General features: G+C 44.6%; 2 pseudogenes across 2 annotated transcripts; both read left to right on the top strand.

Annotated features, from left to right (window-relative positions):
* Positions 1-26,230: 26,230 nt before the first annotated feature.
* Positions 26,231-32,725, top strand: LOC147966704 (cysteine-rich receptor-like protein kinase 2; annotated as a pseudogene). The gene is made up of 4 exons (XR_015609049.1): positions 26,231-27,731; positions 28,430-30,552; positions 30,648-30,697; positions 31,336-32,725. The product of XR_015609049.1 is annotated as a cysteine-rich receptor-like protein kinase 2 (transcript).
* A 38-nt stretch (positions 32,726-32,763) lies between these two features.
* LOC125513041 (cysteine-rich receptor-like protein kinase 42) lies at positions 32,764-48,692 on the top strand (annotated as a pseudogene). The gene is made up of 7 exons (XR_015609050.1): positions 32,764-32,893; positions 32,961-33,104; positions 33,232-33,442; positions 47,588-47,822; positions 47,934-48,084; position 48,121; positions 48,171-48,692. The product of XR_015609050.1 is annotated as a cysteine-rich receptor-like protein kinase 42 (transcript).
* The last annotated feature ends 23,397 nt before the right edge of the window (positions 48,693-72,089 follow it).

Genomic DNA, 72,089 nt, shown 5'->3' with positions numbered 1-72,089 from the left:
AACAACATACGTTGTTCCCTTTATCATCGGTATGTTACTTGCCCGAGATTCGATCGTCGGTATCCAATACCTAGTTCAATCTCATTACCGGCAAGTCTCTTTACTCGTTCTGTAATACATCATCTCACAACTAACATATTAGTTGTAATGCTTGCAAGGCTTATGTGATGTGTATTACCGAGAGGGCCCAGAGATACCTCTCCGACAATCGGAGTGACAAATCCTAATCTCGAAATACGCCAACCCAACATCTACCTTTGGAGACACCTGTAGAGCTCCTTTATAATCACCCATTTACGTTGTGAAGTTTGGTAGCACACAAAGTGTTCCTCCGGCAAACGGGAGTTGCATAATCTCATAGTCAAAGAACATGTATAAGTCATGAAGAAAGCAATAGGAACATAGTAAACGATCGGGTGCTAAGCTAGTGGAATGGGTCATGTCAATCAGATCATTCAACTAATGATGTGATCCCATTAATCAAATAACAACTCTTTGTCTATGGTTAGGAAACATAACCATCTTTGATTAACGAGCTAGTCAAGTAGAGGCATACTAGTGACACTCTGTTTGTCTATGTATTCACACATGTATTATGTTTCCGGTTAATACAATTCTAGCATGAATAATAAACATTTATCATGAAATAAGGAAATAAATAATAACTTTATTATTGCCTCTAGGGCATATTTCCTTCAGTCTCCCACTTGCACTAGAGTCAATAATCTAGTCCACATCGCTATGTGATTAACACCAATAGTTCACATCTTTATGTGATTGGTTCACATCTCCATGTGACTAACACCCAAAGGGTTTACTAGATTCAATAATCTAGTTCACATCGCTATGTGATTAACACCCAAAGAGTGATCATGTTTTGCTTGTGAGAGAAATTTAGTCAACGGGCCTGCCAAATTCAGATCCGTATGTATTTTGCAGAATTCTATGTCTACAATGCTCTGCACGGAGCTACTCTAGCTAATTGCTCCCACTTTCAATATGTATCCAGATTGAGACTTAGAATCATCTGGATCAGTGTCAAAAACTTGCATCGATGTAACCCTTTACGACGAACCCTTTTTTGTCACATCCATAATCGAGAAACATATCCTTATTTCACTAAGGATAATTCTGACCGCTGTCCAGTGATCTACTCCTAGATCATTATTGTACTCCCTTGCCAAATCAGTGCAGGGTATACAATAGATCTGGTATACAGCATGACATACTTTATAGAACCTATGGCCAAGGCATAGGGAATGACTTTCATTCTCTTTCTATCTTCTGCCGTGGTCGGGCTTTGAGTCTTACTCAACTTCACACCTTGTAATACAGGCAAGAACTCTTTCTTTGACTGCTCCGTTTTGAACTACTTCAAAATCTTGTCAAGGTATGTACTCATTGAAAAAACTTATTCAAGCATCTTGATCTATCTCTGTAGATCTTGAAGCTCAATATGTAAGCAGCTTCACCGAAGTCTTTCTTTGAAAAACTCCTTTCAAACACTCCTTTATGCTTTACAGAATAATTCTACATTATTTCAGATCAACAATATGCCATTCACATATACTTACCAGAAATGCTGTAGTGGTCCCACTCACTTTCTCGTAAATACAGGCTTCACCGCAAGTCTGTATAAAACTATATGCTTTGATCAACTCATCAACGCGTATATTCCAACTCCGAGATGCTTGCACCAGTCCACAGATGTGTTGGGTAACGTAGTAATTTCAAAATTTTCCTACGCACACGCAAGATCATGGTGATGCATAGCAACGAGAGGGGAGAGTATGATCTACGTACCCTTGTAGATCGCAACGGAAGCGTTGACACAATGTAGAGGAAGTAGTCGTACGTCTTCTTCCCGATCCGACCGATCCAAGCACCGTTACTCCGGCACCTCCGAGTTCTTAGCACACGTACAGCTCGATGACGCTCCCCGGGCTCCGATCCAGCAAAGCTTCGGGGATGAGTTCCGTTAGCACAACGGCGTGGTGACGATGATGATGTTCTACCGACGCAGGGCTTCGCCTAAGCACTACAACGATATGACTGAGGTGGAAATATGGTGGCAGGGGGCACCGCACACGGCTAAGGAACGATCACGAGGATCAATTGTGTGTCCTAGGGTGCCCCCCTGCCCCCGTATATAAAGGAGAAAGGGGGAGGCCGGCCGGCCTATGGGGCGCGCCAAGGGGAGGAGGAGTCCTCCTCCTAGTAGGAGTAGGACTCCCCTCTCCTAGTCCAACTAGGAGACTTGAGGGGGAAGGAAAGAGAGGGAGAGGGAGAGGGAAAGGGGGGCCGCGCCCCCCCTCCTAGTCCAATTCGGACTCCCCATGAGGGGGGCGCGCCACCTCTTGGGCTGCTGCCCTTTCTCTCCCCTCAGGCCCAATAAGGCCCATTACTTCCCCGGGGGGTTCCGGTAACCCCTCCGGCACTCCGGTTTTATCCGAAATCACCTGGAACACTTCCGGTGTCCGAATATAGCCGTCCAATATATCAATCTTTATGTCTCGACCATTTCGAGACTCCTCGTCATGTCCGTGATCACATCCGGGACTCCGAACTAACTTCGGTACATCAAAATGCATAAACTCATAATAACTGGCATCGTAACTTTAAGCGTGCGGACCCTACGGTTCGAGAACAATGTAGACATGACCGAGACACATCTCCGGTCAATAACCAATAGCGGGACCTGGATGCCCATATTGGCTCCTACATATTCTACGAAGATCTTTATCGGTCAGACCGCATAACAACATACGTTATTCCCTTTGTCATCGGTATGTTACTTGCCCGAGATTCGATCGTCGGTATCCAATACCTAGTTCAATCTCGTTACCGGCAAGTCTCTTTACTCGTTCCGTAATACATCATCTCACAACTAACATATTAGTTGTAATGCTTGCAAGGCTTATGTGATGTGCATTACCGAGAGGGCCCAGAGATACCTCTCCGACAATCGGAGTGACAAATCCTAATCTCGAAATACACCAACCCAACATGTACCTTTGGAGACACCTGTAATGCTCCTTTATAATCACCCATTTACGTTGTGACGTTTGGTAGCACCCAAAGTGTTCCTCCGGCAAACGGGAGTTGCATAATCTCATAGTCATAGGAACATGTATAAGTCATGAAGAAAGCAATAGCAACATACTAAACGATCGGGTGCTAAGCTAATGGAATGGGTCATGTCAATCAGATCATTCAACTAATGATGTGATCCCGTTAATCAAATAACAACTCTTTGTTCATGGTTAGGAAACATAACCATCTTTGATTAACGAGCTAGTCAAGTAGAGGCATACTAGTGACACTCTGTTTGTCTATGTATTCACACATGTATTATGTTTCCGGTTAATACAATTCTAGCATGAATAATAAACATTTATCATGATATAAGGAAACAAATAATAACTTTATTATTTCCTCTAGGGCATATTTCCTTCAGTCTCCCACTTGCACTAGAGTCAATAATCTAGATTACACAGTAATGATTCTAACACCCATGGAGTCTTGGTGCTGATCATGTTTTGCTCGTGGAAGAGGTTTAGTCAACGGGTCTGCAACATTCAGATCCGTATGTATCTTGCAAATCTCTATGTCTCCCACCTGGACTAGATCCCGGATGGAATTGAAGCGTCTCTTGATGTGCTTGGTTCTTTTGTGAAATCTGGATTCCTTTGCCAAGGCAATTGCACCAGTATTGTCACAAAAGATTTTCATTGGACCCGATGCACTAGGTATGACACCTAGATCGGATATGAACTCCTTCATCCAGACTCCTTCATTTGCTGCTTCCGAAGCAGCTATGTACTCCGCTTCACATGTAGATCCTGCTACGACGCTTTGTTTAGAACTGCACCAACTGACAGCTCCACCGTTTAATCTAAACATGTATCCGGTTTGTGATTTAGAATCGTCCGGATCAGTGTCAAAGCTTGCATCAACCTAACCGTTTACGATGAGCTCTTTGTCACCTCCATATATGAGAAACATATCCTTAGTCCTTTTCAGGTACTTCAGGATGTTCTTGACCGCTGTCCAGTGATCCACTCCTGGATTACTTTGGTACCTCCCTGCTAAACTTATAGCAAGGCACACATCAGGTCTGGTACACAACATTGCATACATGATAGAGCCTATGGCTGAAGCATAGGGAACATCTTTCATTTTCTCTCTATCTTCTGCAGTGGTCGGGCTTTGAGTCTTACTCAATTTCACACCTTGTAACACAGGCAAGAACCCTTTCTTTGCTTGATCCATTTTGAACTTTTTCAAAACTTTGTCAAGGTATGTGCTTTGTGAAAGTCCAATTAGGCGTCTTGATCTATCTCTATAGATTTTAATGCCTAATATGTAAGGAGCTTCACCGAGGTCTTTCATCGAAAAACTTTTATTCAAGTATCCCTTTATGCTATCCAGAAATTCTATATCATTTCCAATTAGTAATATGTCATCCACATATAATATCAGAAATGCTACAGAGCTCCCACTCACTTTCTTGTAAATACAGGCTTCTCCAAAAGTCTGTACAAAAACAAATGCTTTGATCACACTATCAAAGCGTTTATTCCAACTCCGAGAGGCTTGCACCAGTCCATAAATGGATCGCTGGAGCTTGCACACTTTGTTAGCTCCCTTTGGATCGACAAAACCTTTTGGTTGCATCATATACAACTCTTCTTCCAGAAATCCATTCAGGAATGCAGTTTTGACATCCATCTGCCAAATTTCATAATCATAAAATGCGGCAATTGCTAACATGATTCGGACAGACTTAAGCATCGCTACGGGTGAGAAAGTCTCATCGTAGTCAACCCCTTGAACTTGTCGAAAACCTTTTGCAACAAGTCAAGCTTTGTAGACAGTAATATTACCGTCAGCGTCAGTCTTCTTCTTGAAGATCCATTTATTCTCAATTGCTTGCCGATCAGCGGGCAAGTCAACCCATGTCCATACTTTGTTCTCATACATGGATCCCATCTCAGATTTCATGGCTTCAAGCCATTTTGCGGAATCTGGGCTCACCATCGCTTCTTCATAGTTCGTAGGTTCATCATGATCTAGTAGCATGACTTTCAGAACAAGATTACCGTACCACTCTGGTGCGGATCTCACTCTGGCTGATCTACGAGGTTCAGTAGTATCTTGATCTAAAGTTTCATGATCATCATCATTAGCTTCCTCACTTACTGGTGTAGGTGTCACTGAAACAGTTTTCTGTGATGTACTACTTTCCAATAAGGGAGCAGGTACAGTTACCTCGTCAAGTTCTACTTTCCTCCCACTCACTTCTTTCGAGAGAAACTCCTTCTCTAGAAAGGATCCATTCTTAGCAACGAATGTCTTGCCTTCGGATCTGTGATAGAAGGTGTACCCAACAGTCTCCTTTGGGTATCCTATGAAGACACATTTCTCCGATTTGGGTTCGAGCTTATCTGGTTGAAGCTTTTTCACATAAGCATCGCAGCCCCAAACTTTAAGAAACGACAACTTTGGTTTCTTGCCAAACCATAGTTCATAAGGCATCGTCTCAACGGATTTTGATGGTGCCCTATTTAACGTGAATGCGGCCGTCTCTAAAGCATAACCCCAAAACGATAGCGGTAAATCTGTAAGAGACATCATAGATCGCACCATATCTAATAAAGTACGATTACGACGTTCGGACACACCATTACGCTATGGTGTTCCGGGTGGCGTGAGTTGCGAAACTATTCCACAATTTTTCAAATGTACACCAAACTCGTAACTCAAATATTCTCCTCCACGATCAGATCGTAGAAACTTTATTTTCTTGTTACGATGATTTTCAACTTCACTCTGAAATTCTTTGAACTTTTCAAATGTTTCAGACTTATGTTTCATTAAGTAGATATACCCATATCTGCTTAAATCATCTGTGAAGGTGAGAAAATATCGATATCTGCCACGAGCCTCAATATTCATCAAACCACATACATCTGTATGTATGATTTCCAATAAATCTGTTGCTCTCTCCATAGTACCGGAGAACGGTGTTTTAGTCATCTTGCCCATGAAGCACGGTTCGCAAGTACCAAGTGATTCATAATCAAGTGGTTCCAAAAGCCCATCAGTATGGAGTTTCTTCATGCGCTTTACACCGATATGACCTAAACGGCAGTGCCACAAATAAGTTGCACTATCATTATCAACTCTGCATCTTTTGGCTTCAACATTATGAATATGTGTATCATTACTATCGAGATTCATCAAAAATAGACCACTCTTCAAAGGTGCATGACCATAAAAGATATTACTCATATAAATAGAACAACCATTATTCTCTGATTTAAATGAATATCCGTCTCGCATCAAACAAGATCCAGATATAATGTTCATGCTCAACGCTGGCACCAAATAACAATTATTTAGGTCTAATACTAATCCCGAAGGTAGATGTAGAGGTAGCGTGCCGACCGCGATCACATCGACTTTGGAACCATTTCCTACGCGCATCGTCACCTCATCCTTTGCCAGTGTTCGCTTAATCCGTAGTCCCTGTTTTGAGTTGCAAATATTAGCAACAGAACCAGTATCAAATACCCAGGTGCTACTGCGAGCTCTAGTAAGGTACACATCAATAACACGTATATCACATATACCTTTGTTCACCTTGCCATCCTTCTTATCCGCCAAATACTTGGGGCAGTTCCGCTTCCAGTGACCAGTCTGCTTGCAGTAGAAGCACTCAGTTTCAGGCTTAGGTCCAGACTTGGGTTTCTTCTCTTGAGCAGCAACTTGTTTGCCGTTCTTCTTGAAGTTCCCCTTCTTCTTCCCTTTGCCCTTTTTCTTGAAACTAGTGGTCTTGTTGACCATCAACACTTGATGCTCCTTCTTGATTTCTACCTCCGCAGCTTTCAGCATTGCGAAGAGCTCGGGAATAGTCTTATTCATCCCTTTCATATTATAGTTCATCACGAAGCTCTTGTAGCTTGGTGGCAGTGATTGGAGAATTCTGTCAATGACGCAATCATCTGGAAGATTAACTCCCAATTGAATCAAGTGATTATTATACCCAGACATTTTGAGTATATGCTCACTGACAGAACTGTTCTCCTCCATCTTGCAGCTGTAGAACTTATTGGAGACTTCATATCTCTCAATCCGGGCATTTGCTTGAAATATTAACTTCAACTCCTGAAACATCTCATATGCTCCATGACGTTCAAAACGTCGTTGAAGTCCCGATTCTAAGCCGTAAAGCATGGCACACTGAACTATCGAGTAGTCATCAGCATTGCTCTGCCAGACGTTCATAACATCTGGTGTTGCTCCAACAGCAGGCCTGGCACCCAGCGGTGCTTCCAGGACGTAATTCTTCTGTGCAGCAATGAGGATAATCCTCAAGTTACGGACCCAGTCCCTGTAATTGCTACCATCATCTTTCAACTTTGCTTTCTCAAGGAACGCATTAAAATTCAACGGAACAACAGCACGAGCCATCTATCTACAATTAACATAAACAAGCAAGATACTATCAGGGACTAAGTTCATGATAAATTTAAGTTCAATTAATCATATTACTTAAGAACTCCCACTTAGATAGACATCCCTCCAATCTTCTAAGTGATCACGTGATCCAAATCAACTAAACCATAACCGATCATCACGTGAGATGGATTAGTCTTCAATGGTGAACATCATTATGTTGATCATATCTACTATATGATTCACGCTCGACCTTTCGGTCTCCGTGTTCCGAGGCCATATCTGCATATGCTAGGCTCGTCAAGTATAACCTGAGTATTCTGCGTGTGCAAAACTGGCTTGCACCCATTGTAGATGGACGTAGAGCTTATCACACCCGATCATCACGTGGTGTCTGGGCACGACGAACTTTGGCAACGGTGCATACTCAGGGAGAACACTTGATAATTTAGTGAGAGATCATCTTATAATGCTACCGTCAATCAAAGCAAGATAAGATGCATAAAAGATAAACATCACATGCAATCAATACAAGTGATATGATATGGCCATCATCATCTTGTGCGTGTGATCTCCATCTCTGAAGCACCGTCATGATCACCATCGTCACCGGCGCGACACCTTGATCTCCATCGTAGCATCGTTGTCGTCTCGCCAATCTTATGCTTCCACGACTATCGCTACCGCTTAGTGATAAAGTAAAGCATTACATCATGATTGCATTGCATACAATAAAGCGACAACCATATGGCTCCTGCCAGTTGCCGATAACTCGGTTACAAAACATGATCATCTCATACAATAAAATTTAGCATCATGTCTTGACCATATCACATCACAACATGCCCTGCAAAAACAAGTTAGACGTCCTCTACTTTGTTGTTGCAAGTTTTATGTGGCTGCTACGGGCTTAAGCAAGAACCAATCTCACCTACGCATCAAAACCACAACGATAGTTTGTCAAGTTGATGCCGTTTTAACCTTCGCAAGGACCGGGCGTAGCCACACTTGGTTCAACTAAAGTTGGAGAGACTGTCGCCCGCAAGCCACCTATGTGCAAAGCACGTCGGGAGAACCGGTCTCGCGTAAGCGTACGCGTAATGTTGGTCCGGGTCGTCTCGTCCAACAATACCGCCGAACCAAAGTATGACATGCTGGTAGGCAGTATGACTTATATCGCCCACAACTCACTTGTGTTCTACTCGTGCAAATAACATCAAACCATAAAACCTAGGCTCGGATGCCACTGTTGGGTAACGTAGTAATTTCAAAATTTTCCTACGCACACGCAAGATCATGGTGATGCATAGCAACGAGAGGGGAGAGTATGATCTACGTACCCTTGTAGATCGCAACGGAAGAGTTGACACAACGTAGAGGTAGTAGTCGTACGTCTTCTTCCCGATCCGACCGATCCAAGCACCGTTACTCCGGCACCTCCGAGTTCTTAGCACACGTACAGCTCGATGACGCTCCCCGGGCTCCGATCCAGCAAAGCTTCGGGGATGAGTTCCGTCAGCACAACGGCGTGGTGACGATGATGATGTTCTACCGACGCAGGGCTTCGCCTAAGCACTACAACGATATGACCGAGGTGGAAATATGGTGGCAGGGGGCACCTTACACGGCTAAGGAACAATCAAGAGGATCAATTGTGTGTCCTAGGGTGCCCCCTTGCCCCCGTATATAAAGGAGCAAGGGGGAGGCTGGCCGGCCTATGGGGCGCGCCAAGGGGAGGAGGAGTCCTCCTCCTAGTAGGAGTAGGACTCCCCTCTCATAGTCCAACTAGGAGACTTGAGGGGGAAGGAAAGAGAGGGAGAGGGAGAGGGAAAGGGGGGCCGCGCCCCCCCTCCTAGTCCAATTCGGACTCCCCATGAGGGGGGGGGGCGCGCCACCTCTTGGGCTGCTGCCCTCTCTCTCCCCTCAGGCCCAATAAGGCCCATTACTTCCCCGGGGGGTTCCGGTAACCCCTCCGGCACTCCGGTTTTATCCGAAATCACCCGGAACACTTCCGGTGTCCGAATATAGCCGTCCAATATATCAATCTTTATGTCTCGACCATTTCGAGACTCCTCGTCATGTCCGTGATCACATCCGGGACTCCGAACTAACTTCGGTACATCAAAATGCATAAACTCATAATAACTGTCATCGTAACTTTAAGCGTGCGGACCCTACGGTTCGAGAACAATGTAGACATGACCGAGACACATCTCCTGTCAATAACCAATAGCGGGACCTGGATGCCCATATTGGCTCCTACATATTCTACGAAGATCTTTATCGGTCAGACCGCATAACAACATACGTTATTCCCTTTGTCATCGGTATGTTACTTGCCCGAGATTCGATCGTCGGTATCCAATACCTAGTTCAATCTCGTTACCGGCAAGTCTCTTTACTCGTTCCGTAATACATCATCTCACAACTAACATATTAGTTGTAATGCTTGCAAGGCTTATGTGATGTGCATTACCGAGAGGGCCCAGAGATACCTCTCCGACAATCGGAGTGACAAATCCTAATCTCGAAATACACCAACCCAACATGTACCTTTGGAGACACCTGTAATGCTCCTTTATAATCACCCAGTTACGTTGTGACGTTTGGTAGCACCCAAAGTGTTCCTCCGGCAAACGGGAGTTGCATAATCTCATAGTCATAGGAACATGTATAAGTCATGAAGAAAGCAATAGCAACATACTAAACGATCGGGTGCTAAGCTAATGGAATGGGTCATGTCAATCAGATCATTCAACTAATGATGTGATCCCGTTAATCAAATAACAACTCTTTGTTCATGGTTAGGAAACATAACCATCTTTGATTAACGAGCTAGTCAAGTAGAGGCATACTAGGACACTCTGTTTGTCTATGTATTCACACATGTATTATGTTTCCGGTTAATACAATTCTAGCATGAATAATAAACATTTATCATGATATAAGGAAATAAATAATAACTTTATTATTGCCTCTAGGGCATATTTCCTTCAAGATGGATCGCTGGAGTTTGCACATTTTGTTAGCACCTTTCGGATTGACAAAACCTTCTGGTTGCATCATATACAACTCTTCTTTTAATAAATCCATTAAGGAATGCAGTTTTGTTTATCCATTTGCCAGATTTCACAAAATGCGGCAATTACTAACATGATTCGGACAGACTTAAGCATAGATACGAGTGAGAAACTCTCATCGTAGTCAACACCTTGAACTTGTCGAAAACCTTTTGCGACAATTCTAGCTTTGTAAATAGTAACACTACTATCAGCGTCCGTCTTCCTCTTGAAGATCCATTTATTTTCTATGGTTTGCCGATCATCGGGCAAATCCATCAAAGTCCATACTTTGTTCTCATACATGGATCATATCTCAGATTTCATGGCCTCAAACCATTTCGCGGAATCTGGGCTCATCATCGCTTCCTCATAGTTCGTCATGGTCTAGTAACATGACTTCCAGAACAGGATTACCGTACCACTCTGGTGCGGATCTCACTCTGGTTTACCTACGAGATTTAGTAGTAACTTGATCTGAAGTTACATGATCATCATCATTAGCTTCCTCACTAATTGGTGTAGTAGTCACAAGAACAGATTTCTGTGATGAACTACTTTCCAATAAGGGAGAAGGTACAATTACCTTATCAAGTTTTCTACTTTCCTCCCTCTCACTTCTTTCGAGAGAAACTCTTTCTCTAGAAAGGATCCATTCTTAGCAACGAATGTCTTGCCTTCGGATCTATGATAGAAGGTGTACCCAACAGTCTCCTTTGGGTATCCTATGAAGACATATTTCTCCGATTTGGGTTTGAGCATATCAGGATGAAACTTTTCACATAAGCATCACAACCCAAAACTTTAAGAAACGACAGCTTTGGTTTCTTGCCAAACCACAGTTCATAAGGCGTCGTCTCAACGGATTTAGATGGTGCCCTTTTAACGTGAATGCAGCTGTCTCTAATGCATAACCCCAAAACGATAGTGGTAGATCGGTAAGAGACATCATAGATTGCACTATATCCAATAAAGTACGGTTATGACATTCGGACACACCATTATGTTGTGGCGTTCCAGGTGGCATGAGTTCGTGAAACTATTCCACATTGTTTTAATTGAAGACCAAACTCTTAACTCAAATATTTGTCTCCACGATCAGATCGTAGAAACTTTATTTTCTTGTCACGATGATTTTCCACTTCACTCTGAAATTCTTTGAACTTTTCAAATGTTTCAGACTTATGTTTCATCAAGTAGATATACCCATATCTGCTCAAATCATCTGTGAAGTTCAGAAAATAATGATACTTGCTGTGAGCCTTAACACTCATCGGACCGCATACATCAGTATGTATTATTTCCAATAAGTCAGTTGCTCGCTCCAGAGAACGGAGTCTTAGTCATCTTGCCCATGAGGCATGGTTTGCAAGCATCAAGTGATTCATAATCAAGTGATTCCAAAATCCCATCAGCATGGAGTTTCTTCATGCGCTTTACACCAATATGACCTAAACGGCAGTGCGACAAATAAGTTGCACTATCATTATTAACTTTGCATCTTTTTGTTTCAATATTATGATTATGTGTATCACTGCGATCGAGATCCAACGAACTGTTTTCATTGGGTGTGTAACCATATAAGGTTTTATTCATGTAAACAGAACAACAATTTATTCTCTTACTTAAATGAATAACCGTATTACAATAAACATGATCAAATCATATTCATGCTCAACGAAAACACCAAATAACACTTATTCAGGTTCAACACTAATCCCGAAAGTATAGGGAGTGTGCGATGATGATCATATCAATCTTGGAACCACTTCCAACACACATCGTCCCTTCACCCTTAACTAGTCTCTGTTTATTCTGCAACTCCTGTTTTGAGTTACTAATCTTAGCAACTGAACCAGTATCAAATGCCGAGGGGTTGCTATAAACACTAGTAAAGTACACATCAATAACAGTATATCCAATATGTTGGAAATATGCCCTAGAGGCAATAATAAATTGGTTATTATTATATTTCCTTGTTCATGATAATCGTTTATTATCCATGCTATAATTGTATTGATAGGAAACTCAGATACATGTGTGGATACATAGACAACACCATGTCCCTAGTGAGCCTCTAGTTGACTAGCTCGTTGATCAATAGATGGTTATGGTTTCCTAACCATGGATATTGGATGTCGTTGATAATGGGATCACATCATTAGGAGAATGATGTGATGGACAAGACCCAGTCCTAAGCATAGCACTAGATCGTGTAGTTCGTATGCTAAAGCTTTTCTAATGTCAAGTATCATTTCCTTAGACCATGAGATTGTGCAACTCCCGGATACCGTAGGAATGCTTTGGGTGTACCAAACGTCACAACGTAACTGGGTGACTATAAAGGTACACTACAGGTATCTCCGAAAGTGTCTGTTGGGTTGGCACGAATCGAGACTGGGATTTGTCACTCCGTGTAAGCGGAGAGGTATCTCTGGGCCCACTCGATAGGACATCATCATAATGTGCACAATGTGATCAAGGAGTTGATCACGGGATGATGTGTTACGGAACGAGTAAAGAGACTTGCCGGTAACGAGATTGAACAAGGTATCGGGATACCGACGATCGAATCTCGGGCAAGTATCGTACCGATAGACAAAGGGAATTGTATACGGGATTGATTAAGTCCTTGACATCGTGGTTCATCCGATGAGATCATCGTGGAACATGTGGGAGCCAACATGGGTATCCAGATCCCGCTGTTGGTTATTGACCGGAGATCGTCTCGGTCATGTCTGCATGTCTCCCGAACCCGTAGGGTCTACACACTTAAGGTTTGATGACGCTAGGGTTATAAAGGAAGTTTGTATGTGGTTACCGAATGTTGTTCGGAGTCCCGGATGAGATCCCGAACGTCACGAGGAGTTCCGGAATGGTCCGGAGGTAAAGATTTATATATGGGAAGTCCTGTTTTGGTCACCGGAAGAGTTTCGGGATTTATCGGTAACGTACCGGGACCACCGGGAGGGTCCCGGGGGTCCACCAAGTGGGGCCACCAACCCCGGAGGCTTGCATGGGCCAAGAGTGGTGAGGGACCAGCCCCTTAGTGGGCTGGTGCGCCTCCCACAAGGGCCCATGGCGCCTAAGAGGTGGGAAGGGGGCAAACCCTAAAGGGGATGGGCCTTGGGGCCCATCTAGCTGCGCCTCCCTCCCCTCTCCCCTCTTGGCCGCCACCCCCTTTGCCATCTAGGGCTGCCGCCCCCTAGGGGTGGGAACCCTAGAGGGGGCGCACCCTCCTCCCTCTCCCCTATATATAGTGAGGCATAGGGCTGCCCATAACATGTGATTCGATCTCTCGTTGGTGCAGCCCTGCATCTCTCTCTCCCTCCTCTTCTGTGGTGCTTGGCGAAGCCCTGTAGGATTGCCACGCTCCCCCATCACCACCACGCCATTTTGCTGCTGCTGGATGGAGTCTTCCTCAACCTCTCCCTCTCTCCTTGCTGGATCAAGGCGTGGGAGACGTCACCGGGCTGCACGTGTGTTGAACGCGGAGGTGCCGTGCGTTCGGCACTTGATCATCGGTGATTTGAATCACGACGAGTACGACTCCATCGACCCCGTTCACTTGAACGCTTCCGCTTAGCGATCTACAAGGGTATGTAGATGCACTCTCCTTCCCCTCGTTGCTGGATTACTCCATAGATTGATCTTGGTGATGCGTAGAAAATTTTGAATTTCTGCTACATTCCCCAACAGTGGCATCATGAGCTAGGTCTATGCGTAGTTACTATGCACGAGTAAAACACAAAGTAGTTGTGGGCGTTGATATTGTCAATTATCTTGCCGTTACTAGTCTTATCTTGATTCGGCGGCATCGTGGGATGAAGCGGCCCGGACCGACCTTACACGTACTCTTACGTGAGACCGATTCCACCGACAAACATGCACTAGTTGCATAAGGTGGCTGGCGGGTGTCTGTCTCTCCCACTTTAGTCGGATCGGATTCGATGAAAAGGGTCCTTATGAAGGGTAAATAGCAATTGGCATATCACGTTGTGGTTTTTGCGTAGGTAAGAAACGTTCTTGCTAGAAACCCATAGCAGCCACGTAAAACATGCAAACAACAATTAGAGGACGTCTAACTTGTTTTTGCAGGGTATGCTATGTGATGTGATATGGCCAAAGGATGTGATGAATGATATATGTGATGTATGAGATTGATCATGTTCTTGTAATAGGAATCACGACTTGCATGTCGATGAGTATGACAACCGGCAGGAGCCATAGGAGTTGTCTTAATTTATTTATGACCTGCGTGTCAACATAAACGTCATGTAATTACTTTACTTTATTGCTAACCGTTAGCTGTAGTAGTAGAAGTAATAGATGACGTGACAACTTCATGGAGACACGATGATGGAGATCATGATGATGGAGATCATGGTGTCATGCCGGTGACGATGATGATCATGGAGCCCCAAGATGGAGATCAAAGGAGCTATATGATATTGGCCATATCATGTCACTATTATTTGATTGCATGTGATGTTTATCATGTTTATACATCTTGTTTACTTAGAACGACGGTAGTAAATAAGATGATCCCTCATAATAATTTCAAGAAGTGTTCCCCCTAACTGTGCACCGTTGCGACAGTTCGCTTTTTCAAAACACCACGTGATGATCGGGTGTTTTATTCAGACGTTCACATACAACGGGTGTTGACGAGCCTAGCATGTACAGACATGGCCTCGGAACACATGCAAACACTTAGGTTGACTTGACGAGCCTAGCATGTACAGACATGGCCTCGGAACACAGAAGACCGAAAGGGCGAGCATGAGTCGTATGGTAGATACGATCAACATGAAGATGAGTGTTAAGGCTCACGGCAAGTATCATTATTTTCTGAACTTCGCAGATGATTTGAGCAGATATGAGTATATCTACTTGATGAAACATAAGTCTGAAACATTTGAAAAGTTCAAAGAATTTCAGAGTGAAGTGAAAAATCATCGTAACAAGAAAATAAAGTTTCTACGATCTGATCGTAGAGAAGAGTATTTGAGTTACGAGTTTGGCCTTCAATTAAAAACAATGTGAAATAGTTTCACTACTCACGCCACCTGGAACACCATAGTGTAATGGTGTGTCCGAACGTCATAACCGTACTTTGTTAGATATAGTGCGATCTATGATGTCTCTTACCGATCTACCACTATCATTTTGGGGTTATGCATTAGAGACAGCTGCATTCACGTTAAATAGGGCACCATCTAAATCCGTTGAGACGACACCGTGTGAACTATGGTTTGACAAGAAACCAAAGTTGTCGTTTCTTAAAGTTTGGGGTTGTGATGCTTATATGAAAAAGTTTCATCCTAATAAGCTCAAACCCAAATCGGAGAAATGTGTCTTCATAGGATATCCAAAGGAAACTATTGGATACACCTTCTATCACAGATCCGAAGGCAAGACTTTTGTTGCTAAATTTGGAAACTTTCTTGAGAAGGAGTTTCTCTCGAAAGAAGTGAGTGGGAGGAAAGTAGAACTTGACGAGGTAACTGTACCTGCTCCCTTGTTGGAAAGTAGTACATCACAGAAAACTGTTTCTGCGACACCTACACCAATAAGTGAGGAAGTTAATGATAATGATCATGAAACTTCAGAACAAGATACTACTGAACCTCGTAGATCAACCAGAGTAAGATCCGCACCAGAGTGGTACGCTAATCCAGTTCTAGAAGTCATGCTACTAGATCATGATGAACCTACGAACTATGAAGAAGCGATGGTGAACCCAGATTCCGCAAAGTGGCTTGAAGCCATGAAATCTGAGATATGATCCATGTATGAGAACAAAGTATGGACTTTGGTTGACTTGCCCGATGATCGGCAAGCCATAGAAAATAAATGGATCTTCAAGAGGAAGACGGACGCTGATAGTAGTGTTACTATCTACAAAGCTAGAATTGTCGCAAAAGGTTTTCGACAAAGTTCAATGTGTTGACTACGATGAGAGTTTCTCACTCGTATCTATGCTCAAGTCTGTCCGAATCATGTTAGCAATTGCCGCATTTTATGAAATCTGGCATATGGATAAAGAAAACTACATTCCTTAATAGATTTATTAAAGAAGAGTTGTATATGATACAACCAGAAGGTTTTGTCAATCCTAAAGGTGCTAACAAAATATGCAAGCTCCAGCGATCCATCTATGGACTGGTGCAAGAATCTCGGAGTTGGAATATACGCTTTGATAAGTTGATCAAAGCATATAGTTTTATACAGACTTGCGGTGAAGCCTGTATTTACAAGAAAGTGAGTGGGAGCACTACAACATTTCTGATAAGTATATGTGAATGACATATTGTTGATCGGAAATAATGTAGAATTATTCTGTAAAGCATAAAGGAGTGTTTGAAAGGAGTTTTTTTTCAAAGAAAGACTTCGGTAAAGCTGCTTACATATTGAGCACCAAGATCTATAGAGATAGATTAAGACGCTTGATAAGTTTTTTTCAATGAGTACATACCTTGACAAGATTTTGAAGTAGTTCAAAATGGAACAGTCAAAGAAAGAGTTCTTACCTGTGTTGCAAGGTGTGAAATTGAGTAAGACTCAAAGCCCGACCACGGCAGAAGATAGAAATAGAATGAAAGTCATTCCCTATGCCTCAGCCATAGGTTCTATAAAGTATGCCATGCTGTGTACCAGATCTATTATATACCCTACACTGTGTTAAGCAAGGGAGTACAATAGTGATCTAAGAGTAGATCACTGGACAGCGGTCAAAATTATCCTTAATGGAATAAGGAAATATTTCTCAATTATGGAGGTGACAAAAAGGTTCGTCGTAAAAGGTTACGTCGATGCAAGTTTTGACACAGATCTGGATGACTCTAAGTCTCGATCTAGATACATATTGAAAGTGGGAGCAATAAGCTAGAGTAGCTCCGTGCAGAGCATTGTTGACATAGAAATTCGCAAAATACTTACGGATCTGAGTGTTGCAGACCCGTTGACTAAAATTATCTCACAAGCAAAACATGATCACACCTTAGTACTCTTTGGGTGTTAATCACATAGCGATGTGAACTAGATTACTGACTCTAGTAAACCCTTTTGGGTGTTGATCACATATCGATGTGAACTAGATTACTGACTCTAGTAAACCCTTTTGGGTGTTGATCACATATCGATGTGAACTATGGGTGTTAAATCACAAGGCGATGTGAACTAGATTATTGACTCTAGTGCAAGTGGGAGACTGAAGGAAATATGCCCTAGAGGCAATAATAAAGTTATTATTTATTTCCTTATTTCATGATAAATGTTTATTATTCATGCTAGAATTGTATTAACCGGAAACATAATACATGTGTGAATACATAGACAAACAAAGTGTCACTAGTATGCCTCTACTTGACTAGCTCGTTAATCAAAGATGGTTATGTTTCCTAACCATGAACAATGAGTTGTTATTTGATTAACGAGGTCACATCATTAGTTGAATGGTCTGATTGACATGACCCATTCCATTAGCTTAGCACCTGATCGTTTAGTATGTTGCTATTGCTTTCTTCATGACTTATACATGTTCCTATGACTATGAGATTATGCAACTCCCGTTTGCCGGAAGAACACTTTGGGTGCTACCAAACGTCACAATGTAACTGGGTGATTATAAAGGAGCATTACAGGTGTCTCCAAAGGTAGATGTTGGGTTGGCGTATTTCGAGATTAGGATTTGTCACTCCGATTGTCGGAGAGGTATCTCTGGGCCCTCTCGGTAATACACATCACATAAGCCTTGCAAGCATTACAACTAATATGTTAGTTGTGAGATGATGTATTACGGAACGAGTAAAGAGACTTGCCGGTAACGAGATTGAACTAGGTATTGGATACCGACGATCAAATCTCGGGCAAGTAACATACCGATGACAAAGGGAACAACGTATGTTGTTATGCGGTCTGACCGATAAAGATCTTCGTAGAATATGTAGGAGCCAATATGGGCATCCAGGTCCTGCTATTGGTTATTGACCGGAGACATGTCTCGGTCATGACTACATTGTTCTCGCACCCGTAGGGTCCGCACGCTTAAGGTTACGATGACAGTTACATTATGAGTTTATGCATTTTGATGTACCGAGGGTTGTTCGGAGTCCCGGATGTGATCACGGACATGACGAGGAGTCTCGAAATGGTCGAGACGTAAAGATTGATATATTGGAAGCCTATGTTTGGACATCGGAAGTGTTCCGGGTGAAATCGGGATTTTACCGGGTTACCGGGAGGGTTACCGGAACCCCTCGGGAGCCATATGGGCCTTCATGGGCCTTAGTGGAAAGGAGAAAAGGGCAGCCCAAGGGGGCTGCGCACCTCCCCCCTCCCCTAGTCCTATTAGGACTAGGAGAGGTGGCCGGCCACCCTTCTCCCTCTTTCCCCCTTTGGGGAATCCTAGTTGGAATAGGATTGGAGGGGAGTCCTACTCCCGGAAGGAGTAGGACTCCTCCTGCGCCACCTCTCCCTGGCCGGCGCCCCCTCCCCCCTTGGCTCCTTTATATACTAAGGTAGAGGCACCCCAAAAGACACAAGTTGATCCACGTGATCTATTCCTTAGCCATGTGCGGTGCCCCCTGCCACCATATACCTCGATAATACTGTAGCGGAGTTTAGGCGAAGCCCTGCTGCTGTAGTTCATCAAGATCGTCACCACGCCGTCGTGCTGACGGAACTCTTCCCCGACACTTTGCTGGATCGGAGTCCGGGGATCGTCATCGAGCTGAACGTGTGCTCGAACTCGGAGGTGCCGTAGTTTCGGTACTTGATCGGTTGGATCGTGAAGACGTACGACTACTTCCTCTACGTCGTGTCATCGCTTCCGCAGTCGGTCTGCGTTGGGTACGTAGACAACACTCTCCTCCTTGTTGCTATGCATCACATGATCTTGCGTGTGCGTAGGAATTTTTTTGAAATTACTACGAAACCCAACATGGTGCGCCTCCCACAAGGGCCCATGGCGCCTAAGAGGTAGGAAGGGGGCAAACCCTAAAGGGGATGGGCCTTGGGGCCCATCTAGCTGCGCCTCCCTCCCCTCTCCCCTCTTGGCCGCCACCCCCTTTGCCATCTAGGGCTGCCGCCCCCTAGGGGTGGGAACCCTAGAGGGGGCGCACCCTCCTTCCTCTCCCCTATATATAGTGAGGCATAGGGCTGCCCATAACATGTGATTCGATCTCTCGTTGGTGCAGCCCTGCATCTCTCTCTCCCTCCTCTTCTGTGGTGCTTGGCGAAGCCCTGCAGGATTGCCACGCTCCTCCATCACCACCACGCTGTTGTGCTGCTGCTGGATGGAGTCTTCCTCAACCTCTCCCTCTCTCCTTGCTGGATCAAGGCGTGGGAGACGTCACCGGGCTGCACGTGTGTTGAACGCGGAGGTGCCGTGCGTTCGGCACTTGATCATCGGTGATTTGAATCACGACGAGTAAGACTCCATCGACCCCGTTCACTTGAACGCTTCCGCTTAGCGATCTACAAGGGTATGTAGATGCACTCTCCTTCCCCTCGTTGCTAGTCTCTCCATAGATAGATCTTGGTGATACGTAGGAAAATTTTGAATTTCTGCTACGTTCCCCAACACAATATACCTTTATTTACCTTGCCATCCTTTTTATCCGCCAAATACTTGGGGCAGTTCCACTTCCAGTGACCAGTCCCTTTACAGTAAAAGCACTTAGTCTCAGGCTTAGGATCAGACTTGGGCTTCTTCACTTGAGCAGCAACTTGCTTGCCGTTCTTCTTGAAGTTCCCCTTCTTCCCTTTGCCCTTTTCTTGAAACTAGTGGTCTTGTCAACCATCAACACTTGATGTTTTTCTTGATTTCTACCTTCGTTGATTTCAGCATCACGAAGAGCTTGGGAGTTGTTTCCGTTATCCCTTGCATATTATAGTTCATCACGAAGTTCTACTAACTTGGTGATGGTGACTAGAGAATTCTGTCAATCACTATCTTATCTGGAAGATTAACTCCCACTTGATTCAAGCGATTGTAGTACTCAGACAATCTGGGCACATGCTCACTAGTTGAGCGATTCTCCTCCATCTTTTAGCTATAGAACTTGTTGGAGACTTCATATCTCTCAACTCGGGTTTTTGCTTGAAATATTAACTTCAACTCCTGGAACATCTCATATGTTCCATGACGTTCAAAACGTCTTTGAAGTCCCGATTCTAAGCCATTAAGTATGGTGCACTAAACTATCAAGTAGTCATCATATTGAGCTATCCAAACGTTCATAACGTCTGCATCTGCTCCTGCAATAGGTCCGTCACCTAGCGGTGCATCAAGGACATAATTCTTCTGTGCAGCAATGAGGATAAACCTCAGATCACGGATCCAATCCGCATCATTGCTACTAACATCTTTCAACACAATTTTCTCTAGGAACATATCAAAATAAACATATGAAAGAAACAACGCGAGCTATTGATCTACAACATAGATATGCTAATACTACCAGGACTAAGTTCATGATAAATTTAAGTTCAATTTAATCATATTACTTAAGAACTCCCACTTAGATAGACATCCCTCTAATCCTCTAAGTGATTACGTGATCCAAATCAACTAAACCATGTCCGATCATCACGTGAGATGGAGTAGTTTCATTGGTAAACATCACTATGTTGATCATATCTACTATATGATTCACGCTTGACCTTTCGGTCTCTGTGTTCCGAGGCCATATCTGTATATGCTTGGCTCGTCAAGTATAACCTAAGTATTCCGCGTGTGCAACTGTTTTGCACCCGTTGTATTTGAACGTAGAACCTATCACACCCGATCATCACGTGATGTCTCAGCACGAAGAACTTTCGCAACGGTGCATACTCAGGGAGAACACTTCTTGATAATTTAGTGAGAGATCATCTTATAATGCTACCGTCAATCAAAGCAAGATAAGATGCATAAAAGATAAACATCACATGCAATCAATATAAGTGATATGATATGGCCATCATCATCTTGTGCTTGTGATCTCCATCTTCGAAACACCATCATGATCACCATCGTCACCGGCGCGACACCTTGATCTCCATCGTAGCATCGTTGTTGTCTCGCCAATCTTATGCTTCCATGACTATCGCTACCGCTTAGTGATAAAGTAAAGCATTACATCGCGATTGCATTGCATACAATAAAGCGACAACCATATGGCTCCTGCCAGTTGCCGATAACTCGGTTACAAAACATGATCATCTCATACAATAAAATTTAGCATCATGTCTTGACCATATCACATCACAACATGCCCTGCAAAAACAAGTTAGACGTCCTCTACTTTGTTGTTGCAAGTTTTACGTGGCTGCTACGGGCTTAAGCAAGAACCAATCTTACCTACGCATCAAAACCACAAAGATAGTTTGTCAAGTTGGTGTTGTTTTAACCTTCGCAAGGACCAGGCGTAGCCACACTCGGTTCAACTAAAGTTGGAGAGACTGTCGCCCGCAAGCCACCTATGTGCAAAGCACGTCGGGAGAACCGGTCTTGCGTAAGCGTACGCGTAATGTCGGTCCGGGTCACCTCGTCCAACAATACCGCCGAACCAAAGTATGACATGCTGGTAAGCAGTATGACTTATATCGCCCACAACTCACTTGTGTTCTACTCGTGCATATAACATCAACATATAAAACCTAGGCTCGGATGCCACTGTTGGGGAACGTAGTAATTTCAAAAATTTTCCTACGCACACGCAAGATCATGGTGATGCATAGCAATGAGAGGGGAGAGTATGATCTACGTACCCTTGTAGATCGCAACGGAAGCGTTTACACAACGTAGAGGAAGTAGTCGTACGTCTTCCCGATCCGACCGATCCAAGCACCGTTACTCCGGCACCTCCGAGTTCTTAGCACACGTACAGCTCGATGACGCTCCCCGGGCTCCGATCCAGCAAAGCTTCGGGGATGAGTTCTGTCAGCACAACGGCGTGGTGACGATGATGATGTTCTACCGACGCAGGGCTTCGCCTAAGCACTACAACGATATGACCGAGGTGGAATATGGTGGAGGGGGGCACCGCACACGGCTGAGGAACGACCAAGAAGATCAACTTGTGTGTTCTAGGGTGCCCCCTGCCCCCGTATATAAAGGATCCAAAGGGGGGGTGCGGCTGGCCTTGAGGAGGCACGCAGGAGGAGTCCTACTCCTACCGGGAGTAGGACTCCCCTCCCGTTCCTTGTCCAACTAGGAGAGGTGGAGGGAGAGAAGGAAAGGGGGGGCGCCGCCCCTCCCTCCTTGTCCAATTCGGACTAGGGGGAGAGGAGGCGCGCGGCCTGCCCTGGCAGCCCCTTCCTCTTCTCCACATTAGGCCCATGAGGCCCATTAACCCCCCGGGGGGTTTCGGTAACCCCCCGATGCTCCAGTTTTATCCGAAACTTCACCGGAACCCTTCCGGTGTCCGAATATAGTCATCCAATATATCAATCTTTATGTCTCGACCATTTCGAGACTCCTCGTCATGTCCGTGATCACATCCGGGACTCCGAACTAACTTCGGTACATCAAAATGCATAAAACTCATAACAACTGTCATCGTAACTTTAAGCGTGCGGACCCTACGGTTCGAGAACAATGTAGACATGACCGAGACACGTCTCTGGTCAATAACCAATAGCGGGACCTGGATGCCCATATTGGCTCCTACATATTCTACGAAGATCTTTATCGGTCAGACCGCATAACAACATACGTTGTTCCCTTTGTCATCGGTATGTTACTTGCCCGAGATTCGATCGTCGGTATCCAATACCTAGTTCAATCTCGTTACCGGCAAGTCTCTTTACTCGTTCTGTAATACCTCATCTCACAACTAACATATTAGTTGTAATGCTTGCAAGGCTTATGTGATGTGTATTACCGAGAGGGCCCAGAGATACCTCTCCGACAATCGGAGTGACAAATCCTAATCTCGAAATACGCCAACCCAACATCTACCTTTGGAGACACCTGTAGAGCTCCTTTATAATCACCCATTTACGTTGTGACGTTTGGTAGCACACAAGGTGTTCCTCCGGCAAACGGGAGTTGCATAATCTCATATTTAAAGGAACATGTATAAGTCATGAAGAAAGCAATAGGAACATAGTAAACGATCGGGTGCTAAGCTAGTGGAATGGGTCATGTCAATCAGATCATTCAACTAATGATGTGATCCCATTAATCAAATAACAACTCTTTGTCTATGGTTAGGAAACATAACCATCTTTGATTAACGAGTTAGTCAAGTAGAGGTATACTAGTGACACTCTGTTTGTCTATGTATTCACACATGTATTATGTTTCCGGTTAATACAATTCTAGCATGAATAATGAACATTTATCATGAAATAAGGAAATAAATAATAACTTTATTATTGCCTCTAGGGCATATTTCCTTCACCTGCTTCTTTCCTTTCTTGTTTGCTATCGAATAATTGAGCCCCTCGTTGTGACTTTTTCTTTTCCATGGAGTACAATATTTACTATAAAAAGAGACACATCCGTGACATTATGGCCCGAATGAATTTTTTTCTGTCATGGTTATGACACTTCTATGACGAAAATTGTGACATAAACATGTATCATCAGTGTTGTGGTGGGCTCCTACTTCTATGATAAAAAATTATGACAACAAATGGGCTTTACATCCTGGGCCGGTCGGAGACGCACCGACGTGACATTCTTTGGTCCTCCATGACGCAGTACAAGAATCAGCTTCTTTGTCGTCTGCCATGGCTGCGGCAAAGGTACCAAAAGCGGACGGCAAACCTCTTTGCCGTTTGCCACCGACGACAAAGCTGCCCGGCAAAGAAAGCTACGGTAAACTGGTTCTTTGCCGTCTGCTTTCTCAAAGCGGACGGCAAAGAACCTTCTTTGCCGTCTGTGGTAGACGACAAAGAATGTGGACGGTAAATAACATGCGTTAGCCACGTTAGGTGGCTAACGGCAACATTTACCGTCCGCCAGCGGACGACAAACGCTCACATCCTTTGTCATCTGCCACAAACGGCAAAGTAACCAAATGGTATAGCTCCCAGATTGCGCAAATTGCTGCCACGTGGCCTCTTTGCCATCCGTGGCAGACGACAAAGGCCCCTTTGCCGTCGGTGGTAGACGGCAAAGAGGCTGCATTGCCTAGTTTTTCTGTTTTTTCTTATATTCAACCATTTTCACAACAAATAGATGATATATATATTTTTCACAGGGCAATTTCAGAGCAATCATATGAGATATCCGACACATAAAATTTCATCATACATGCATAGTTCCATCCAACCATACATAGCAAGTTCCACATACAGGCATCCAACCATACATATTACAGTAGTTTCATCCAACCATACATGCATAGTTCATCGATACAAGCAGTCCATCAATGCAAGCTTCCGTGAAGTGAATGAAATCTGCAAAATGGGAAATAAGGAAGGTAGAAGAAGAAGATTAGAAGAAGAAGAAGAAGAAAATGAATAAGAAGAAGTATATGACATTTAGAAGAAGAAGTATGCCGGCATGCTCAAGTTTGATGATGAGTGATCTATGGCGGAGAGCATCATCCCTTTTTTATGCCGGCAATTATGCTGGCATGACCACGGTCAAGATGGCGTGGTCGAACTCCCGTCCCTTTTTTGTGTGCTGGCATGTGTCGACCGCTGGCAAGTGCGCCAGCAATGAACCGTGTGGTGGTTTTTCTGAAGGTTGGCATGTATGCCGGCCGTTAACATGGCGCCGGCATGACTTCTAGGCTATGACATGGCCGTTGACATGATCTACACTTAGGAGACTTCTAAAATTTGTGTGTGGACATAAAATGGATCGGTACGTTAGGCGCAGAGCCGACCCAAACGAAAAAAGGGGCGGACGCCGAGCGGGCAGCCGACCTAAACGGACGAAAAGCAAACAAAGCGCGCGTTGTTTGGGTCAGCGCGTTGGAGTTGCTCTTACAGGTGCGTTTGATAGGGTGCATGGGCTCATTTGAGCTATGCCCATCTAATGCATAAAAAGGCCCTCAGCCATGCCCATCTCATGCACCCTAGACAGGCTGCATGGAGGCAGCCATGCTGGCCCTGACACTCAAAAAAATTCAGAATTTCAAATTTTGTTTAAATTTTTGAAAATGTTTAGAATGTCAAATATATTTAAATTTTCAAAAATTGTTCAGAATTTCAAAAAAAACAAAAAATTCAAAAATGTTTGGAATTTCAAATAAATCAAAATTTGTTTGATTTTTTTTATAAAATATTCATTTTTTAAAAAAATTCGTAAAATTTCAGAATTTTAAATATGTTCAAATTTTCAATTTTTTTTTCAAAATCTATTTAAATTTTCAATAAATATTTGAAATGATTTTTTATTTTTTTTCAAAATATGTATAGATTTTTATTCACGTTTTTGCAATTTTGTTCACCATTCAATTTTTTTTTTGGAAATCGAAATTGTTCAGCATGTCTAAACACATGCAGACCGCTAAACAAAGTCTCAGCTTAGCATATCTTAGCGCATACATCGCTGCCGAACAACAGCAACTGCATGAATTCAGCATGTATATAGTCAGCATGTATGAGAGAAGAACAACTAAACTAGGTTCATACATGCTATCAAACACACCCTGCGAGTGGCACGGAAAAAAAGAGTAGATGTCTCTCGCTTCTGGCTGGGCTACGAGCCAACCCAGGCCTGCCTCATATATATGTGTCTCAAAAAGAAAAGCTCTGCCCCCAAATCGTCGTTCCTCAACCAAAAAGAAAAAAAAAAGCAGATCTATCTAGGTTACTATGCGTCGCGGCGGCCATGGTCTCGCGCAGCGCCCCCGCCGCGGCGGCCAAGTCTATCGGCCTCGCGCCGCGCTCCCGCCGCCCGCCCCCGCGGCCGTCCCCCTGGTCGGGAACCCGCTGCCCGCTCCAGCAGGCAACCGGCAGCAGGCCCCCGTGCCGCCGCTCGCCCCAGGAAGGGCTCCAGCAGCCAACCGACCGCAGGCCCCTGTGCTGCCGCCTGCCGCAGGAGGCAATCGGCCCCCAGCGCCTACGCCGACCGCCTCCGCCGTCAACCCGCGGCCGCTCGCCCCAACCAGGAACACGCTGTCTGCGGCCGGTGCTCTCGGGGGCAGCTCCCATGGCGGCATTCCCCTGCTCCCGCAGGCCCCAGCCAACAGCTCTCTCCCCACCAACAGCCAGCCCCCGCCCAGTGTCGGCGTCTCTGGAGGCCCGTCGCAGGGAGGCGGCAATCCATCGCTGCCAGCAGCCCAATCCTCTGGAAGCATCAAGAAGAAAAAAGGGAAGTGCAAAAAGTGCTCAGATCCGGGTCATGTCATTGAAGATTGTCCGAAGTTACCATGTCTACGTTGCACAGGAACTAGACACACCAGGGGCAACTGCACTACCCCTGCCGGGCCAGTGTGTTTCCGGTGTTGCGACATTGGTCACTATTTGAAGGATTGTGTGAGCCAAGTTTATGGCAGACGATGTACGACATGTGGCGGGGCCGGGCATGGTGATCCCAATAATCCGAAGCACAATATCAATGACTCTGTCCAACTGTCGGCAGTCTGGCCATGTTTATCGTGACTGTCCTTCCTTGATCTAAAATTATACTGCTTGTACTCCTAGGTGATGTTTGGTTAGTAAGATGCTTGTACTCCACCTTTGGACAATATACCTTATAAGACAATACTTTAGTTTGTTCCAAGTTATTTCAGCGTTCTGATGATGTGGTTCAGATCACCAAAAATGTTGTGTTATCTACTCTTTCCAAGAAAGAATTTTTAGAACTATTTGAAACCTTGAGCGACCAACTTTCACTTATATGGAATAGATTCTTAAAATTTCATAGGTGAGGTTAAATTCTTTCTTTGTTTTATTCAGCGGATGGACATTTTTTATTACTTTGATGTGTTAGTGCTTAGCACCACTGTTTCTTAACATTTTAGATTATCAGTGCCAAGAGATAGTGAGAACTGAGAAGAAGAGCATTTACTGCCTGAAGAGTATCTCCCAGCTTGGATATGGCATCCTGTTATAGGTTAAGATTTACTCAAATGGTTTTTACTTAACCTTGGTTCTAACATTTGAAACAATTTTCCTTCTCTAGGTGTGGGCATTAACAGGCTGTAGCTCGAGTCAGACGTCATGCTCTGCTGCAAAATTTTGTATCTCTTCATGATCACTGTCCTCACCAGCGACATCCAGGATGCGCAGATTGATTGTTAACTCGCTTGACATCTGGTAGCTACTGGCTTACTTTTACTACTTATAATACTGAGATTTGCTCATGTTGCTTCTCTTTTATCCTGTGGCAAATATGTTGGATTGTTTATTTTGTATGAAAGCATTAATTGGAAGGCTTTTAGGACTCGTTGATCTCTTTTTTTTTTAACTGAACACTGGCTGATCTTCATTTTACCTATAAAGGGAAGAGGGCGGTAACAGATATAAAAAAGACCGACAAGAAAGCAACATTGAATTTTATTTTCTTTAGCTGCAGAAAATTCGCTTTTCAGTTCCAGATAAACCAGTTTATGGGTGTTCAATTGTATCACCGTAGAAGTTTGATTTTAATAAACCTTTTCCCTCCATATAGGGATTAATGTGCCAAACAGTTATTTAGGCTTTAGCTATGTTATTGATCACATGTCGGTGCTTCTATCTGGTTAAGCCGTTACAATAGGAATCAATAATTAATTTTACAGCTTAGGCCAACCTTGAAAAGAAAGGAAATGAACAGTTCTGTTACAAAGATAACACCATAGGGCAAGCATGAGCTTTATCTGTTGCTTCTTGCATGTTTTTAGTCGATGCAATGGAGGATTGTTTGTTGTGTTTTACATTCTGTAGCTTTTTACGTATCTGTATATTTTCCCCTATTGTGGATCCAAATTTTACAAGGAATCCTTGGTGATTCTGAATTTATTTCTGTGATACAGAATGTGAGATCGTTGATGGGCATGGCTGATAATTTCTTATGTGGAAACGAATCAGGTGCTTCTCTTGATGTCTGATCTGTATAATTACAGATTTATTATATTTTTATGTTTCATGATTTTGGCGACCTGAACAAAGACTTCTACAAAAAGAGTTGGAAACCATGAGTCTTAGCTATAGGATCCAGCTTTGGGGTACAGGCTGTACATGTAGGTCCAAAACAGTACTAGTGTTGCCTGTATGCAGTGTTCTAGATGATAGCTACCTTGCTCTAATACCAGCCGGTGTTTTAGAGCTATACATCCTGTTTGTGCTAAACGAATTTTAAGTTTCAGTTGTAAAATCAAATTTTGGTTGATTTATTAATTTCTGAGCGTAGTGATTGAGGAACATGTTGGGGGATTTATGAATTTGTGCAACATCGAGGCACATTTATTCTGTGTGTCCATATCTGCAGGACATTCTTCTCTTCTTCTGATCGTAGTGACTGAGAAACATGTTAGGGGACTAAAACAGGTTCCTATACAAGTATATAGGAGTCTTGCATACAGTGACTGCATAAAATCAGTCGAGCCAGCAAAATTTGTGGCCACAGCTGGCCTATCAGATGGTTTGTTGTTTACTGAACTTGACATGTATCTGTTTTACGGACCTATGGTGTTGTGGTCTGAGTGCACGAACCAATTGTGAAACAGCAGTTTGTTCTACATACCTCGATCCTTGAATTAACTTGTTTGGTTTTCCTGGCAATGAAGAATGGGTGTGAATTGTAATAAGAATGGGAATGAGTGTTATAAGTCGACCTTTCAGAAAACGAGCTAGATACAGTAACTTTTATGGTTGAAGGGTCAATTATGAGTTGATAATTTGTTCCTCCACTAAAAACTGTGTTTCATTGTAAAGATTTTTCTCTATCTGTCTACAATCTAAGGTTTGAAAGCTCTTCCATCTTCCTGCATGGTAGTCTCCTTATGCTTAGCTTTTTGTCAGACCTGATGGACAGCCCTGCGTTGAGGCTCTAGAATTTATTTTGGTGCGAACATGTTCATTGCAGTTGGTGAAGAGAGATACAAAGATGCAGGAAATGTTTCTGTGTTTTGATGGCCTTGTTTGGATGCATCAATGCACTAGAAACAACGGGATGATATTTGGCTATTTGATAAGGATTTCATACATTTATGTGTTCTCAAGATGTTTCAAAATATTTTATTCTGCTGGAAGGTGAGGATTGTCGTGAGCCGTAAGATTGCCATTATTGAAGAAAGGACCGCAATACATAGACAAGTGGTACAACTCACAACATTTGGTTAGGTTTGCCCGTTAGAAATTTTGAAAATGATTAGCATTGCTAATCTCCATTCGTGCATTTTCATTTGATTTTCCGTTCTGTGAGTATCTTATGACCTTATATGCACGCCTGGTAGTCAGCAGACACTCAATGAAGGTAGCCCTTGAAAGTAATTTAGCACTACTCTTGCTGATTATTATTATTTATTTTGGATAATTTGAATGGTATTATAATTCTCTGTAAAATCTTATTAAGGTATGCTATGAGTGAAGGTGTGGGTTCTGCTTTCTAAGCAATAAACCCCAGGTCAACTTTGTCTAGAGTGCAGATGATCTTCTATTGTTTTCTGCTGCTGCGAGATGATGCAGCAATTTTTTGGGTAGCCTGTTCAGCTGGTCCCTCACCTGGACTAACCGAGATGTGTATTGCCATGATAAATACCACATGGTTGACTGTATGCAGCATCTGCATTGATAGTCATGGCAATGATCCTTATAAGATGTGGATTACAAATTCTTCAACATATTTGTATTATCGAGATGCTGAGTGCCAGGCATTGGCAGGCCCTATATTTCTAGACTAAGTGAAACTGTACTTCTTAACATATGCAAGGCATAGTTTCTTAATTCTTTTATCCAGGACAAATGGGAAGTTCCTGTTGAGACAAGGGACTAGAATCGCTAATTTCTGGTATTGGCAGCCATTAATGTGTTCTTGAGTTTATTGCTGACCTTTCCCTTCCTAATTTCCAGGATCTCCTCGGCTTCTCCTTCATCGGCAGCGAATGGAGTCCCAGATCGAAGATCACATGCTTGTTCCTATTAATTCATAAATGTGGTAGGTCAAGAATCATCTCCCTATTCAGCTAAGATGTCTTTTGCCTATACTGTTATTTCAGGTTTTGCTTCTAATATGTTCTTTCCTGGTCGTAGACTATCTCCATTCAGGTCAAGACCTCATCACATCAATGCCCAGGTCCCTGGTGAGCCCATTCCCTTCTTTAGTTTCTCCATACCACTTATATAGTTTACTTTAATCACCTTCAAGCAATCTCTGTCCTAAACAATTAGTGTAGAGGTGATAAAAATTGATGCCTTCCCTCCCAAGCTTCTAGAATATTTAAGCATTTGATTTGTAAAGCACCCAAGCTGTATGGTGGACTTATTTATGTATGCACTTTCCCCTTTATGTTCTACTCCCTCCGTCCGGAAATACTTGTCGGAGAAATGGATGTATAGTATTTCAGTACCGATGATCTGTTCTCCAAGACAGTAGCGTTTTAACATTCAGCAATCATCTCAAATGTGCATGGGTTTATAGAAATTTGTAGCCATCAGTGGGAGTGACGATGCTCCCCCATGTTCTTGCTGCTCGTTTGTCCCGCCCTAGACAGCTCAGGCATGGGCCATGTATCTTGCTTTCTTGCTATTGGGCACTTTCTCTTAGAATGTTACTGCTCATAGTTAATATATCAACATCTTGAATGGCATGTATATTTATTATTCTCATGTTTTACGTACTTGGGATCTTATAAATTAGAATGCTAGAAGGGGTACCGCTCATGGTTTAACTTATCAAGTTGTTGTTCGGTTGTTGATTGCTTGATTTTTCCTCGGGCAGGAGAGGGCCTTGAGAGCCACAGCGGCCGTCCAGTACAGAACAAGGTATGTTCAGTTGTGGTTGTCTTGCATTTGCTTGCCGGCAAGCAACACTCACTTCCTGCATCTACTCTGTATTTTCTTATTGATTTTACCTGCTCGACAAAGTGTAAAATATAAGGTTAGGAGTTAGGTGCTCCTCTCTTTGCCTTTCACTTACTCCGCTCTCTGATTTTCACTTTATTGCCGACCTTTCCCTTCCTAATTTCCAGGAATCTACCAGACGAAACTGATTAATGTCTCTTGTGAACCTGGTCTCTTAAGGCATAGCTTTCTTTTATTCATTAATTAATGTATTTTAGATAGTGAAACTCTTCATAAGAATTTCCTACTGCAGTTGAAATGGTGTATCTGCATATAAAAATGATTATATATTTTCTTCTAAATTTCGGTAAGAGTTGTGATGGATGGCAAATTTAACTCACTATTTTTTTATGTAATACTTCCTCCGTTCCAAAACAAGTGTCTCAACCTCAATATAATTTTATACTGAAGTTAATACAAAGTTGCGACACTTATTTGTGAAAATTCACTGGCGTGCCCGAGCACGCCTGCTCACGGTATCTTCCGTCGTCCAACTCGTCATGAGATATGGGATGATGCGGTATTTCAGTGCGCGCATACGTGGTAGTTAATGCGTACACCTGGATGGATACCCGACGGGTCTACAGTTTGTGTAGACGGCCGTGCAGAACATAGCGACGGTGTTACGACACTATCAACATGGGCTGTAGGTACAAACGGCATGGAAAACGATGGGATCCTTTTCCACTGCCTCCCGGCCGACGCCGGCCGCATCTACGTCGACGGTTGCTTCCTCCGCTGCGGCGCGGGCAGCTTCACCACCGTCGCTTCTGACACCAGTGACATGTTCCTATGCTTAAACGACACTGCACTGGCCACACCGCACGCCGCCGCTCTGGTGTGCAACGTCACGCCGACCGCGCCAGGGGCGAGGGGGTACTACTACGCCGGGTGGGCGTCCGCGTCGGCGATGTCGACCGGGCGCGCGGGTGTACGTGGCGGCACAGTGCTGGAGGTCGTTGGACGCCATCGCGTGCCCCGCCTGCACGGCGAGCGCGCGACCGGGTGGTCCGGCAGCGCCTTCTCGGCGCCAATGCCGGATGCGTCGTCAGGTACGCGACGCAGCCCTTCTACCTGCCAGCCAAAGCTGCCGGCGGCGGCGGATCATCGAGTGCACACATTCTCAGTCTTACTTGCCGTTCCCGGTCCAAGTGTCGTGCATTGTCATGTACTCGTGTCTGAATTCTGCTGACAGCAACAGCGCATTCCACATAGTGATATTTCAGACTTCAGAGCGTGAAACCGCAAAATAAATCAGTATGAAACGCCATGAATATGACATCTTCTTTCTTCTTCTGGATTATCCATGGCAGCACGACACATAATCATCATCGTCTTCGCCTCCAACCTCTCCGCCATGGCAGTCATCAGCATAGTATTCATCTGGACATGAATGAGGCCCAGGAGAGACGACCTCCACGACGGTATGCCAAACGGTAAAATTACAATCACATATGTCCGATGCCACACTATGGTCTGATGATAGTTTCTGACACTCTGTAGACATGGATGGCTCAGGCCAGATCATCCGCACCAGCATGTCGTCACAGCTCGGCTTCCGGTACGAGGATCTGCGCAAGGCGACTAATGACTTAAACCAATCAGATCAACAAGCTTGCCCAGGGTGGCTATGGTTCAGTTTACAAGGTACATTGCCGTGCCATTTGGGACACCACACATTGGGACAAATGCAACACCGATTTCATTGATCATATTTCTTGAAATGCTTGCTTCATCTGAATTTGAGATTGTGATAATATGCTGGATATCCCAGGGTGTGCTTCCGGATGGCCGGGAGATCGCCGTGAAGCGGCTCTACCTCAACTTGCGGCAGTGGATCAACTAGTTCTTCAACGAGGTGAAGCTCGTCAGCCAGGTGCAGCACAAGAACCTCATCAAGCTCCTCGGGTGCAGCGTCGAGGGTCCCGAGAGCCTCCTCGTCTACGAGTACCTCTGCAACACCAGCCTCGATCACTACCTCTTTGGTAAGAAAAGAAAACAATCCCTGCATTCCGAAGTGAAAGATAATCTGTAACGCCCTCGATGCGGCTATAGCTCCCACGTATCGAGGCACGACTTAGAGACATAACCGCATTGAAAGCAATGTCGCAAGTTAGGCAATCATCACAACATCCCATGTAATATAGAATAAAAGGGGAGATACATAGTTGGCTTACACTCGCCACGTCACATCAAAGTACATAAATAACATACATCATCCAAACACTCATGGCCCGACTACGGCGCCAAAATAGAAGAAAACCCAACATGCGACACGGTCCCGATCAAACCCAACCGGGCACCACTACTGATCATCAGGAAAAGACACGTAGTATCGCTGAGAGTCCTCGTCGAACTCCCACTTGAGCTCGTACTCGCCACCTGGAGCGGAATCACCTGGACCTGCATCTGGTGTAATAGTAATCTGTGAGCCACAGGGACTCAGCAATCTCGCACCCTCGCGATCAAAACTATTTAAACTTATAGGAAGGGTAAGGCAAATATATGTGGAGCTGCAGCAAGCGACTAGCATATATGGTGGCTAACTTATTCGCAAAAGAGAGTGAGAAGAGGAGGCAAAGCACGAGCGAGAATCTAGAGAGAGCAACCTGCGCAAACATAACTCCAACACCGTGTCCACTTCCCGGACTCCGCCGAGAAGAGGCCATCACGGTAACACACACGGTTGATTCATTTTAATTAACTTAAGGTTCAAGTTATCTACAACCGGACATTAACAAATCCCATCTGCCCATAACCGTGGGCACGGCTTTCGAAAGTTCAATCCCTGCAGGGGAGTCCCAACTTAGCCCATGAGAAGCTCTCACGGTCAACGAAGGAATAGACCTCCACCCGAGACATTCTGATCAGACTCGGTATCCCGGTACAACAAGACATTTCGACAGGTTAAAACAAGACCAGCAACACCGCCCGAATGTGCCGACAAATCCTGATAGGAGCTGCACATATCTCTTTCTCAGGGCACACTCAGATGAACAATCCGTACAACTAAAACCAAACCTCGAGTTTCCCCGAGGGGGCGCTGCATAGGGCTCTAGTTCGGACCAACACTCAGAGGAGCACTGGCCCGGGGGGGGGGGGGCTAAAATAAGATGACCCTGGGGCTCCGGAAACCTAAGGGAAAAAGAGGCTAGGTGGCAAATGGTAAAACCAATGTTGGACATTGTTGGAAAAGCTTTAATCAAGGCGAACTATCAAGGGGTTCCCATTATAACCCAACCGCGTAAGGAACGCAAAATCCGGGAACATAACACCGATATGACGGAAATTAGGGCGGCAAGAGTGAAACAAAACACTAGGCGAGAGGCCGAGCCTTCCACCCTTTACCAAGTATATAGATGCATTAAGATAACATAGCAAGATAATGATATCCCAACAAGTAAATAAATGTTCCAACAAGGAACGACTCCAATCTTCACCTGCAACTAGCAACGCTATAAGAGGGGCTGAGCAAAGCGGTAACATAGCCAATCAACGGTTTGCTAGGACATGGTGGGTTAGAGGTTCAACATGGCAATTGGGAGGCTGACAAGCAAAAGGTAGACATCATAGCATTGTCATAGCAAAAGAGCGAGCAAACTAGCATAGCAAAGATAGTAGTGATTTCGAGGGTATGATCATCTTGCCTGCAAAGCTGTCAGAGTTGACTGGATCCTCAAAAGCAAACTCAACGGGCTCCTCGCTAGCGAACTCATCTCCCGGCTCTACTCAAACAAGACAAACAAGCCACAAGGATACAATCAGCCACGTGCAAGCTCAAACAATAAGATGCAAAGATGGTATGCTATGCGGGATGCGATGCGGGATGCAAAATGCAAGATATGACAGGAAATGCATGACCTGGCCTCAACTTGGAAAACCAAGTGTGCCACTGGAAAGAGGGGATGAAATCGCTTGAAAACGATATAAAGAACGCCGGAATCGGAGTTACGGTTTGGAAATGGCAAGCGATTCAAATATGACACCGGGCTGCGATTTACAGCAAGTAGGCCTCTAAATGCAATGAAATGAATATGCTACAGCACTCAAACATGACAACAAAATACATGGCAGGGAAGCATTCAAGATGCTTAACAAAAGACTAGCAATGAGCTACGGCCAATTCATCCATCATGAGGTTCAAACAAGCATGGCAAAAACGCAAATGCAAAACAGATTCAGACTTAGTGAAATCAACACTTGTCTGAAATTTCAGATCGTGAAGCCCTCTTCGGAGCAACAAAACAACATGCTACAGGACCTGATTAAGACAAAGAAGAACATGACATGGAGCTACTCAACCAGCTTAACAAAAGACCCTTAGTGACCTTGAGCCAAAAGGGATCACAAAATATACTAACAAGCACACGAACATAGCTAAAACACAATCAGTTTTCAGACTTAGTGAAAACTGAGACATGCTGAAATTTAGCTCACGAAGGCATGTAAACGAGCTCGATGCACTCATTACGGTGCAAGTCATGGCAAGGCAAGCATACATCCATTAATAAGGCACAAAATACAAGCTAGTCATGGCAAGATCAATGGCATAGCATGCACGGATCAACTACAATAGCATCGGCAAAATCGCAAACAAGTTGACGATCTGCCCAGATTCACAACGAAGCAAAAGTAGAGCTCGATTGGCTCAAGCTAGGGTGCTCCATAATTGCAAACAAAGACATGGATGGATAGAGCATAACAAGATTAACAAAATTCCTTTACTGATCATCCTGAAAAGAGGCACGGATCACTAGGAAACGACACGAACATATGGCATCATGAACTAAACAATCCCAGACTTAGTGAAAACTACTAAGTCCCTGAACACAGATTTACCGGGTGCCTCACTTTGCAAGCTTGCACAAGTCATCACACACATCCTAAAAATACATGGGTTGCACCTCTGGAAATATAACAAAATCCTTAACAAAACATATGAGGACTCACAGGCATAGCATGCACACAATAATCATGGCAAAAATGACAAAAGTCTAAGATGAACTAGCAGATCTGACAATTAACTCATGAAGCCCTCTTCTAACAGCATTTCGGGCATCAAGATGAACTCAAATGAAAATGATGCAATTGAATGAAATGATGTACTCATCGAGACGAACATTTTGATATGCTATATGCCCAAACCGGAGCTACGGATGCGGAGATATAGCCGGTCAAAGTTAGCACAAAAATTAGGGTTCGGAGGAGAAAGTCAACCGAGGGGATTTTAGATCCAGATCTGGCACGGAAAATGAGGATCGCCGGGGTTGACTCCTGTTTGCCGGGAAGACGACGGGGATCGCCGGAGAGGGCCGGATCCGAGGCCGGTGAGACGGGGGGGGGGGGGGGCGCCGGGGCGCGGTCGCCGGCGCCGGGCGGTGGCGGCGCTCCTTGCCGGCGAGGTGGCGGAGCTTGGCGTCGGGCGACGGCGGCGTCCGGCGACCGGAGATGGGAGAGACGGCGGGGCTCGGCCGCGGTGGCTCCCAAGCGGCGGGGCGAGCCGAACGGGCCTCGGGGGTGAAATGATGTACTCATCGAGACGAACATTTTGATATGCTATATGCCCAAATCGGAGCTACGGATGCAGAGATATAGCCGGTCAAAGTTAGCACAAAAATTAGGGTTCGGAGGAGAAAGTCAACCGAGGGGATTTTAGATCCAGATCTGGCACGGAAAATGAGGATCGCCGGGGTTGACTCCTGTTCGCCGGGAAGACGACGGGGATCGCCGGAGAGGGCCGGATCCGAGGCCGGTGAGACCGGGGGGGGGGGGGGGCGCCGGGGCGCGGTCGCCGGCGCCGGGCGGTGGCGGCGCTCCTTGCCGGCGAGGTGGCGGAGCTTGGCGTCGGGCGACGGCGGCGTCCGGCGACCGGAGATGGGAGAGACGGCGGGGCTCGGCCGCGGTCGCTCCCAAGCGGCGGGGCGAGCCGAACGGGCCTCGGGGGCCCCGGCTGGGCCGAGCGGGCCGGCGGGACAGAGGCGGCGAAGTGGGGCGCCCGCGGGACAGGTGGCGTCGCGCTGTTGGTCCGGGCGGATCGACGGACGTGTCCGGCGCGTCCGGACGTGTCCGGCGCGCGAGATCTGTTTTTTTAGGGTTAGAGGAGGGGATCCGCGAAATTTTGGAGGGGGGGGTGTATTTATAGGCATAAGTGGAGTTAGGAGAGTCCAAATAAGGTGCGGTTTTCGGCCACGCGATCATGATCGAACGCTCTAGATGATGGAGCAGAGTTAGGTGGGTTTTGGGCCAAATTGGAGGGGTGTTGGGCTGCAACACACACGAGGCCTTTTCGGTCCCTCGGTTAACCGTTGGAGTATCAAACGAAGTCCAAATGATACGAAACTTGACAGGCGGTCTACCGGTAGTAAACAAAGGCCGCATGGCAAGTCTCGGTCCAATCCGGAAATGTTTAATCCCCACACACGAAAGAAAGTTAGAAATGACCACCGGAGGAGAACGAAGCTCCGGAATGCAAAACGGACAACAGGGAAAATGCTCGAATACATGAGATGAACACGTATGCAAATGCAATGCACATGATGACATGATATGAGATGCATGACAACGAAAACAACACACGGAGACAAAGATCCGAACCCGAGAAATAAATATAACTTAACGCCGGAAACGACAAGAGTTGGAGTACAAATTGGGAAAGTTATATCCGGGGCGTTACAACACTCCACCACTACGAAAGGATCTTGTCCCGAGATCTAGGACTGAAAGAACGCCGGGTACTCAGAACGGAGGTGATCCTCGCGTTCCCAGGTAGCTTCACGGTCGGAATGGTGTGACCACTTGACTTTGAGAAATTTGGTCAACTTGTTGCGAGTCTTGCGTTCAGTCTCTTCAAGAATAGCAACTGGGTGCTCACGATAAGAGAGATCTTCTTGGAGCTCAATGTCCTCGAAGTTGACTGTGCAGTCAGGAGTCTTGAAGCACTTTCGAAGCTGAGAGACATGGAACACGTCATGAACATTTGCAAAGTTTGAAGGAAGCTCGAGTTGATAGGCGAGGTCGCCTCTCTTGCTGACAATCTTGAAAGGTCCCACGTATCTCGGGGCAAGCTTTCCTTTGATACCGAAGCGACGAGTCCCTTTCATAGGAGAGACGCGGAGGTAAACATGATCTCCGATCTCGAAAGCCAAATCACGGTGCTTACTATCATAGTAGCTCTTCTGGCGGGATTGGGCTGCTTTGAGGTTATCACAAATGACTTTGCACATTTCTTCTGCCTCTGTGATTAAGTCATTACCCAGCAGCCGACGTTCACCGGTTTCGGACCAGTTGAGAGGGGTACGGCACTTCCTGCCATACAGAATTTCAAATGGGGCCTTGCCCAAACTTGCTTGGAAACTGTTGTTGTAGGAGAATTCAGCATAAGGAAGACAATCCTCCCACTTCATGCCGAAGGAGATCACACAAGCCCTGAGCATATCTTCAAGAATCTGATTGACACGCTCGACTTGACCGCTTGTTTGGGGATGGAAAGCAGTGCTGAAGCGGATGTTGGTGCCCATGGCCTTCTGAAAAGAATCCCAAAATTTGGAGGTAAAGATGCTGCCACGGTCTGAAGATATCACTTGAGGAATACCGTGCAGAGAGACAATTCGAGAGGTATAGAGTTCCGCCAATTGAGCTGCAGTGATCGACTCTTTGATAGGCAGAAAGTGAGCCACTTTGGTGAGCTTGTCGATGACAACGAATATAGCATCATTGCCACGCTTGGACTTTGGAAACCCAATCACAAAGTCCATTTCAATGTGGTCAAACTTCCATTCTGGAATGGCAAGAGGTTGGAGGAGACCTGCTGGCCTTTGGTGTTCTGCCTTCACTCTTCTGTAGACATCACATTCATTCACGAATTGAGCGATCTCGCACTTCATTCGAGTCCACTAATAAGCTTGCTTGAGGTCCTGATACATCTTCGTACTCCCAGGGTGGATGGAGAGGAGAGAATTGTGAGCCTCGTTCATGATCACTTTACGAAGGTCACCTTTGGGTACAACAATTCGATCCTCAAATAAGAGAGTGTCCTTGTCATCAAGGTGGTAGCACTTGTACTTGGACTGACTCTTGGCAATACCAATCTTCACCTTTTTCACCATAGCATCAAGAAGCTGGGCTTGGCGAATCTGGTCTTCCAAGGTAGGAGAGAGTTAAAGGTTGGCGAGGAAACCTTGAGGAACAACTTGCAGATTAAGTTTGCGGAAAGCTTCACAAAGCTCGGGTTGATAAGGCTTAAGAATCAGACTGTTGCAATACGCTTTTCTGCTCAAAGCGTCAGCAATCACATTGGCCTTGCCCGGAGTATACTCAATACTCGGATTATACTCTTGAATCATTTCGACCCATCGAGTTTGCCTGAGGTTGAGATTAGGCTGAGTGAAGATGTACTTGAGACTCTTGTGATCAGTGAAAATGTCCACTTTTCTTCCCAATAGAAGATGTCTCCAAGTCAAAAGAGCATGCACAACTGCCGCCAACTCGAGATCATGAGTGGGGTAGTTCTTCTCATTATGCTTCAAATGGCGAGAGGTATAAGCAACAACTTTCTTCTCTTGCATCAAAACTGCGCCAAGACCTTGGAGAGAGGCATCACAAAAGACCTCGTACGGCTTGGATTTATCAGGCGGAGTCAAAACTGGAGCAGTGATCAACTTCTCTTTCAAAGTGTTGAAAGCAATATCACACTCCGGAGACCAAACGTATTTGACGTGCTTCTGAAGAAGGTTAGAGAGAGACTTCGCGATCTTAGAAAAGTTTTCAACGAATCTTCGGCAATAGCTTGCGAGACCGAGGAAACTGCGGAGTTGCTTCACGTTCTGAGGAGGTTCCCAATTTACAATTGCAGACACCTTCTCAGGATTCACGGCAATACCCTTGGCAGAGATGATATGACCAAGATAAAGAACCTCATCGAGTCAAAATTCACACTTGGAGAACTTGGCATAGAACTGATGTTCTCTGAGCTTATCAAGAACCAAACGCAAGTGCTTGGCATGATCTTCCTTGTTTTTGGAGAAAACCAGAATGTCGTCGAGATAGACCAAAACAAAGTCATTGGTGTAGGCGTTGAAGATGAAGTTCATCATGCGAGAGAACATCGGAGGAGCGTTGACGAGGCCAAAAGACATGACAGTGTATTCATATGAACCAAAGCTTGTCCTGAAAGCCGTCTTGGGAATATCTTGCTCACAGATACGAATCTGGTGATAACCCATACGGAGATCAAGCTTGGAGAATACTTGAGCACCTTTGAGTTGTTCGAACAGCTCATTGATGTTGGGAAGTGGGTACTTGTTCTTGATGGTCTTCTTGTTCAATGGACGGTAATCAACACAAAGTCGGTCCGATCCACCCTTCTTCTTCACAAAAAGAACACCACAACCCCACGGAGAAGAACTAGGCCGGATGAGACCCATTCTCTCTTGCTCATCGAGTTGTTTCTTCAGCTCCTTCAACTCTTCAGGTCCGAGCTTGTAAGGACGTTTGCACACAGGTTCCGTGCCGGGCTCAAGATCAATAACGAATTCAATTGGCCGGTGCAGAGGCATTCCTGGGAGCTCTTCTGGAAAGACGTCTTGATATTCGCAAACGACTGGAATTTGCGAGATAGCATCCAGTTCACCCTTCTCATTGAGAGAAAACAAACGGATGGTATCATCATGAGCGGCAAAGACAATTACATCCTCAGATGAATGAGTCAATTGAATCTGCCTGGCTGCACAATCAAGCTGAGCCTTGTGCTTAGAAAGCCAATCCATTCCGAGAATAAGATCAATATCCGAGTTACCAAGAACCATTGGGGAAGAAAGGAACTTGTAATCGCCCAAAGTGATAGAGACATCGGGAGCAACCAAACTAGAAGTCAAAAGCTTGCCGGGAGAAACAACTTGCATGGCTTTGGGCATAATCTCAGTATCAACATCGTGCTTCGAAGCAAACGGGCATGACAAGAAAGAATGCGATGCACCAGTATCAAAAAGTACTTTTGCAGGAATATCATTAACAGGAAGGTTACCCATGATGACATCTGAAGAATCCTCTGCCTGAGCTGCGTTCATCAAGTTGACCTTGGCATGCTTGGGATTATGCTTGACCACTGCTGTACTTGCCGATCTCACAGGAGGAGGAGGAGGAAGACGCCTCTGGTTGAAACACTTGTTGGCATAGTGACCCTTTTCTTGGCACTTGTTGCACGTGACCTCTGAAAGCGGACGGTGGTACGGAGCACTCGGTCTTGGAGGTTGAGACGAAGACTTGTTCTGAAAGCCAGGGTTGGGTGGGTGGGAAGAACCACTGCCACTTTTGCTCTTCTGCTGATACGGCTGACGGAACGGAGGAGGAGGAAGCCAAAACTTCTGCTGCTTCGCCACTTGAGTAGAGGAAGAAGGAGTAGCATCTCTGGCTCGCTTCTTGGAAGCATCACACCTCAACTGAGCAGCCTCTTGCTTCAGTGCCATGTTGTAGAACTCATCGTATCTCAACGGCTCAAAGAGGACAAGAGCGAGCTGAATTTCTTCTCTGAGACCACCCCTGAACTGGTATATCATGCTCTTCTCATCAGGTACGTCCTGCTTGGCAAAGCGGGCGAGCTTCTGGAACAACTTGTTGTAGTCATAGACAGACAAAGAGCCTTGCTTCAGATTGCGGAATTCCTGACGCTTACTTTCAACCACACTTTGAGGGATGTGATGAGCTCAGAAATCTCGAGGGAAATCATCCCAAGTGATCAGGCGTCCACCTCTGGAATCCTTGTACTGCTGGAACCATTCTGCAGCCTGATCTTTGAGTTGGAAGGAAGCGAACTTGACGAAATCTTCAGGCCTGACGTTGCTGCATTCAAAATGCTTGCCCAGATCCACAAGCCAATCGTCAGCATCGGAAGCCTCAACACAATTGCTGAACGTCTTTGGACCATTAGTAAGGAACTGGTTCAGTGTAGCAAAATGATTCTGATTGTTGCCTTGATTCCCTTGCCTGCCTTGATTGTGCTCTTGGAGAATTTGCATGATCAACTGTGTGTTTGCATTGGTTGCGGCCATCACAGCTTGCCATGCCTCCGGAGGAGGTGGAGGTGGTGGCGGATCAGGATTCGGAGTCGTGCGCATTGGAGGAGCCATCCTGAAGAGGTTGACCACCATTAGCACATTGATAGACAAAATATTGAAGCTGAATCCAATGGAATGAAAATTGCAACATAAAGTCTTCACATCCGAACAAAATGAACGAATGCATTTCTCTTGAAGTGGTCACATATCCCTAAATTGCGAAGCCGCGTAGAATTAGGTAGAAGAAGTAAATCAACAAGGTACGGCTCAAGAACGAATAATCGGTAAGAAATCCCAATCTCAAACCAATATCCGTGGAAGAAAAACTAGAGCTACGAGAATTCCCACCTATGAAACTCCCGAAACTTTCCGGTTATGCAATCAGGTGTTGGGGATACAGGGGAAGCATAATATCTCACCCAAACTAGCAATTCCTACATTCAGCTGTATCCATCCTTCAACACATAACCAAGAAACCTTCGGAAACCATCTACCTCAACCTTCGAAAAGCATCCGTTATACAAGTTATGGCGATACTCCCGAACTCCCGCCCCAGTACTGGGTGGCGTCGAGGTTATCTCACCAACGAACTGCATAAAAGAGATTTTCGATGTCGGCGAACATATCCCAAGTATTTCAGAATTGCAACGATAAAATTATGATGACAACACCTCAGAGCTCAACTCCCCGGGACACTTCCACTAAACCCCTGACAGGAGGCACCAAGACAATGTTCTCATCATAAAACCATCGGAACGATTCCAAGATACTCGCGTGATCCTAAATTTTTTTTAGTGAAATTTGAGAAGAGAAGAGTCAAAACTCTACGTCAGGATGCCTTACCAGAGCGATGAGGAGACTGGGAAGTAAAAGAATTCCTAAGCTCTCCGATATATAATTCCTAAATGACTCAAAGCATTTTTCTAGACACAACTCGGCTGCTAAAAACGATCAAGCAATGGGGCTCCTAAGGTCGGGGAAGGCTCTGATTACCAACTTGTAACGCCCTCGATGCGGCTATAGCTCCCACGTGTCGAGGCACGACTTAGAGACATAACCGCATTGAAAGCAATGTCGCAAGTTAGGCAATCATCACAACATCCCATGTAATATAGAATAAAAGGAGAGATACATAGTTGGCTTACACTCGCCACGTCACATCAAAGTACATAAATAACATACATCATCCAAACACTCATGGCCCGACTACGGCGCCAAAATAGAAGAAAACCCAACATGCGACACGGTCCCGATCAAACCCAACCGGGCACCACTACTAATCATCAGGAAAAGACACGTAGTATCGCTGAGAGTCCTCGTCGAACTCCCACTTGAGCTCGTACTCGCCACCTGGAGCGGAATCACCTGGACCTGCATCTGGTGTAATAGTAATCTGTGAGCCACAAGGACTCAGCAATCTCGCACCCTCGCGATCAAAACTATTTAAGCTTATAGGAAGGGTAAGGTAAATATATGTGGAGCTGCAGCAAGCGACTAGCATATATGGTGGCTAACTTATTCGCAAAAGAGAACGAGAAGAGGAGGCAAAGCACGAGCGAGAATCTAGAGAGAGCAACCTGCGCAAACATAACTCCAACACCGTGTCCACTTCCCGGACTCCGCCAAGAAGAGGCCATCACGGTAACACACACGGTTGATTCATTTTAATTAACTTAAGGTTCAAGTTATCTACAACCGGACATTAACAAATTCCCATCTGCCCATAACCGCGGGCACGGCTTTCGAAAGTTCAATCCCTGCAGGGGAGTCCCAACTTAGCCCATGACAAGCTCTCACGGTCAACGAAGGAATAGACCTCCACCCGAGACATTCTGATCAGACTCGGTATCCCGGTACAACAAGACATTTCGACAGGTTAAAACAAGACCAGCAACACCGCCCGAATGTGCCGACAAATCCCGATAGGAGCTGCACATATCTCTTTCTCAGGGCACACTCAGATGAGCAATCCGTACAACTAAAACCAAACCTCGAGTTTCCCCGAGGGGGCGCTGCATAGGGCTCTAGTTCGGACCAACACTCAGAGGAGCACTGGCCCGGGGGGGGGAATAAGATGACCCTGGGGCTCCAGAAACCCAAGGGAAAAAGAGGCTAGGTGGCAAATGGTAAAACCAAGGTTGGGGATTGCTGGAAAAGCTTTAATCAAGGCGAACTATCAAGGGGTTCCCATTATAACCCAACCGCGTAAGGAACACAAAATCCGGGAACATAACACCGATATGACGGAAACTAGGGCGGCAAGAGTGGAACAAAACACTAGGCGAGAGGCCGAGCCTTCCACCCTTTACCAAGCATATAGATGCATTAAGATAACATAGCAAGATAATGATATCCCAACAAGTAAATAAATGTTCCAACAAGGAACGGCTCCAATCTTCACCTGCAACTAGCAACGCTATAAGAGGGGCTGAGCAAAGCGGTGACATAGCCAATCAACGGTTTGCTAGGACATGGTGGGTTAGAGGTTCAACATGGCAATTGGGAGGCTGACAAGCAAAAGGTAGGCATCGTAGCATTGGCATAGCAAAAGAGCGAGCAAACTAGCATAGCAAAGATAGTAGTGATTTCGAGGGTATGATCATCTTGCCTGCAAAGCTGTCAGAGTTGACTGGATCCTCAAAAGCAAACTCAACGGGCTCCTCGTTAGCGAACTCGTCTCCCGGCTCTACTCAAACAAGACAAACAAGCCACAAGGATACAATCATCCACGTGCAAGCTCAAACAATAAGATGCAAAGATGGTATGCTATGCGGGATGCGATACGGGATGCAAAATGCAAGATATGACAGGAAATGCATGAACCTGGCCTCAACTTGGAAAACCAAGTGTGCCACTGGAAAGAGGGGATGAAATCGCTTGAAAACGATATAAAGAACGCCGGAATCGGAGTTACGGTTTGGAAATGGCAAGCGATTCAAATATGACACCGGGCTGCGATTTACAGCAAGTAGGCCTCTAAATGCAATGAAATGAATATGCTACAGCACTCAAACATGACAACAAAATACATGGCAGGGAAGCATTCAAGATGCTTAACAAAAGACTAGCAATGAGCTACGGCCAATTCATCCATAATGAGGTTCAAACAAGCATGGCAAAAACGCAAATGCAAAACAGATTCAGACTTAGTGAAATTAACACTTGTCTGAAATTTCAGATCGTGAAGCCCTCTTCGGAGCAACAAAACAACATGCTACAGGACCTGATTAAGACAAAGAAGAACATGACATGGAGCTACTCAACAAGCTTAACAAAAGACCCTTAGTGACCTTGAGCCAAAAGGGATCACAAAATATACTAACAAGCACACGAACATAGCTAAAACACAATCAGTTTTCAGACTTAGTGAAAACTGAGACATGCTGAAATTTAGCTCACGAAGGCATGTAAACGAGCTCGATGCACTCACTACGGTGCAAGTCATGGCAAGGCAAGCATACATCCATTAATAAGGCACAAAATACAAGCTAGTCATGGCAAGATCAATGGCATAGCATGCACGGGATCAACTACAATAGCATCGGCAAAATCGCAAACAAGTTGACGATCTGCCCAGATTCACAACGAAGCAAAAGTAGAGCTCGATTGGCTCAAGCTAGGGTGCTCCATAATTGCAAACAAAGACATGGATGGATAGAGCATAACAAGATTAACAAAACTCCTTTACTGATCATCCTCAAAAGAGGCACGGATCACTAGAAAACGACACGAACATATGGCATCATGAACTAAACAATCCCAGACTTAGTGAAAACTACTAAGTCCCTGAAAACAGATTTACCGGGTGCCTCACTTTGCAAGCTTGCACAAGTCACCACACACATCCTAAAAATGGATGGGTTGCACCTCTGGAAATATAACAAAATCCTTAACAAAACATATGAAGGACTCACAGGCATAGCATGCACACAATAATCATGGCAAAAATGACAAAAGTCTAAGATGAACTAGCAGATCTGACAATTAGGGTTCGGAGGAAAAAGTCAACCGAGGGGATTTTAGATCCAGATCTGGCACGGAAAACGAGGATCGCCGGGGTTGACTCCTGTTCGCCGGGAAGACGACGGGGATCGCCGGAGAGGGCCGGATCCGAGGCCGGTGAGACGGGGGGGGGGGGGGGCGCCGGGGCGCGGTCGCCGGCGCCGGGCGGTGGCGACGCTCCTTGCCGGCGAGGTGGCGGAGCTTGGCGTCGGGCGACGGCGGCGTCCCGCGACCGGAGATGGGAGAGACGGCGGGGCTCGGCCGCGGTGGCTCCCAAGCGGCGGGGCGAGCCGAACGGGCCTCGGGGGCCCCGGCCGGGCCGAGCGGGCCGGCGGGACAGAGGCGGCGAAGTGGGGCGCCCGCGGGACAGGTGGCGGCGCGCTGTTGGTCCGGGCGGAGCGGCGGACGTGTCCGGCGCGCGAGATCTGTTTTTTTAGGGTTAGAGGAGGGGATCCGCGAAATTTTGGAGGGGGGTGTATTTATAGGCATAAGTGGAGTTAGGAGAGTCCAAATGAGGTGCGATTTTCGGCCACGCGATCGTGATCGAACGCTCTAGATGATGGAGCAGAGTTAGGTGGGTTTTGGGCCAAATTGAAGGGGTGTTGGGCTGCAACACACACGAGGCCTTTTCGGTCCCTCGGTTAACCGTTGGAGTATCAAACGAAGTCCAAATGATACGAAACTTGACAGGCGGTCTACCGGTAGTAAACCAAGGCCGCATGGCAAGTCTCGGTCCAATCCGGAAATGTTTAATCCCCACACACGAAAGAAAGTTAGAAATGACCACCGGAGGAGAACGAAGCGCCAGAATGCAAAACGGACAACGGTGAAAATGCTCGAATACATGAGATGAACACGTATGCAAAAGCAATGCATATGATGACATGATATGAGATGCATGACAACGAAAACAACACACGAAGACAAAGACCCGAACCCGAGAAATAAATATAACTTAACGCCGGAAACGGCAAGAGTTGGAGTATAAATTGGGAAAGTTATATCCGGGGCGTTACATAATCATACTTCAAATGGTAGATTTTCATTCTTGTTGATCTTCCATGCTTGGTGATGCAGAGGCTTTCAAGAAGAAAGCGTTGGATTGGGAGCGGCGGTCGGAGGTCGTCCTTGATGCGGCGGAGGGTTTGTCATACCTCCACAATGGCTTTGAGGTTAGGATCATACATAGGGACATCAAGGCCAGCAATGTGATGCTGGATGAGAGGTTTAGGCCTAAGATTGGCGATTTCGGCCTGGCAAGGAAATTCATGGAAGATCAAACCCACCTCAGCACTGGCCTCGCGTGAACATTGTAAGTTCACTTGTCCAAAACATCTAATCTGATCAAGGGGTGAAGAAAATTTCACGATAAATTGTGCAATGTGTACAAAGAAATAGAACTGACCATGCCTAACTTTTGCAGTGGATATATGGCTCCGGAGTACATCGTTCACGGGCAGCTAACGGAGAAGACCGACATCTACAGCTATGGTGTGACCGACATCTACATCTACCGGCTGCAAGAACCACAACTCTGTGGCCTCAACGGCTGAGAGACTGTCCCTCATGTCACAGTAAATTCTCCCATTTCCCCTCTTGTCAAGTACTAGTGTACTGTAGCATGTCAGACAACCTGATGCTGACATCCTTTCATCTTCAGATATGGAAGCACTACACCGGCACCCTGATGGAGATCCTGGACCCAAACCTCCGCGACCAATGCTCGGAGGCGGAAGCTCTCAAAGTGTTCCAAGTCGGGCTGTTGTGCGCGCAGGTGTCGCTGAACCTCGGACCATCAATGTGGAAGGTGGTGGATATGCTGGGTAGTGGTGATAGGGTGCTGCCCCAGCTTACCGAGCCTCCGTTCATCGACGTGAAGGGGTCGAATGCAAAGAGCGAAAGCTCGGGTTCATCAATGTCTGATGTTGAACTCTAACAAGTCGCCGTTCTCGATGAACAAGCTGTCAGTGAGTGGGGTGCAGGCCAGGTGATTAACAACAGGGTGTGAGGATCATTTTAACATATTTTTCATTATTTTACATTAGGTGATGTTGAAGTAATACTAACTGAAAATGTTCCGATCATAGAACCCTGTTTGTAAGATGTAAGTAAGCAACCATCGGAATGTTAATTTTGTAAAATATTCACAGAAGTGCAGTCTTCAACTCCAACAAACACCATGTCAGCCAAAATCAACTAAAATCCATCTCTTTTCCCCCCATGTGCCCATCACAGTGACGAGATTTAATCAACATCTAACAGCAGATAAAAACAGAGGGAAAAGTCAGAGAATTCACACAAAACACAACAAACCAAAAAAGTGACAAAAGTTAGAAAAGTCAGAGAATTCACACGAACCTCTTATTTTCCATTTATGTTTATCTAACTACAATTAATTGGCGTATGGGCATTCCACAGCAACTATTAGTACTACCGCATCTTCAGCAGAGTGGTGTCATCTCAGTGTACCAGGGGGCGATAATGTGGGATGATTAATTCACGAATACATGAGTTCATATGTATACCTCTTCGTCTAGCCGGCGGCCTGAGGATCGTCTATGCCGTTTGATTGCTCGGTGTTGGGCGCCGACAAGCTGAGCCCCTCGCATATGCTGTTCAAATCTAGCTGTACCGTGCCGGACGTGTCGCCTACATCATCAATGCTCGACTGGGCGGCTGTGCAGACCAGAGTTTGGGTGCCTTCACCGTCGAGTATTGTCTCGCCGCCGCCAAGATCTGGCCGGGGAACCTATCCAAGAAAAGCAGGGGAGAGCACCAAGTTGGCCGCGGAATCAAAACAGCCAGCACTACGTATCAAAAGCTCATCATATGGACCGTAGTCTGGCTAGGCTCGGGCTTCCCAGAAGTTATTGATCTATGTAAGAAATATTGTACGTTGATGCTTTGAGTAATACAAATTTTTCCTGCAAAAAAAGGTATAAAGTTGAGACACTTATTTTGAGACGGAGGGGGTATTTTTCAGTCAAGATACTCCATGGAGTTTACTTCAGGCAGGAAATACATGTTGATTTCTTGACCACATCGAGTGACACTCCACATAATTTACTTCAGGCAGGAAATACATGTTAAACGATTATCTGTTTCCATCCTATCATGTTGTATACAAATTACACAGTTGATTGCTTTATTTATGTGGGTTACCATTACCTTGCAATTAGCCAAAACTTGTTGGTTTTTGGTTTTGTGCCCACACCAAGCGTTCCATTCGATTATGTTATCATATGTATACTTAACCTCAATTCTCTGCTGCATTTGGTTTTTTCGCCATGGGCGTCTCTATGCCACTATTATGATTGTATGTGCATGTCAATGTGGTTGTGAGTAGGTTTGCTAATGTGGTTAGGGCATCTACAAGGCAAACCCTCAAACTGCCTGCAACCGTCTGAATTGCATGGTCTGGACGTGTTTAGCCATCCAACGCGGACTTGTATCGGTCCGGCGAGCGGTCTAGAAGTACTTTTTTCGGCAAAGCCGAGACAAAATTGGGGGGGGGGGGGTTGCGGGAGTCCGGACAACATCCACGTAGGCTTGCGACACCCCCGGCCCACCCAAAACCCCGCACAGACCCCGCACCTCCATCCTCCCATTTTCTCCCATTCAGTTATTCTCTTTTGCCTTCGCCGCCTGCTCCACCACCCTAGCCGCCACGCCACACCCCTGCCGGACCGGAACTCGATGAGTCAGTCACCTCCAACGGTACACCCGAGCTCCACGTCACTTCTCCTTGAGCGCCGTTCCGCACCTCTCCTCCGACCGTCGCGCAGGTACAATCCGCTCCTATGAGGCTCACCATGCCGACAACTATTCGGTGAATTGCATGAGCTAATTTTTTTGTCCCTTCTTCTTTGAAGCAATGGATTCAGATATGGAGTACATATATAAGCACTATGTTGAGTCGTCCGACTCGTCAGACGAGGAAGACTACACAGATGAGACAACGATGATGTAGGTGGTGCTTGCATACGCGGATGTGCGGAGGAGCATGTTCTGAAATTGAAGGGATCAATCAAGGGTCATCGAGTGGTCAAACCGCAACCAGGAGCGCGGCATTTGACGCTGATGGATGACTACTTTGCCCCCGATGCCCTCTTCGCTATCAATTTTTGCCAGTGCTTTCGGATGCACAAAAATGTTTTCGATCGTCTCTACCATGGCGTCCGGTCATTTGATGATTACTTCATCTTGAAGAAGAACGCTGTGGGAAGGATTGATTTCTCTGGTTACCAGAAGTGCATTTTTCAGGAAATACTATCGTATGCATTAGCCAAGAGACATAGTAGCAAAGACATGAGTTCTTAACCTGCTCCTTGTAACCATCGTGTACATAATGGTTAGCTCTACAGGAATCAGAGAATTTGCCATCAACCAGTTCTCCTCTGACCTAGTAGCAAAAAGAGAAAGAAGCGGAAGAAGAAGAAGAAGAAGCGGAAGAAGAAGAAGAAGAAGTATAGGTCATTTTTGTGCTAACCTAGGTGATGATGCCATTTTTGAGCCAACTTATGTAAGTATAGCTCATTTTTTAAATCTAACTTAGGTAATTATGCCATTTTGGAGGAAAATAAGCTAAGTATATGACATTTATGAGAGAACCAAAATTATTATGCCATTTTTGAAATGAATAAGCTAATTATGTCATAAATGAACTAAATAAGCTAATTATGCCACTGGGAGAGGAGGCCGGGGAGGGAAGAAGAGAGGAGGTAAATCGGGATGTGGCCGTGGGAGAGGTAGGCAGGCTCCTACGCCTTCCTCGCCGCCACCCCCAGCTGAGTCACCCGAGCACACAGCTAAAAGATCAAACAGATCAATTATTGTGTCTCTAGAGGTGCCCCCTGCCCCCGTATATAAAGGAGCAAGGGGGGAGAGGCGGCCGGCCAAGGAGGGCGCGCCAAGGGGGGAGTCCTACTCCCATCGGGAGTAGGATTCCTCCTTTCCTTGTTGGAGTAGGAGAAGGGAAGGAAAAAGGAGAAGGGAGGAAGGGGCGCCCCCCTCCCTAGTCCAATTCGGACCAGTCCATGGGGAGGGGTGCGCCCACCCTTTGAGGTCTTTTTCTCCTTTCCCGTATGGCCCATTAAGGCCCAATACGAATTCCCGTAACTCTCCGGTACCCCCGAAAATACCCGAATCACTCGGAACCTTTCCGATGTCCGAATATAGTCGTCCAATATATCGATCTTTACATCTCGACCATTTCGAGACTCCTCGTCATGTCCCCGATCTCATCCGGGACTCCGAACTACTTTCGGTACATCAAAACACATAAACTCATAATATAACTGTCATCAAAACTTTAAGCGTGCGGACCCTACGGGTTCGAGAACTATGTAGACATGACCGAGACACGTCTCCGGTCAATAACCAATAGCGGAACCTGGATGCTCATATTGGCTCCCACATATTCTACGAAGATCTTTATCGGTCAGACCGCATAACAACATACGTTGTTCCCTTTGTCATCGGTATGTTACTTGCCCGAGATTCGATCGTCAGTATCTCAATACCTAGTTCAATATCGTTACCGGCAAGTCTCTTTACTCATTCCGTAATACATCATCCTGCAACTAACTCATTAGTTGCAATGCTTGCAAGGCTTATAGTGATGTGCATTACCGAGTGGGCCGAGAGATACCTCTCCGACAATCGGAGTGACAAATCCTAATCTCGAAATACGCCAACCCAACAAGTACCTTTGGAGACACCTGTAGAGCACCTTTATAATCACCCAGTTACATTGTGACGTTTGGTAGCACACAAAGTGCTCCTCCGGTAAACGGGAGTTGCATAATCTCATAGTCATAGGAACATGTATAAGTCATGAAGAAAGCAATAGCAACATACTAAACGATTGAGTGCTAAGCTAACGGAATGGGTCAAGTCAATCACATCATTCTCCTAATGATGTGATCCCGTTAATCAAATGACAACTCATGTCTATGGCTAGGAAACACAACCATGTTTGATCAACGAGCTAGTCAAGTAGAGGCATACTAGTGACACTCTGTTTGTCTATGTATTCACACATGTATCATGTTTCTGGTTAATACAATTCTAGCATGAATAATAAACATTTATCATGAAATAAGGAAATAAATAATAACTTTATTATTGCCTCTAGGGCATATTTCCTTCAGTCTCCCACTTGCACTAGAGTCAACAATCTAGTTCACATCACCATGTGATTTAACACTAATAGTTCACATCACCATGTGATTAACACCCATAGTTCACATCGTCATGTGACCAACACCCAAAGGGTTTACTAGAGTTAATAATCTAGTTCACATCGCTATGTGATTAACACCCAAAGAGAACTAAGGTGTGATCATGTTTTTCTTGTGAGAGAAGTTTAGTCAACGGGTCTGTCACATTCAGATCCGTATGTATTTTGCAAATTTCTATGTGAACAATGCTCTCTATGGAGCTACTCTAGCTAATTGCTCCCACTTTCAATATGTATCCAGATTGAGACTTAGAGTCATCTGGATCAGTGTCAAAACTTGAATCGACGTAACCCTTTACGACGAACCTTTTTGTCACCTCCATAATCGAGAAACATATCCTTATTCCACTAAGGATAATTTTGACCGCTGTCCAGTGATCTACTCCTAGATCACTATTGTACTTCCTTGCCAAAATCATTGTAGGGTATACAATAGATCTGGTACATAGCATGTCATACTTTATAGAACCTATGGCTGAGGCATATGGAATGAATTTCATTTTCTTTCTATCTTCTGCCGTGGTCGGGCTTTGAGTCTTACTCAATTTCACACCTTGTAACACAGGCAAGAACTCTTTCTTTGACTGTTCCATTTTGAACTACTTCAAAATCTTGTCAAGGTATGTACTCATTGAAAAAACTTATCAAGCGTCTTGATCTATCTCTATAGATCTTGATGCTCAATATGTAAGCAGATTCACCGAGGTCTTTCTTTGAAAAACTCCTTTCAAACACTCCTTTATGCTTTGCAGAATAATTCTGCATTATTTTCGATCAACAATATGTCATTCACATATACTTATCAGAAATGTTGTAGTGCTCCCACTCACTTGTAAATACAGGCTTCACCGCAAGTCTGTATAAAACTATATGCTTTGATCAACTCATCAAAGCGTATATTCCAACTCTAAGATGCTTGCGCCAGTCCATAGATGGATCGCTGGAGCTTGCATATTTTGTTAGCACCTTTAGGATTGACAAAACCTTCTGGTTGCATCATATGCAACTCTTCTTTAATAAATCCATTAAGGAATGCAGTTTTGTCTATCCATTTGCCAGATTTCATAAAATGCGGCAATTGCTAACATGATTCGGACAGAGTTAAGCATCTCTACGAGTGAGAAAATCTCATTGTAGTCAACACCTTGAACTTGTCGAAAACCTTTTTGCGGCAATTCTAGCTTTGTAGATAGTAACACTACTATCAGTGTCCGTCTTCCTCTTGAAGATCCATTTATTTTCTATGGCTTGCCGATCATCGGGCAAGTCAATCAAAGTCCATACTTTGTTCTCATACATGGATCCCATCTCAGATTTTATGGCCTCAAGCCATTTCGTGGAATCTGGGCTCATCTTCGCTTCCTCATAGTTCGTAGGTTCGTCATGGTCAAGTAACATGACCTCCAGAACAGGATTACTGTACCACTCTGGTGCGGATCTTACTCTGGTTAACCTACGAGGTTCAGTAACAACTTGATCTGAAGTTTCATGATCATCATCATTAACTTCCTCACTATTTGGTGTAGATGTCACAGGAACCGGTTTCTGTAATGAACTACTTTCCAATAAGGGAGCAGGTACATTTACCTCATCAAGTTCTACTTTCCTCCCACTCACTTCTTTCGAGAGAAACTCTTTCTCTAGAAAGGATCCATTCTCAGCAACTAATATCTTGCCTTCGGATCTATGATAGAAGGCGTACCCAACATTTTCTTTTGGGTATCCCATGAAGACGCACTTCTCTGATTTGGGTTCGAGCTTATCAGGTTGAAACTTTTTCACATAATCATCGCAACCTCAAACTTTAAGAAACGATAGCTTAGGTTTCTTGCTAAACCACAGTTCATATGGTGTCGTCTCAACAGATTTAGATGGTGCCCTTTTTAACGTGAATGCAGCTGTCTCTAATGCATAACCCCAAAACGGTAGTGGTAAATTGTTAAGAAACATCATAGATTGCACTATATCCAATAAAGTACGGTTATGACGTCCGGACACACCATTACGCTGTGGTGTTCCAGGTGGCATGAGTAGTGAAACTATTTCACATTGTTTTAACTGAAGGCCAAACTCGTTAACTCAAATATTTTATTTCTGCGATCATATCGTAGAAACTTTTATTTTCTTGTTACGATGATTCTCCACTTCACTCTGAAATTCTTTGAACTTTTCAAATGTTTCAGACTTGTATTTCATCAAGTAGATATACCCATATCTACTCAAATCATCTGTGAAGGTCAGAAAATAACGATACCCGCCGCGAGCCTCAACACTCATCGGACCGCATACATCAGTATGTATTATTTCCAATAAGTCAGTTGCTCGCTCCATTGTTCCGGAAAACGGAGTTTTAGTCATCTTGCCCATAAGGCACGGTTCGCAAGCATCAAGTGATTCATAATCAAGTGATTCCAAAATCCCATCAGCATGGAGTTTCTTCATGCGCTTTACACCAATATGACCTAAACGGCAGTGCCACAAATAAGTTGCACTATCATTATTAACTTTGCATCTTTTGGCTTCAATATTATGAATATGTGTATCACTACGATCCAGATCCAACAAACCATTTTCGTTGGTGTGTATGACCATAGAAGGTTTTATTCATGTAAACAAAACATCAATGATTCTCTAACTTAAATGAATAACCGTATTGCAATAAACATGATCAAATCATATTAATGCTCAACGCAAACACCAAATAACACTTACTTAGGTTCAGCACTAATCTCAAAAGTGTAGGGAGCGTGCGATGATGATCATATCAATCTTGGAACCACTTCCAACACACATCGTCACTTCACCCTTAACTAGTCTCTGTTCATTCTGCAACTCCCGTTTCGAGTTACTACTCTTAGCAACTGAACCAGTATCAAATACCGAGGGGTTGCTACGAACAATAGTAAAATACACATCAATAATATGTATATCAAATATACCTTTGTTCACTTTGCCTTCCTTCTTATCCGCCAAATACTTGGGGCAGTTCCGCTTCTAGTGACCAGTCCCTTTGCAGTAGAAGCACTCAGTCTCAGGCTTAGGCCCAGACTTGGGCTTCTTCACTTGAGCAACAACTCGCTTGCCATTCTTCTTGAAGTTCCCCTTCTTCCCTTTGCCCTTTCTCTTGAAACTAGTGGTCTTGTCAACCATCAACACTTGATGTTTTTCTTGATTTCTGCCTTCGCCGATTTTAGCATCGCGAAAAGCTTGGGAATTGTTTTCGTCATCCCTTGCATATTATAGTTCATCACGAAGTTCTACTAACTTGGTGATGGTGACTAGAGAATTCTGTCAATCACTATTTTATCTGGAAGATTAACTCCCACTTGATTCAAGCGATTTTAGTACCCAGACAATCTGAGCACATGCTCACTGCTTGAGCTATTCTCCTCCATCTTTTGGCTATAGAACTTGTTGGAGACTTCATATCTCTCAACTCGGCTATTTGCTTGAAATATTAACTTCAACTCATGGAACATCTCATATGGTCCATGACGTTCAAAATGTCTTTGAAGTCTCGATTCTAAGCCATTAAGCATGGTGCACTAAACTATCAAGTAGTCATCATATTGAGCTAGCCAAACGTTCATTTCATCTGCATCTGCTCCTGCAATAGGTCTGTCACCTAGTGGTGCATCAAGGACATAATTCTTCTGTGCAGCAATGAGGATAATCCTCGGATCACGGATCCAATCCGCATCATTGCTACTAACATCTTTCAACTTAGTTTTCTCTAGGAACATATCAATTATAAACAGGGAGCAACATCGCGAGCTATTGATCTACAACATAGATATGCTAATACTACCAGGACTAAGTTCATGATAAATTAAAATTCAATTAATCATATTACTTAAGAACTCCCACTTAGATAGACATCCCTCTAATCATTTAAGTGATCACGTGATCCAAATCAACTAAACCATAACCGATCATCACGTGAAATGGAGTAGTTTTCAATGGTGAACATCACTATGTTGATCATATCTACTATATGATTCACGCTCGACCTTTCGGTCTCAGTGTTCCGAGGCCATATCTGCATATGCTAGGCTCGTCAAGTTTAACCCGAGTATTCTGCGTGTGCAAAACTGGCTTGCACCCGTTGTAGATGGACATAGAGCTTATCACACCCGATCATCACGTGGTGTCTGGGCACGACGAACTTTGGCAAAGGTGCATACTCAGGGAGAACACTTTTTATCTTGAAATTTAGTGAGAGATCATCTTATAATGCTACCGTCAATCAAAGCAAGATAAGATGCATAAAAGATAAACATCAAATGCAATCAAAATATGTGACATGATATGGCCATCATCATCTTGTGCCTTTGATCTCCATCTCCAAAGCATCGTCATGATCTCCATTGTCACCGGCATGACACCATGATCTCCATCATCTTGATCTATATCAATGTGTCGTCACATGGTCGTCTCACCAACTATTGCTCTTGCAACTATTGCTATCACATAGCGATAAAGTAAATCAATTATTTGGCGCTTGCATCTAGTGCAATAGAGAGACAACCATAAGGCTTTTGCCAGTTGCCGATAACTTCAACAAAACATGATCATCTCATACAACAACTTATATCTTATCACGTCTTGACCATATCACATCACAACATGCCCTGCAAAAACAAGTTAGACGTCCTCTACTTTGTTGTTGCAAGTTTTACGTGGCTACTACGGGCTTAGCAAGAACCGTTCTTACCTACGCATCAAAACCACAACGAAAGTTTGTCAAGTTCGTGCTGTTTTAACCTTCGCAAGGACCGGGCGTAGCCACACTCGGTTCAACTAAAGTTGGAGAAACTGACACCCGCCAGCCACCTGTGTGCAAAGCACGTCGGTAGAACCAGTCTCGCGTAAGCGTACGCGTAATGTCGGTCCGGGCCGCTTCATCCAACAATACCGCCGAACCAAAGTATGACATGCTGGTAAGCAGTATGACTTATATCGCCCACAACTCACTTGTGTTCTACTCGTGCATATGACATCTACGCATAATACCTGGCTCTGATACCACTGTTGGGGAACGTAGTAATTTCAAAAAAATTCCTACGCACACGCAAAATCATGGTGATGCATAGCAACGAGAGGGGAGAGTGTTATCCATGCACCCTCGCAGACCAAAAGCGGAAGCGTTAGCACAACGCGGTTGATGTAGTCGTACGTCTTCACGATCTGACCGATCAAGTACCGAACGCACGACACCTCCGAGTTCAGCACACGTTCAGCCTGATGACGTCCCTCGAATTCCGATCCAGCCGAGTGTTGAGGGAGAGTTTCGTCAGCACGACGACGTGGTGACGATGATGATGTTCTACCAACGCGGGGCTTCACCTAAGCACCGCTACAGTATTATCGAGGTGGACTATGGTGGAGGGGGGCACCTCACACGGCTAAAAGATCAAACAGATCAATTGTTGTGTCTCTAGAGGTGCCCCCTGCCCCCGTATATAAAGGAGCAAGGGGGGAGAGGCGGCCGGCCAAGGAGGGCGTGCCAAGGGGGGAGTCCTACTCCCACCGGGAGTAGGATTCCTCCTTTCCTTGTTGGAGTAGGAGAAGGGAAGGAAAAGGAGAAGGAAGGAAGGGGGCGCCCCCGCTCCCTAGTCCAATTCGGACCAGTCCATGGGGAGGGGTGCGGCCACCCTTTGAGGCCATTTTCTCCTTTCCCGTATGGCCCATTAAGGCCCAATACGAATTCCCGTAACTCTCCGGTACCCCCGAAAATACCCGAATCACTCGGAACCTTTCCGATGTCCGAATATAATCGTCCAATATATCAATCTTTATGTCTCGACCATTTCAAGACTCCTCGCCATGTCCCCGATCTCATCCGGGACTCCGAACTACCTTCGGTACATCAAAACACATAAACTCATAATATAACTGTCATCGAAACTTTAAGCGTGCGGACCCTACGGGTTCGAGAACTATGTAGACATGACCGAGACACGTCTCCGGTTAATAACCAATAGCGGAACCTGGATGCTCATATTGGCTCCCATATATTCTACGAAGATCTTTATCGGTCAGACCGCATAACAACATACATTGTTCCCTTTGTCATCGGTATGTTACTTGCCCGAGATTCGATCGTCGGTATCTCAATACCTAGTTCAATCTCGTTACCGACAAGTCTCTTTACTCGTTCTGTAATACATCATCCCGCAACTAACTCATTAGTTGCAATGCTTGCAAGGCTTATAGTGATGTGCATTACCGAGTGGGCCGAGAGATACCTCTCCGACAATCGGAGTGACAAATCATAATCTCGAAATACGCCAACCCAACAAGTACCTTTGGAGACACCTGTAGAGCACCTTTATAATCACCCAGTTACATTGTGACGTTTGGTAGCACACAAAGTGTTCCTTCGGTAAACGGGAGTTGCATAATCTCATAGTCATAGGAACATGTATAAGTCATGAAGAAAGCAATAGCAACATACTAAACGATCGAGTGCTAAGCTAACGGAATGGGTCAAGTCAACCACATCATTCTCCTAATGATGTGATCACGTTAATCAAATGACAACTCATGTCTATGGCTAGGAAACACAACCATCTTTGATCAACGAGCTAGTCAAGCAGAGGCATACTAGTGACACTCTGTTTGTCTATGTAATAATACATGTATCATGTTTCCGGTTAATACAATTCTAGCATGAATAATAAACATTTATCATGAAATAAGGAAATAAATAATAACTTTATTATTGCCTCTAGGGCATATTTCCTTCAGTTTCTTCAAATATCTAATGTGTTGGCCTTGTCATACTGCAGGGGTTGGGACCACGCTCAGGATGTCCGCAGGCCCAACCAAGTCCTTGGTGTGATTTGCCGGCAAAACTTCTCGGGGTTTGTCACGTTGCCCGGTGAGGGTCAGCTTCCACAACTAGGATTGAGCTGGGAGCACTACTTGGCTGCCCCGGCCCTGTCGGAGGAGATGATCGACATTGTCTTATGCCACACGAGGGCCGACACCGACATGGTGATCAGAACGTTTTGGGTAATTTCTCCTTTACACAACTAAAATATTCATATAACCATTTATTGTACTAATCAATGTTGTCTCGTTTGATTTCAGACCTTGTATAGGTGTGAGGAGGGATACGAGGAGGCATGTGCACGGTTATCGATGCCGAGTGCAGACGCCTACTAAAAAACTTACGGCACGAGGCTTGGGTGCAGGCTGTTTGAGACTACTTCGCCTCGCGTGGTGTTAGGAAGCCCAAGAAGAAGTGTCGCAGGAAGTTTCTAAACGAGGAGCAGTACATGGTGGTAATTGCCTATATTCTTAAGGCCTTTTTCTTAGTTTCATTGATTTGATTTGTAGGCGTAGCGCTCAAGTTTCTATTTACTAACTAAGGTGCCCCCGAGATGGTGTGTGGATAAGATGGATTGTCGGGAGGCGTTGGTGGATGAGTGGTGCTCACGCATGGCTAGCCGTCCACACCGATGCCAAGAACCGGCATGCCCAAATGAGAAGTGTGCCACACCATCAAGGCAGCGCCAACTTATATCAGTACGGGTGGAACTGGGTATGTGGTTTGCTTCATGATTCATGCAATTCATTCTGTCATGCTATCTTGAGCCCTTTAATTACTAATATGATGGAGCACTATATACATTCAATGCAATTAAATATTTACAGTGACCCATCACATTAGTTAATTTAACATCGAGGCCACTTCCCATCCGGTCACCCATCTGATGACTACTCAAGCCTCAGCACACTTAACTTGGGAGTTATATTAAATGAGCTATCGGTAGGGAAGCTGGTCCTTGCTGCTGTAGGATCCCTCTTTGCATCCTTTATTGGGCACCCGGATGACCGACTATTGCCGCCTAATGGTCAATGCCACGTCCTCCGCATGGCAGTTTTTGCAGTGGGTAACTGCATCGTTGCGCCGCGCCCGGCGCAACCGCATGCACATGAACATGCGTGATCGTGCGCTGGCCCCAAACACTGGCAGCACAACTTATAAATTGACGGATGGAGTACTAGTTAAAGTGATGCATATAATTAAGAAAAGGGATCGCACATGTCTGTATTGACTGGAACGAGAATGCAATAGCACAATAAGAATTAAGGCCATGATGATACGATCGTAGTGGTGGTTAAAGGAGGCAAGAACAAAGATGCATCCATCAACGTACGACCTCCTCCTCCTCAACTCAGTGCGCCGGGCACTGACCGGCAGCTAAGGAGCGGCGACTTTTGTGGCGAGGTCAAGGTGCTTCTCAGCAAAGGCATCCAAGGCTTCCAGCCGGTTGAAGAAGGCCAACGTTATAGCGTCCTCACTGGCCTTGTAGATACATATGTACACGATTTGCTCGTACACGTGGATGTGTAGGCTGATGAATTCTTGCAGGGCGAGGCGCCTCGCGGCGAGCGTGACCTCGAGGTGGACATTCTTCGTGGCGTCGACGGGCAGTCGTAGGGCCACCAGTGCTTGAAAGAGGTTCTGGCCATGGAGGCCGATTAGGGTGGTAGGCAATGAGGAGCCCGGGTGCGCGAGCTGGAGGAGTACGACGATGTCGTCCGCGAGCTTATTGATGACGGTGAACTTGTTGGTGGTGGCAACGATCATCTGGTCCAACTGAAAGTCGTAGCTAGCATTGACGGCGGCCATCCACCAGCCGGTCGCCAACACCGTCTCGAGACGATCCTCGGTGCCATGCCGCAGGCCAACGTCATGGACCATCTGGCACAACCGCTGGCCGCTCGCGCGCATCGCCGCCATGGGTCTGGAGTGAGCACTTTTGCGCTTATTAGTGTAGGTGCTTAGGCAAATGCTTAGGTGCGTACGATGTGGTAGATGCATTGGAATGGAGGGGCGCCTTTATATGGGTGCAAACTGCGTTGCATTCACATCGTGCTGCCTCTTTTCCCGGTCCTCCTCCCATTACTTCCCTCATGTATTCACGATGCTAATTGAAGGAGGATGCATCATTGGCCGTTCAACATTTCGGGAACCGCTACCCTCTCCCTCGTCTGCATTAAAGCCGTATCGGGAACTGCGCTGCCCGCTATCAAATCGAATTGTACTGCGCCGCCCACTGCACTCCCGACTGAACACGGCTCCTCGCCTCCATCTATGCTTAATTACCGAATTTTAGTTCCAAAAATTAGATACCGCTAGTGATCTTTAGCTTAATATCTTGACAAATCGCAGTGTTACAAGGTTGACAAATGGCAATGTTACTAGATCAACAAATGTCAATCTTTCCAGTTTGACAAATGTCAACATACCCAATATGACAGATGCAAATCCTACCAAATTGTTTGTAAGTGGTTGCACACGGGTCATCCAAAAGAACCGTTTGCATTCAAGGATGCACAAATCCTGCTCTCACTTTGCATACGAGTGTTCTATCTAAAACGTTTGCGATCAAGAGCCATTAAAACCTATAGCCTTTAAAACCAAGACACATGGCGTCACGTGAATGGTTAACAGAACGCACATGGTTTGAATTATACAAACGTTTGAGATATTAAAGTGGCAACTATTTTTTCAAAATGCCTTTGTTGGCTGTTATTCGAGTGCGCCTTCTCTCAAAATGGACATGGAAAATACCACAACACGTCGGGTGCCATTCCATGATAGCATGCCAAGTTTCATGAATTTCAGACGAGTTTTGGATTTACTAGAATTTAAAAACAAAGTATCTCAATGTTTTGCCGGCAATCAACGGTGCCCTGGTGTTTGAAATTCATTCCCATTTCTTGCATTAGACCTAAGCATGAACCCAAGGACAAAGATTTGATTTTTCAACCAATTTATATGCACTGGAGCATGTGCATGTAGTTCAAATTTGAACTATGCACATGAATGCATTGAAAACTCAGTTAATGCATAAAAATGTCCAAACGAACCTTGAAAAATCAAAAAAATTGACACAACAGTGCTGTTGTTCTATGTTGACACGAGAATTTTTTTGAAAGAAATAAGAGGCAATGGACATCGTTTCGTCCCCAAAGGTGGGACGTTCCCTACCGAAATCATCATGCTTGTTGTGAGAAGCTCTGGTTCGTGAGAAGCATATACCCAAACCCGCCCCAAATGGGACAAAAAATTTACCATGACATGTTGACGCCGCTCCATGATAGCACGCCAAGTTTCATGAATTTCAGACGAGTTTTAGATTTACTAGAATTTATAAACCAGGTATTTCAATGTTTGCGGCCGAGTGACGGTGGCAGGGTGTTTGACATTCAATCCCATTTCTTGCATTATACCTAAGCATGCAACCAAGGACACATATTTGAATTTTCAACCAATTTATATGCATTAGAGCATGTGCATGTAGTTCAAATTTGAATTATGCACATGAATGCACTGAAAACTCAGTTAATGCATATAAATGTCCAAACGAACCCCCAAAAATCCCAAAAATCGACACAACACTCCTGTTGTTCTATGTTGACAGTAGGAAAAAATTGAAATCGAGAAGAGGCAATGGATATCTTTTCATCCCCAAAGGTAGGACGTTCCTTATCAAAACCATCAGACTTGTTGTGAGAAGCTCTGGTTTGTGAGAAGCATATCCCCAAACCTGCCCCAAATGGGACAAAAAATTTACCACAACATGTTGATGCCGCTCCATGATAGCATGCCAAGTTTCATGAATTTCCGATGAGTTTTGGATTTACTAGAATTTATAAACCAGGTATCTCAATGTTTGCGGCCGAGTGACGGTGGGTGTATGACATTCATTTCCATTTCTTGCATGGGACTAAGCATGCAACCAAGGACACAGATTTGAATTTTCAACCAATTTATATGCATTAGAGCATGTGCATGTAGTTCAAATTTGAATTATGCACATGAATGAATTGAAAACTCAGTTAATGCATAAAAATGTCCAAACAAACCCCGAAAAATCCCAAAAGTTGACACAACACTCTTGTTGTTCTATGTTGACGCTAGGAAAAAAATTGAAATCGATAAGAGGCAATGGATATCGTTTCGTCCCCGAAGGTAGGACGTTCCCTATGGAAACCATCAAGCTTGTCGTGAGAAGCTCTGGTTTGTGAGAAGCATATCCCCAAAACTGCCCCAAATGGGATAAATTTTTTACCACGGCATGTTGATGCCGCTCCATGATAGCATGCCAAGTTTCATGAATTTCTGACGAGTTTTGGATTTACTAGAATTTAAAAACCAGGTATCTCAATGTTTGCGACCGAGTGATGGTGGCAGGGTGTTTGACATTCATTCCCATTTCTTGCATGGGACCTAAGCATGCAACCAAGGACACAGATTTGAGTTTTCAACTAATTTATATGCATTAGAGCATGTGCATGTAGTTCAAATTTGAATTATGCACATGAATGCATAGAAAACACAGTTAATGCATAAAAATGTCCAAGCGAACCTCAAAAAATCCCAAAAATTGACACAACACTGCTTTTGTTCTATGTTGACACTAGGAAAAAAATGAAATCGAGAAGAGGCAATGGATATCGTTTCGTCCCCAAAGGTAGGACGTTCCCTACCGAAACCATCACGCTTGTGAGAAGCCCTAGTTTATGAGAAGCTTATACCCAAACCTGCCCCAAATGGGATAATTTTTTTACCACGACATGTTGATGCCGCTCCATGATAGCATGCCAAGTTTCATGAATTTCTGACGAGTTTTGGATTTACTAGAATTTAAAAACCAAGTATCTCAATGTTTGCGGCCGAGTGACGGTGGCAGGGTGTTTGACATTCATTTCCATTTCTTGCATGGGACCTAAGCATGCAACCAAGGACATAAATTTGAATTTTCAACTAATTTATATGCATTAGAGCATGTGCATGTAGTACAAATTTGAATTATGCACATGAATGCATAGAAAACTCAGTTAATGTATAAAAATGTCCAAGCGAACCCTGAAAAATCCCAAAAATTGACACAACACTCCCGTTGTTCTATGTTGACACTAGGAAAAAATTGAAATCGAGAAGAGGGAACGGATATCGTTTCGTCCAGAAAGATGAAATGTTCCCTACCGAAACCATCACGCTTGTTGTGAGAAGCTCTGGTTTATGAGAAGCTTATACCCAAACCTACCCTAAATGGGACAAAAAGTTTACCACGTCATGTTGATGCAGCTCCATGATAGCATGCCAAGTTTCATGAATTTTGGACGACTTTTGGATTTACTATAATTACAAAAGCAAGTACGTCAACGTTTGCCGGAGAGCCACGGTGCCGTGGTGTTCGAAATTCATCCCCAATTCTTGCATGAGACATAAGCATAAACCCATGGACACATATATGATTTTACAACCCATGTTGGTGCACCGGAGCATGTGCATGTAGTTTAATTTTGAATTGTGCACCTGAAATGGCTAGAAAACCAATTTAATGTATAAAATGTCCAAACAAACCCTGAATAATTCCAATTCTTTTACGACACACATATAGTTGCATGTTCAGTGCAGATAAAAGGTCTAGCAATTCAAACACCATCCATTAAATCAAGACAAAAAATCAAGTAGATCCCACACAGTTTATTATAACCAACTGTGTGAGATGCAGCACAAAATATCTTGGAGCACCGTACGTGAGAAGGTGCAACGGCTACAGTCCATAGCCTGCTCTGAATAAGGGACCGTGTCTGGTGACACTTTGCGCGCCCAATTTTTTCGCTGAAGCGATTCAAAATTTTCGGCTTCCGCGGAAATATACCTCCCCGCCCCCTCCCCTTACCAAAGCCACATTTCCCCTGTTTCCGCCTTCCTTTCCAAGTTGAAACCTTCACTCCTTGCTTGTAGCGCCGCCTCCTCGCTGGTGACCCTCCTCCACACTGCTCGGCCTCGTCTATCCAGGCAGGTAATCCACACCCGACCCCCATCCTCCTCCTCCTTCCACATACCACATGCCCCGACCGCCGGCGCGACACCTTCCACCCAAATCATCGACCCCTCCACCAAATAAGCGCTGCCCTAAGCCATGGTGCATGCAGTATAGCCAGGAGCTTAAGGAGCATTTGGCAGTGGAGAAGCAAATCACGGCTGCATGCGCGGATGAGGTCACGATGGCTACCATTCATGCCGACCCCCAGATCTTGGAGGAGCACCTCGCCGTCGAGGGCACCATTGACGCCTCGGGCACCGATGCCGCGACGCGGTTGGCTTCTTTAAACGACAGTTCATGGCGTTTTCTCAAGGCCACCGTCGGTGCCTTCGACGAAGACTACATGTGTTTTCTCAGCGTGCACGTGCTTACCTCATCTCGAGAGCCAGCAGGTTGGTGCCCGGAGTGGCTCAAGCAACTCACCACTACGACGAAATCGTGGAGGCCTCGCCCTCTTCTATGTCCAAGGAGCCAACCGTCATCGATATCTCCGACAATGAGGAGTAGCTTGTCTTATTAGCTCACTATAAGGACCCATGTTCAGTTTGCTAGCTACTGCGTTTCCTTAACAAATTCTAGTGGATTGTGCTATCTACTTTTACCATGCAATCTTCTGCTCTAGAGGATATGTTCTATATGTCATGCAATGTGGTGTTCAGTTAACTGTTTGGTTCAATTCTGCAAATTTGATGTTCAATTCTTTAGGGTGCAATTTTCCAAGTTGTCAAGCATGCTTGGTTTGGTTAACTGTCCGATCTTCTATTAGGAGTATGTTATATTGTGCAATGTGGTGCTCAGTTAACATTTGGTTCATTTGTTGTGGTGTTTAGTTAATTGGTTGGTTCAATTCTGCAATGCGATGTTCAATTGTTGTGGGTGCATTCTGTTATTGTATACCATGCAAGAAATAAACCGAATTTGGTTGTACTAAATACATGAGAAACAAATACAATTGCTATATTTCCAAGTTGTTAAGCATGCTTGGTTTGGTTAACTGTCTGATCTTCTATTAGGAGTATGTTATATTGTGCAATGTGGTGCTCAGTTAACGTTTGGTTCATTTGTTGTGGTGTGTAGTTAACTGCTTGGTTCAATTGTGCAATGCGATGTTCAATTGTTGTGGCTGCATTCTGTTATTGTATACCATGTGAGAAATAAATCAAATTTGGCTGTACTAAATACATGCGAAACAAATACAATTTCTATATTTCCAAGTTGTTAAGCATGCTTGGTTTGGTTAACTGTCTGATCTTCTATTAGGAGTATGTTATATTGTGCAATGTGGTGCTCAGTTAATGTTTGGTTCATTTGTTGTGGTGTTTAGTTAACTACTTGGTTCAATTCTGCAATGCGATGTTCAATTGTTGTGGCTGCATTCTGTTATTGTATACCATGTGAGGAATAAATCAAATTTGGCTACACTTAATACATGAGAAACATATACAAGTGATATATTTCCTAGTTCTTAATCATGCTTGGTTTGGATAAATGGGGTTTCCATGTGGCTTGAATTAATCTGATGAATCTGGAATGTGCTTATTTATCATCAACATATTTTATTGATAACATGCGAACCCTTACTTAACCTGATGACTAACTACCTTATATGTGTTGTAGGGAAACAATGGGAAGCACTGAGGTTTACAAGATGGTACTAACTATTATACCTTGCCTTTTTTATTCCTTTGCCCCATTTCCAATATAGAGAAGATATATATGCACATCCTTGTTTTCAGGCCTTTCCAAAGCAGTTCACTGATGATTACCTCTCAAACCACCTCTGTGACCAGGAGGCGAGGAAAGTTTTCATACAACACCCATGGTTCAATATTGAAGTGTTCCTAAAGAGGTCGAAGGATGGACAGTCGATCATCCACAAGCACTGGCCTAAAGTTGCAAAGACCTTCAACATGAATGAAGGCTCAATATTCGCCTTCCACTTCAGCAGTTTTCCAGATGAGATGCATCTGTCTATGTACCGTCTATGATGCTAATTTCGAAAGGTTCTAGATGTTGCATGTGAAACTTGGTGCTGGTGCAGTTGTGTAATGGGGTAGCTGAGTGCTGAAGCTATATCATGTCGTACTCGGATGTATTTCAATTATGAAATCCTGCTTCCTTAATATGGAAATGAAATATATTATGTGCTTAATATGAATGTTAATTACATTAGTAAATGGATTATTAATAATAGGGCAATTAGCCTGCTAATTGGGTTTTCCTGTTGCAAACGGTTATTGAGAAAACACCGTGGGCGACGACCACAGGCAATGCACATAGTTTCTAGAAATAAACTGTGTTGGATCAATGAACAATCACACACGACATTCTCTTGAAAACTATTTTGTTATGCCACCTTGCGCAAACGTTTTCCTTGGAGTGACTGTGTGGGATGTATATACGAACAGAAATGTTTAGCGGGGACTGACTGTGTGGGATGTACTTATGACCGAAAATGATTTCGCCTGTATAATTATATTTTTTAGCTCTACTGTATGTATTTCCGTATTTGAGTGCTCGCCGGTCGCACACGACCTCATTTTGCCGAGCGTGTGTGCTAGGAGGGCATATCCCCGACGGTTTCTGGGTCATGTGGGAAGGACCCCCTATCGCAGTCACTCACTAGGTGACGGTTCCGCACGTCATCGCCGAAAGGGGTTAAAAACCATTTGTATAGCACCTTGCTATACCAGTGACAATATGGCACCGGTGCCACCGGTGTTCGACCTCTATGCCATGGCCCATACTGCCCCGTACAAGAATCCCAAGGCATTCTCTGCGTCTGACCTCGATCATCCAGAGAACTTCACCAACATCTCCTCCCACAACAAGCTCATGAGGTACAGAGATGTGGGGAAGGTGAGGAAAGGGGAGGACTTTAACCCGAGCGGGCAATTTGATCCGGATCTGGTGATGATATATGGTGGCGGGAGGTCGCTGGCTCGATAGCCATTGGATATGGACTTGTACATTGTCCTCGCACTCTCCCGGAGATAAGGCCTTGTCCACGGCCAATCGAGCTCGCCTTCGAGGTTAGTTATATAGACTCAGATTTCTTTCATGCATTACATTGTGTGTGCAGCTATCGATGATTACAATGCTAACGAGGAGTGGTGTTGCAGGCTGCTCTTGAGAGAGAGAGAGAGAGAGAACCAAGGCGCTTTTGGCGGAGAAGGACCGGTAGGCGGCGGAGAAGGAGCGGGAGTTGGAGGAGAGGACGACTAGGCTGGTGGAGGATGAGAGGGCACAGAATGACATGCAGAACCGGGCCATGTGCGAGCTCTTCGTGGTAAGTTTCTTCTGCATATTAGCAAAATCATGCACGTAATGTTCGTTTCATTACTAACTAATATGTCTGACTCGTAAAAACCAAATGTGCAGTCTATGTGCGAGAAGACTGGTCAGACCCCTCTGCCGATGCTAGTCATTGCTCTGGGGACCACGGTGAGTTTCATTTGAATGGTCATTAGTTACTAGTCTTAACATTTCAGTGTCATCATGCTAACCAGACATTGCAAATGATCTTTGGTGCAGCATAACTCCAGACAAGCATCGCACGATCCTTCTCCAGATGGTGCCGGCACGAGCAACCCCAGTGATCCAGCTCCATGACGAGGGTAAGTTTTCTCTAGTGTTTTGCTTAACAAATGCATACTTAGCTTCGTACATGCTTGTTAGCCCTATTATGCCACATACTTAGCTTATTTTCCCAAAAAATGAGCTATACTAACCTAAGTTGGCTAAAAAATGGCATCATCACCTAGGTTAGCACAAAAATGGCATATACTTACCTTATTTTCCTCCAAGTTGACATAATAAGCTTAGTTAGCTAAAAATGGCATAATTACCTAAGTTAGCTCTAAAGTGACACAAATAAGGAATAAGAAGAAGAAAAACAAGGAAGAGGAGAAAAAGAAAGAATAGAAGAAGAAAGAGAAGAAAAAGAAAGAATAAAAGAAGAAGAATGAGAATGAGAAGAAAAAGGATAAAAAGGTAGAAGAGAAGAAGAAAGATGAGAAAAGAAGAAGAAAATATCTTCTTATTATTCCTTTTTCTCTTCTTTATTTTTAGGTAATTATGCCGTCTTGGAGGAAAATAAGCTAAGTATATGACCTATACTTACACAAGTTAGCTCAAAAATGGCATAATTACTTAGGTTAGCACAAAAATTACCTATACTTACCTTATTTTCCTCCAAAATGACATAATAAGCTTAGCTAGCTAAAAAATAGCATAATCACCTATGTTAGCTCTAAAATGACACAAATAAGGAATAAGAAGAAGAAAAACAAGGAAGATGAGAAAAAGAAAGAACAGAAGAAGAAAGAGAAGAAAAAGAAAGAATAAAAGAAGAAGAATGAGAAGGAAAAGGGTAAAAACCTTCTTCTTGTTCTTGTTCTTCTTCTTCTTCTAGTATTCTTCTTCTTCTAGTCTTCTTCTTATTCTTCTTCTTCTAGTATTCACTTCATGGAAGCTGGCATTTTTGCAGATTTGATTCACTTCATGGAAGCTGGCATTGAGGGACTGCTAGTTTTAGTTTCTGTTTGATTTTGTGTTGATGACCAATGTATGTTGATGATCTCCGTGAAACTATGTATGTATGTATATATGTTGATGAACTTCGTGAAACTATGTATGTATTGGACCTTTTAATACCCTATGTGTTCTGTTCCATTGATGGACTGCTAGATGTTGGATACATGGGCTATGTTTGAGGTTGAAAAAATATATATATATCATATATGTCTTTTGAAAATGCAGGGATATAACAAAAAGTAGTAGCTATACATGAACTTTGCTGTCTGCCACCGATGGCAAAGAGGCCATGTGGCAGCAACCTATGCAACCTGGGAGCTGACCATTTTGTCACTTTGCTATCTGTGGCTGACGGCAAAGGCTGGGTCGGTTTGCCGTCTGTGGCAGACAACAAAGAGAGGGATGGCATGATGCGTCTGCTGACGTCTGATAACCCACAAGTATAGGGGATCACAACAGTTTTCGAGGGTCGAGTATTCAACCCAAATTTATAGATTCGACACAAGGGGAGCCAAAGAATATTTGAATGTATTAGCTGCTGAGTTCTTAATTCAACCACACCTGGAGATTAATTATCTGCAGCAAGTAATCAGTAGCAAAGTAATATGATAGTTTTGATAGTAGTGACAATAGCAACGGTAATGGTAATAGTGATAGCAGTAATTTTGTAGCAACTGTAACAGTGATGATAGTAGTAGTAACTTGGCAAGAACAATATAAGATAAATTCATAGGCATTGGATCGGTGACTTGTTGGATGATATTCATCATGAGGCAGTTATAACCTAGGGCGATACGGCACTAGCTCCAGTTCGTTAATATAATGTAGGCATGTATTCCGTAAATAGTCATACGTGCTTATGGAAAGAACTTGCATGGCATATTTTGTCCTACCCTCCCATGGTAGCGGGGTGCATATTGGAAACTAAGGGACATTAAGGCCTCCTTTTAATAGAGAACCGGAACAAAGCATTAACACAGTGAATACATGAACTCCTCAAACTACGGTCATCACCGGGAGTGGTCCCGACTATTGTCACTCCGGGGTTGCCGGATTATAACACGTAGTAGGTGACTACAATTTGCAAGATCGGATCTAAAACATGGATATAATGATGATAACATATATGGTTCAGATCTGAGTTCATGGCACCTGGGCCCAAAGTGACAATCATTAAGCATGGCAAAGTCATAGCAACATCAATCTTAGAACATAGTGGATACTAGGGATCAAGCCCTAACAAAACTAACTCGATTACATGATGAATCTCATCCAACTCCTCACCGACCAGCGAGCCTACGAAGGAATTACTCACTCCCGGTGGGGAGCATCATGGAATTGGTGATGGAGAAGGGTTGGTGATGATGACGAACGAATATCCCCCTCTCCGGAGCCCCAAACGGACTCCAAATCCGGCCTCCCGATGAAGAACAGGAGGTGCTGGCGGCTCCATCTCATGGATCACGATAATTCTTTCTCCTTGATTTTTTCTGGAATAATCTGATTTTTATAGCGTCGGTTTTAGGGCCAGCGGGGCCACCAGGTGGGGACAACCCACCTGGGCGCGCCAGGAGAGGGGGGCGCACCTTGGTTGGTTGTTCCCACCCAGGTGCCCCTCTCCGGCAGGTCTTGGCTCCAGAAATTCTTATTTATTATATGAAAAATCCTCAAGAAGTTTCGTTCCATTCCGAGAACTTTTATTTCTGCACAAAAACAACACCATGGTAGTTCTGCTGAAAACATCGTTAGTCCGGGGTTAGTTTCATTCAAATCATGCAAATTAGAGTCCAAAACAAGAGGAAAAGCGTTAGGAAAATTAGATACGTTGGAGACGTATCAAGTCCCCCAAGCTTAAACCTTTGCTTGTCCTCAAGCAATTCAGTTGATAAACTGAAAGTGAAAAAGAAAAACTTTTACGAACTATTTTGCTCTTGTTTTCATA

This window comes from Triticum urartu, chromosome 6A (assembly GCF_056163025.1).
Source record: "Triticum urartu cultivar PI428250 chromosome 6A, HENAU_Tu73, whole genome shotgun sequence".
NCBI lineage: Eukaryota > Viridiplantae > Streptophyta > Magnoliopsida > Poales > Poaceae > Triticum > Triticum urartu.
This window is presented reverse-complemented; position numbering and strand designations above follow the sequence as displayed.